The following is a 72089-nucleotide window of genomic DNA, read 5'->3' on the forward strand; positions in this document are numbered from 1 at the left end:
ACCTCAACATAAAACCAGATACACTAAATCTGTTCGAAGAAAAAGTGGGCATTTGGGACAGGAGACAACATCCTGAACAGAACACCAACAGCCCAGGCTTTGAGGCCAACAATTAATAAATGGGACCTCATGAAACTGAAGAGCTTCTGGTAAGGCAAAAGACACTGTCAATAGAACAAAACAACAGCCTACAGACTGGGAAAAGGTCTTCACCAACCCTACACCTGATGAAGGTCTAATATCCAAAATATATAAAGAGCTTAAGAAATTAAACACCACCAAACCAAATAACCCAATTAAGAAATGGAGTTCAGAGCTAAAAAAAAAAAAGCATTCTCAGCAGAGAAATATTGAATGGTTGAGAAATACTTAAATAAATGTCTATTGTCCTTAATCATCAGAAAAATGCAAGTCGAAATGACTCTGAGATTCCATCTTATACCCATCAGAATGGCTAAGATCAAAAACTCAAGTAACTCCTCCAAAGGATCTTTTATTGTACAGAATTGTTTTAGCTATTCTGGGTTTGTTGTTTTTCCATATGAAGTTGAGAATTGATCTTTCAATGTCTTTAAAAACTGTTTAGATATTTTGATAGGGATTGCATTGAATCTATAAATTGCTTTTGCTAAGATGGCCATTTTTACTATGTTTATTCTGCCAATCCATGAACAAGGGAGATCTTTACATCTTCTGATGTCATCTTCAATCTCTTTCCTCAGAGGTTTGAAGTTTTTTTCAAACAAGTCCTTCACTTGCTTGGTTAGAGTTACTTTTATATATTTTATATTGCTTGTGACTATCATGAAGGGTATAGTTTTTCTAATATCCTCCTCTGCATGACTGTCATTTGTATATAGGAAGGCTACTGATTTTTTAAGTTAATTTTGTATGCAGCCAATTTGCTGAAGGTATTTCTCAGCTGTAAGCATTCTCTGGTGGAATTTGGGGGGTCACTTATGTACACTACTATGTCATCCAGAAATAGGGATAATTTGACTTCCTCCTTTCCCATTTGGATCACCATGATCTCCTTTTGTTTTCTTATTGCTTTGGCTAAAAGTTCAAGAACTATATTGAAGAGATATGGAGAAAGTGGACAGCCTTGTCTGGTCTCTTAATTTAGAGGGATTTCTTTGAGTACCTTTCCATTTAACTTGATGTTGGCTATTGGTTTGCTGTATATAGCCTTTATTATGTTTAAGTATGTGTGTTGTATCACTGATGTCTGCAAAATTTTAAACATGAATGGGTGTGGATTTTCTCAAATACTTTTTTCACATCTATGGAGACGATAGAGATTTTTTCTTTATTTCAGTTTGTTTATATGGTGGATTACATTGATGTATTTCTGTATATTAAACAATCCCTGCATGCCTGGAATGAAGTCTACCTGGCCTTGGTGAATGAAATCTTTGTGGGGTTTGGTACCAATGTGGCCTCATAGGATGAATTTGATCTCAAACTATACTATAGAGCAACAGTAATTAAAACAGCACGGTACTGGCACAGCAATAAACTGGTTGATCAATGGAATCCACACACATAAGTCAACTTCGTTTTTGACAGAGAAGCCAAATCTATTCAATGGAAAAAGGATAGCATCTTCAACAAATGGTGCTGGTTTAACTGGATGTCTTCATGTAGAAAAATGCAATTAGACCCATATTTATCCATGCACAAAATCCAAGTCCAGATGGATTAAAGACCTCAACATAAAACCAGCACATTAAATCAGTTAGAACAAAATTGGGGAAGACCCTGGAATACCTTGGCACAGGAGACAACTTCCTGAACAGAATATCTACAGCCCAGGCCTTAGAGTCAACAATTAATAAATGGGACCTCATGAGGCTGAGAAGCTTCTGTAAGGCAGGAGACACTGTCAAGAGGACAGTGCAACAACCCTCAGCCTGCGAAAATATTTTCACCAACCCTACATCTGACAAAGGTCTAATATATAAAATATATAAAGAGCTCAAGAAATTAAATACCACCAAACCAAATAACCCAATGGAGAAATGGGGCTCAGATTAAACTGACAATTCTCAACAAAGGAATATGAAATGGCTGAGAAACACTTAAAGAAATGGTCAACATCCTTTAGTCATCGGAGAAATGAAAATCAAAATGACTCTGCGATTCCATCTTATACACATCAGAATGGCTAAAATCAAAACTTCGAGTGACACCGCATGCTGGCAAGGCTGTGGAGAAAGAGGAACACTCCTTCATTGCTGGTGGGAATACAAACTTGTACAATCACTTTGGAAATCTATCTGGGGCTATCTCAGAAAACTGGGAATAGGGCTTCCTCAAGACCCAGCTATTCCACTCCTTGGAATATACCCAGAAGATGCTCCACCACACAACAAGGATATATGCTCAACCATGTTCATAATGACCATATTCACAATAGCCAGAACATGGAAACAACCTAAGTGTCCCTCAGTTGAAGAATGGATAAAGAAATGTGATACATTTACACTATGGAATACCACTCAGCTATAAAAAGCAAGGAAATCCCAAAATTTCTGGACAAATTGAGGGAAATTGAAATGATTATATTGAGTGAGTCAACCCAGAAGCAGAAAGACTCACATGGTTTATATTCACTTATAATTGGACACTAGCCCAAGAGGCATGTCCCATGAAAGTATTCACTTACCAGGAGATTGGGATAGTTGTGAGGACATCCTATTAGGACTCTAGGTGAGAGAAGTATGGGAGAATGTGGAAATAGAAGGATCCAGGAGTCCTGAAACCTACAAGAATAAAATCATTACAGGCAGATCTGGGCCCAGGGGTTCTGCTCAAACTACTGCACCAACCAAGGACAATACTTGCAGCAAATATCAAACCCCTTCTCAGATCTAGTCAATGGAAAGAACAATCTCCACAGTTGAATGGAGAGTGGGGACTAACTCAGACATGAACTCTGGTGCCCCATATTTGACCATTTCTCTGTGGTGCAGAGGCCTGGCAGCACTCAAAGAAAGAATAAGCAAGCTACCAAGATGAGACCTGATAGCCTATGACCATATAGTGGGGAAGGAGATCCCCCTAGGTCACAGACACTAGGGCAAGGGAATAGGGTGAAAGCAGGAGGGAAGGAGGAAGGGAGGATACAAGGGATGGGACAACAATTGAGATGTAATATGAATAAATTAATTAAATAACATTTAAAAATTAATTAATTAATTTAAAAACCTCAAGTGACATTACATGCTTATGAGGATATGGAGAAAGGGGAACACTCCTTCATTCCTGGTGAGAGCGCATACTTGTACAACCGCTTTTGAAATCAATTTGGCACTTTCTGAGAAAATTGAGAATAGGGCTACCTCAAGACCTAGCCATTCTACTGCTTGGAATATATCTGATATAGGCTAAAAGTTCATACTTACAGTAGGCGTAGTTTAGTATATAATGATTTTTATATTAGTAAAATTCAACTGATCATAGTGTTCTGCAGCTTATAGAGAGAATTTTGTAAACTCTAATCAGTACCACATTTTTCTTCCCGTATTTAGAATCATGTTGTGTAAAACAACTCAGAATATTTTCCTCTTAGTTAATCAATAACAAAAATGTATTTTATTTTATTTTATTTATTTTTAATTTAATTTAATTTGTATTATCTTAGTTATCCTTTCATTCCTTTTCTTTTTATTCACTATTGTGAATTACTACTGGTACAAGTTTATTAAATATATTTAATAAACTAATTACATTAATAACCAAGATTGAAGTTTTTTCATTCAGAAAATATTTACGATTACATCTAGAACACAAACAAGGTATGTTAAGCTGGCGGAAAAACTTTACTCAACATTCTCCCTGTGGAGTTTTTTCAAACACATATATAATAAGAAATTGGGCCAAGAGGCACATACATAATAGCTGACGGTTAAGAACTGTGATGCTCAAAGCTACATCCAACTGTGAGCTTTAGAACATTGTCTAGTAATGGTGGTTGCTTCTCTGTCTTCATTTGTGGGTATTCTCTTTCATTGAAGTTGACACCTTATAGCTCAGCTTTGTCTGACTAGTTGATCTGATCTTTTACTGCCTCTGGACACCAAGAGCACATGCGTCATAAATGCAAAAGCTCTATATTAAGAGATCTACAAGTTTTCCCAGGAAAGCCATGGACTTTATTTCACTCATTACTGTAGATTTATTATTTCTATTTGCCTTCCGTCTCTGAGGATTACTCTTACTTTATTGCCAGCTGAGACATGAATTTTAAACTCTTCTTTAAAAATTATATTTAATATTTTTGAATATTTTAGCAGTGGGATGATTCTCTGTCACTATTTTGTCATTTTTCTGGAAATAATATGCTTTCATATTTGCTTCAGGGATTTGGAAAATCTTGGGGTATGATTCTATTTTCATTGTCTTAATTAACTTAACGATGACACTCTTTTGTCAGTCTGTGGGCGGCGATCACTAGTGCTCTCCCCAAATAGGCTTAGCTCTTTCACTTCTTACCAGATTAAGACTGTTCACTACCTATTTGAAGTTGGAGGTAGCCATGCAGTTGCATTTGGCTGTTGAGCTGTGAGTGAAAAATAAAATGTTGTTGAGTCTGTCTAGAAAATGTAAAAGACTAAGTTTTATTAAGCCTATGCTGTTTACACTGCTGCTCAGACAAAACCTAGGACAGGATTAATTACTTGTCAGTAAGGAACTGGCCAGAGGCAGCCATGTACCCCTTCTACCTCAAGGGATGCCCTGCACTGGCCATATATAAAGGGAATGTTTCCTTGTCTTGAGTAAGGGCGTTGGGGGATATGTTTGTCCTCATTGCACAGTCTCAGGCATGCTATTGAGAATACAATACCAAGTATTTCATTATGTCCTCTCCAGATATTTTTAATAAGATGTCATTCTTCTCTTTACTATACAATAATGAAAACAATTACTTAAGTAGCATAGGGGAATAGTAAACTTAAAAGTTTAAAACTGTGAGAAAAATTAATAAGAGTTTTAGGATTTTTTCCACTTTTCTGTTCATGCACTATGATATCATTAGTATGTTATTCTGTGTGTAAACTTGAAGAATGAAGTATGCACTTAAGCTAATATATTAAGCACTTCTCTGTGCTCTTAACATGTTTAATGATAAAATAAAATGCAATTACTTTAGATTGCTGAGGATTGATAGTGCTAATTTTGGCAATTATTTGAGATAGTTAATGAATTCTTCTTAAATCCCACCCACACTTCTAGGCACTCTATTGTCGGAGTGCTGAGAGACAACAGGAGTTGTAAAAGTTTCTATTCTTCTGAAACTTGTTTTCTAGTGAGGTAGAAAAGTCAAACAGTAGTGACTTATTCTGTGCACTATGAAGAAAACTAAAGTGAGTTTAAAAGATTTAAAAAAAAAATCTTGGCTCATTACATTTTTTAGAAGCCCATTCTAAAAATGGGCCAGGTTCATGTTTAGAAAGAAGATTGAATGAGATTCAGAGTAATGCTTTCTGGATCTCAGAAGATAAAATATTATGATTTTCAAAGCACCAATCAGTAAAGAGGTTGGAGAAGACAGTGAGAGTGAGCAGGCTGTGAGGGAGCAGGTAAGCCTTTATGAGAAACTATATATGCCACAGCAACGCATTCTCACTTTGTAAAGAAGTATAAAGATGTGAGGAATAAAAATTAGGTGATAAAGTATGTTTTGAGGGATTTCTTTTTCTTTGTATAATGTAGAGTGTACTGGATTTGGAGAAAGTTTTATGCTTTCTAAATTATGTACATATATGAAAGGAATTAAAATGGTTTCACTATATAATGGGAAAAAGAATGTGGCAACGGGACTCACCTTATTTCACAAGTAAAACCTCCAGCGACGAGGTTTTTGCATTTTGTTGCATCTGACAAAAGCATCCCATGGGAACTACCAAGCATCTCAAGCATCTTTTTCTCAGGGATCTATGTTAAAGACGAGGCACAAGGATGGAGCCCCAAATCATGCATGATTCCAGAGTAGCATTGCCTTCCGAGACACATGTAGTGATGAGCTCACAGAGACTGTAGGAATTGCATCCCAACAGAGAGAGGTGAGAGTGATGCAGGGTCTCAGCTCTAACCATGAAGATAACGGTAAATGATCAGTTTGGGGCATTGTTGTGTGACTGTACACATCAACCACACTCCACACCAGGCCCTAAGAAAAAGAGAAATTTACCAACACAAAAGGAGATCCATGTTTTGTTTCCATTATTTGTAGGCTTTTTGTTTTATTTGCTTTGTTTGGAACATTTAGTTGTGTTATAGAGGGTATTGTTATTTTATGATTTTCTTTTTTTACAGGTTTGGTTCAGGTTTTTCTCAGGGCAATAAAAAGAGAAAATGAAGTTCATCAGGTAGGAAAGTGCAGGATTTAGGGCGAGTTTGGGAGAGAAAAATCATCATCAATATATATAGTATATGAAAATAAAAATAAATTAGTGACAGAATGTAATATTCAAAAGAATTATACTTTAAGTAGGGAATCTATTAAAGACCTTTACTGGGTCTCAGAAATATTAATGTAGAACTTGAACTTTGGTTGTACTGTGCAGAGGTTCATGTGATTTGGTATATATGCTGAAAGCAGAATACTGATGGGATATCTCAGGTAAGAGAGAAAAAGTCAAATTTACCCCCGAGCTTTGATTTGAAGTTCATTTGTTCCAGGTAATGAATAATACCTCACTGCATATCTTATATATAATTTTATATTCTTTTGATACATCGCTTTTCCTGAGAATGCTTTCCCCAAATATAAATTACATATCAAAGAAGACATCGTGAGTCACTTGGTAGTCCATTAACGCATTGGTTCTGAGGAAACTATTTATTTATTTTTTTTTATTTTTTTCCTTTATTAATTTATTCTTGTTACATCTCAATGGTTATCCCATCCCTTGTATCCTCTCATTCTTCCCTCCCTCCTCTTTTCCCCTTATTCCTCTCCCCTATGACTGTTCCTGAGGGGGATTACCTCCCCCTGTATATGCTCATAGGGATTTGTAGCACTCAAGTTTCTTTTCATATTTCTTTGTTTTTATATCCTTTCACATTTCTAGATCAGTATAATTACATAAAATTAACTTATGCACTTTTTGCATACAATACTTGAAATACTTGAAAAACTTTCCTAAAATATATACAACCTATATTCCTTTAGTGTTTCACCAGTTTCTACATATGTAGCCAAAATTCACCTTTTGTTCCTAATTTTGATATCTTATCTTTTATTTTATAAGTCTTAAAGACCATCTCTTCATCATCATCCCTATTAATTCTTTTAAAAAGGATGATTTTTTAAAAAAAAGTATTCACTTTATATCTTGATTATAGTGGCTTCCTTTGACATTTGTGTTTTTAAACTACCTTCCTTAAATATTGTGCATTATATCTGAGTTGAATATTCTATTTCTTATATATCCATTTCCATGTGTATATAGATGTTAATGTCAATGAGTGTATACATGCATAGATAAATCTGAAATGTATGGCTGTACAGCAATTTAAATTACAGACAAATTAAAATCATTTCCAAATACAGAATTCAGTTTTTCACACCTTTTGGAACTATCTATAACTGTATGCCAGTTTCCTTACTGATTCATTAATTTAGTGCATATTTCTTATATTGTTTTAAAATATTGTGGTGGCTGATATGTCCTACAGTATAAGAAGTATATCACTTCATAGATACAACTTCTAGGTAAATCTTTCCTACTGCCCAAGCACCAAGCATTATGCAAACTCTTGTCACCTAAAATAGCCTAAACATAGAAGTCACTATTAAACAGACTGTTAACTGCTTCCTATAGCACATAGTTTATCAATGTGTGTGTGTGTGTGTGTGTGTGTGTGTGTACATGTATATGTTGAGATGAGTGTATATTTGCATATACTTGTATATAGAAGATCACTTTTAGGAATTAGTTCTTGCTGTTCTACATAATTCAATATGATATTGAAAGCAGAGATCATAGGGAACATCATGCTAACAGAGATGGAGAGGTTGAGAAGTAACTCAGTCAATAATGGACTTCTCTTGAACTCAGTACTTATGTAAAAAATGTGTGGTGATTCTAATATGAGGAAAGCAGAGTCAGGCAAATCCCTGAAACTTATTTTATAGTTGTCTTAGGCTACTTGTGAAGTTCCAAAACATAAAAGATCCCTGTGTCAAAGGTCAACATTGCCCAAGGAATGATATTTGTAATTTTCCTCCATTCTCTCCATACTCAAGTATACATGTGTACACACACACACACACACACACACACACACACACACACAGTGAGTGAGAGAGAGAGACAGACACACAGAGACAGAGAGAGACAGTGAGAGAGAAGGAGGGAGGGAGGGGAAAGAGAGAGGGGAAGTCAGGGACAGAGGGAGGGAGAAATACTCACAAGCAAAAATGAAATAGAAGTAAGACTATAATTAGTTGTTGATCAGTTTCTGTGCACATACAAGGCACATTATGTAATCATCACTCCCTAAAATAAAAACAAATAATTAGATCAGAAACTGTAAGAGATTTCAGCACAAACACTCTTCAGATACTGAAATATTTTATCTTTCCCTTTTCTGGTGGTATGTCTACCATCCAGGACTAATAACTAATAACTTGTTCAGAGTAGACAAGAAATTTACTTTCCTATGTGCTGAAATGGTTGCCTCAGTTTTGGCCTCATTCTACCTACTGGGTCATTCCAAAACAACACATAGCCTGTGTCATTTATGAATAGTAGGAATTTATTTTTCATAGTTATAGAGGCTGAATAGTTCAAGATCAAGGAACTATTATTACTGCATTTTTACATGGTAGAAAATGCAAGCTCCAGCTACTATATGCTTGTGAAGACTGACAGAGGTCTTAATTATGTTGACAATGAAGATTTCCCCATAGCTTAAGCAACCTATCACTGTCCCCTTTATTCAAACACATTCTGATACAATCAAATCCTATCTATTGTTATCAAGGAAGCTGGGCACTAGATCTCTTCAATAGGCTTTTCTATAATAGAAAATCCCCAAATTTAATTGTCTTCCTTTCCTACTTGAGAATTAATAAATACATGGAGTAATATCTCTACATTATTGTTGAGTGGGCACTATTCGATAATTTATAATACCAGATCAAATGGTGACACTTCAAATGGCATTGTGGGCCATCGTATATGTGAGCCATCATAGTAAGGAAAGGATATCCATCATAGATTATACACTGTGGTATTTGTCTTGGGAAAAGGCCCAGGAGTGGTGAGTATCTGCTTTGTAATCCTCTTTCTCTCACAGGAGTCTGCTATTTGGCTTGTCATTAACAGAAGACATGCATTACAAGATAACACCCTGCAGCTGTGTTGGAGTTCTCCTCTATGTGTCCACTTACTTCTTGGATTAAAACTTATCCTCTCTGCTTGCAGCAAGAAAGATGACTAATTATGTCTGCAAGATTATGGAAAGGATTTTGAGAACAAATAGTGTTTGAACTGCTCTTTTTCTCTTTATTAAATGAATGGCGATATTCAATTTATAGGAAAATTCATAAGCAAAACCTAGTTATTTTCCTAGTCAGAGCCAGCTTTTTAATTCTGGTCTTTAAATGTTGAGTTTGTAGGAATTTTCAAATAATGATTTGGATGATATATCAATGAGTTCTCAACAGACAGTGAGTATCATGTTGTTTAAATAAGGCCACACAATTGGATGTAGGGATGATAACCACCATCTGCAAACCATTGGGACAATTCATAAACTCTCTGCCAAACTTCTGATTATCTTCAGATTCAATAGAACCCACTCCATATACTTTTTTTGCTTGCAACAGGTGCATTTTAAATGGTTTTAGATATTCTTTAAGAAAGAAAAGCAAGCAAACTAGCCACTGGGCAAAAGGTCCTCATTTCTACCACAGAAAGAATTATTCCTGAAAAGGGGCAAGTTTGATGCAGGCAGAGTCTACAGCCGAACTCTGCAAAGACAGATAAGCACATCCTCAACAGTTCCTGCCTCACATATATGTCTGTCAGATATATTGGGCCAGAAGGCTGAGGAAGACGCTCCAATGTCATAGAGTCATGGGTGACTGTTCTGGTAAGAAATATAATAATAATAAATAAAAATAAAAAGTAAAAGAAAGCAAAGTCTTTAAATAATTCTGTGATAAGAATAACAGCAAACTTCAGAATTTTCTGGCTTTTCTGAAACATTGTCCATTTACACACTAAGGCCTAGCTTATACAGGATAATTAAAATGTTTGTCAAGTATGATAATCTCAGTTTTATTATATGCAGTGACCATGTTCTTTCTGCAAATATCATAAGCTTCACATTATACCTTGCCATTTCTCACAGCCATTTTCTCCCTGGGATTTCCAAATTCTAAGTATATTAAGTATAATAAACCACGAGATATCTGGTAATAGTCATCTCTCCCATTAAAACACAAAACGAGTCAGTGACAAAAATTTGAAAATTGATACTCTCTGTGTTCTAGTAAAATTTGTTTAAGAAATAAAGGTGTTTTGAGCACATTGAATCATTTAGTGACCTCTGTTTAAGACATTACTTTGCTTGAATCTTTGGATTTGTTTGGATTCAACTACATTTTGGGATTGGATTAGTGTGTGTGTGTGTGTGTGTGTGTGTGTGTGTGTGTGCATGCACACGCACACATATGTGTATAGAGTAAAGAACAACATATGCAAGAGAGGGTTCTCTCCTTTCACCATTGGTTTCCCCGAAATAGAACTCCAGCTGTTGGGCTTGATAGCATACAGAACCATTTTTTTAGCCACATTTTGCTCTTATATATTCTTCCATCCTTATCCACACTGTAACTAGAAAATATATTCCTCTTTCTTTTTTACATTGTATTAACATGGCTAAGTTTGCCACCCTAGTTATACAGCTAACTCTAATTCCTTTGGCCCACAAAGCTCAGTCAATTTTGCCAGAACTCAGAAAACTGAAGATATAGAGAGAGCTAGAAGAATCAAAAAGGTGATGGGAATTGATAACTGCTAGTGTTCCTAGCTCTTACAAGTATTTGCCATGTGTTGGCTACTGTTTAAATATATAAACACATTTAATCCTTAGAATGATAAGAATTGTTTTTCTCTCTAGTAGAAGAGATTGAAACAGATTATTAATTAAATAACTTTACCAAGATCAAACAGCTGCTGAATGGTGGTGCCAAAACACTAGCCAAGGTGGGTCAGTTCCAGAGTCAATATTCATAACTATCACAGTTGTTGTGAGAGCACTGTTAGACTGAGGAAATTCTCTCAGAGGAATGAAACATATTTAGGAATCAAATAATTTTATTGAGGCATAAAGAGAAAAAAGAATGTAATAAAAATTAATTTGATAAAAAGATTAAGTTTTGCAGATTGTTGAGTGCTCATTTGTAAATTATTTTGTAAAAAAAAATACTTGCACGAATTTCAAAGTTTATTTTTCACAGATAATTACTTGTGTCTTGGTACTGATTTCTTAACCAGTGTCACAATGTTAAAATTGTATATACCTCCAAACGTTATCAAAACCTGTGTGCATTTTAGTCTTCTAGGGATCGTATTGGTATGCGGATGATTATTCACTAAGTCTAGGACAAGACTCAAGTTGATTAATTTTCACAAGTTTCTAGGCAGGGATAGATGCCCAGATATATGACTTGTGCACACTTAATGCTGTGGTGTTAGCATTTTAATACTCTTAGTGATTTATGAACAGGACATTCTACATCTTTTGTCATGGGAGTCCACAGTTTATGTCTCCTTCTCAGTGAAAACTGTTGCTGGTGATCTAGAATTTCAATTTAAAAGGACCTGCTAAAGCAGTTTGCAAACTATGTGTTACTGGACTATATCTTCCTTCTTAAATAAGTAATGGCTTATTGGAAAACAACTACCCTCAGTAATTTCTTTTTTTTTTAGTGGTTAAAACATCTTTATTTCCACACCCCCAAGTTAAAACTTAGTATATCCTTCCATCAAAATGTGGGTCACAAACCACAGTGCCTGTGATGCTGTTGCCAAGGCAAGTCACAAATATTTTCATTTCATAGTGCAGCTGTTAGTCTAACTCTATGTTAAAGCAGCATTTATGGGCAGCACAATATCACCTCAGTCCTGTGGTAGCTATTGCACCTGCTGCTGCTAGCATGTATGTTTTAATAGCACATTAGCAAGGCACATACCCTATTGTAATTACAAAGCTAGTATATTTTATATTTTATATTTTGAGATAATACTGTAATTACTTCATCTCTCTCCTTCGCTTTTCTCCCTCCAACCCCATTTGTATATCCTCCTTCCTACTTTCAAGTTCATGGTCTTCTCTTTCTTTTTTTTTTTTGTCTCCTTTATTAATTTATTCTTGTTACACCTCAATGGTTATCCCATCCCTTGTATCCTCCCATTCTTCCCTCCCTCCCATTTTCCCCTTATTCCCCTCCCCTATGACTGTTCCTGAGGGGGATTACCTCCCCCTGTATATGTTCATAGGGTATCAAGTGTCTTTTTGGTAACCTGCTGTCCTTCCTCTGAGTGTGTTACTGGACTAGATCTTCCTTCTTAAATAAGTAATGGCTTATTGGAAAACAACTACCCTCAGTAATTTCCATAATATTTATTGGTTTTTCTTGTGCCTCAACCTGAGTTGAGCAGGAGTAATGATCATGATATAGTCTTCAAAGTCAAATGTTTTATTATATTATCTTTTTTTTGGTATAATATTTAAAAAAAAACCATTTCAAACAATCTTGTCTCTACTTCCTGAAGTAGATGTTACATGTCTATTGTCCAAGGACAAAAGACAGGGCCCCAACCTATTGCTCGGGATCCTGGAGGATTATACCGAAGATATAAAGCTATTTATAATTCACACTTTGTATACATGCTCTTGCCATATGACTATGAGGGTCTTTTCAGAGAATGTTTTATCTAAGTGAAGGCTATAGGTATATCAAACCTTTTCTTACAATGAAACTATCTTGCCACTCTAGTTCAGCCATTGTGGAATTGTGTTCTACACAGAATAAGGCTCTCAGAGCTTTTTCAGAATGTAACAGACACTACATAGGCATGTCCAAAGTACTTAGTGACTGTTCATCTTCATTTCATGTGTCACATACAATGTGAGGTTTTTCCCCCCCAAACTGTCCTGAAATAGTACTTTAAAAATTATTTCCCTTTGTTTTTTCTTGTTTCTGTTTTTCCAAGTTCCTGAAAACATCTGTTTTCCTAAGACGTTCTCATGCCAAAAATATCATCCAGTACTCAGTGTAAATTAATACACTATTATCTTTAACAAAGTTGATTATCTGGGATTCATGCTATTCTATATGTGTGCATTAAAGCATTGTTCAAATTGGATTTTTTTGTTTGTTTCATTTTCTACATAAAAGAAGGACTGTTTAGGAATGAGTAAATATTAGTAAGACATTATATTTCATTATACCACTTTAATAATCAAGGCGATAAATAAAACTCTCATATATAAAAGTCATCAGGTGTATACTAAGACACCGAGGAAATGAATTTAAGAAGATATTAAATAATGGAAAGCTGTCATATACACATAGATTAATAAAATTAATATTGGGAAAATGTCTATCCAATGAAAAGCAACTTAGAGATTCAATACAATCAAAACAAATGATCAAATGTAATTCTTACAGAAATTAAAAACAACTCTTACAATCCATAGAGAAACACAGAAGACCAAGAGCCAGCAAAACAATCCTTAATGATAAAACACTGATAGAGATATTACCAACTCTGATTTTGAGTCATATCACAAATAATTAGTTATAAGAACAGCATGATTCTAGCATAAAAACAGACATACTGATCAATAAATATTAGAGGAAAGAGATAAAAGCCCATGATCTTTCTGTCACCTGGTTTTTGGTAAATGGGTTAAAAAGGATACATTGAAAAACAGAGTACATTGTCAAGAAATTGTATCGGCCAAACTGAATAGATACATGTAGAAGAATAAAACTAGGTCATTATCTCCCAGCCTAGATAGAACTCAACTCAAATGGATCAAAGACTTTAACCTGATACCCTAAACTTATAGAGGAAAGGTAGAGAATACACTTTAAGAGGTAAGTGCAGAAAATGACATTCTAAAACAGACTCCAAAAGTATAAGAATAATGGCTGATATATGGGATCTTATGATATTGGAAAGCTTCAGCATAGCAAAGGATATCATTTCTTGAGTAAATAAGAAGCCCATGGAATTAAAAAAATGTTACCAGGTACATTTCTTATAAAAGGTCAGTGCCTAAAATATGCAAAGAATTAAAAAAAGCTCAACACAAAGAAACAAACAAACTAGAACCAAGTAAGATTTGTAACATACCACACCACAAAGTTCTCAAAAGAAATACAACTGGATTAGACATATTTTTAGATGTTCAATATACTACACATCACTGAAATGTAAAGTATTAGAGTCAGAATGCAAATATTAGAGTCAGAATTTCTAATATTTAAACAAAAAGGACCACTAATGATAACACTGATATTAGAAAAAGAAACACCTACTTAGAGTAGGTAAAAGTGAAAATTTGAACACCCATCATAGCTATCAGTCTGGAAGGTCTTCAAAAATCAATAAATAAGCATATCATAATATCAAGCTCTACTTTCCTGCACATACAAGTACTTTGTGTGTTACAACAGTGATATTTCCTCACCCATGTTTATGGCTGCTGAATTTACAATAGCAATGAAATGGATATAGCCTAGATGTTCATCAACTTACAAATGGATAAAGAAAAGATGATACATATTCACAAGGGGATATTATTCAACTATAAAGAGAAATAAAGTTACCAAATTCACATGTGACTGGGTAGAGCTGAAAATAATTCTTTTGTTCCCTCCCATAGATAGCTGCTGGCTTCCACTCTTTAGATATGTATGTTATGTTGGAGCACCTATAGAAGTCAGGAAAGCAATTAGGGTGAATGAAGAAATATTTAAAGGAAGGTGGGATAGAATGTGGGTGAAAGATAAAAGGATGATAAAAGGGCAAGGTTATAGGGGTGATAGATAAAAGGGCATGTTAAAAAGTAAGGTGGAAAGAGATAAAACTATTACTAAGCCCTTTTGAAAATGTATACGGAAAACTACTACTCTAGACGCTTTCTAAAATGAGCACATTCATAAAAATAGTTTAAAAGGAATTACCCTATTATGGAGGGATAATGCCTTTGCCAGATATAGGCTATCAAATAACAAGCCCAAGGCCAGAAATGAGGATTTAAAACATGTTATATAGGATAGAGCCAATATTAGGTTTGCAAACACTCATGTCTGGCTATGCCATAGGCCCTAGTACAGAACCTAGTGCTAATACTCTCCTAAGTGGACACAGTAATAAACTGACCTCTACACTCTTCTCTTTATACCCAAGGGTTAGTGCATTTCTGACACTTCATCAGAGAAGCTACTTTTTAAGAATATTTTGATTAAGACAGAAACTCACAACCGGTCGTTGTGAAGAGACTCTGAGGCTCAGGGAGCATCATGAATGAGGTAGCAGAAAGATTGTTAAATTCAGAAGGAGAACACATCCACTAAAATCAATGCTTTTCAAATATGATAAGGTCATTAATAGTGACTTGGACTACCTGCTCAAGATAAAGATAGACAAAAATCTCAGACTAGACCTGGAGAGACTCAGTGAGTGCTACGATTATTTGAGGAGCTGATTGCAATTAATGGTTGCTGGAGGATGGAGGGAGGACAGAGGATGGAGGGCCAATGTTTTTTTCAGAGATGTGCACTCTATATGAGCTTTTTAGTCTATCCTTAATGAGCAGAAGTGTTGTTGTTAAAAACAGTAAATTAAATAGACACTTAATGTCTTTCATTGCTGGTTGAAGTACAAATTGTATAACCACTTTGGAAATCAATTTGCATTTTCTCAGAAAACTGGGAGTAGATCAACCTCAAGACACAGCTATGCCACTGCTAGGCATATATGCAAAAGACACTTCACCCTACTATAAGGACACTTGCACTACTATTTTCATAGCAGCTTTATTCATCTTAGCTCTAATATGGCAACGACCTCGATGTCCCTCAATCAAAGAATAGATAAAGAAATTGTGGTACCTTTACACAATGGAAAACTAATCAGCCATTGAAAACAATGACATCATGAAATTTGCAGGTCAATGGATGGAACTAGGAAATATCATCTTTAGTAAGGTAACCCAGGTCTGGAAAGAAAAACATTGTATGTATTCATTTATAAGTGGGTAGATAATAGTCATAAGGTACAGGACAGTTATAATTCATAGACCCAAGGAAACTAAGTAACAAGGAGGGCCCAGGGCAGGGTGCTTGACTCTTACTGAGAAAGGAAAATAGATTAGACATCAGGGGTGGACGGAGGAGGAAGGGGTTGTTATATGAACAAAAGGTAGGAAATACCATGGTGGGCAGAGAAAGAGAGAGAGAGAGTACTGGGAGAGACACCTGGATTGGAGGAAGAAATCTGTAGAACAAGCTAGAACCCTAGGACAGTGAGAACACTAAGGAATCTAAGAGGGTGGCCCTAGCAAACACCCCTAGTTATGGGAGATATGGAGCCTGAAACACCCATCTCCTGGAACCAGTCTCCCTTTTACTGAGCAGAATGGGGGAACGAGTCGATGATGGAGGTGGGAGGAGGAGAGAGGGAGTAACTAGGTGGAGAGGAGTGAAGGAAGCTGTGATGAGTATATAAGGTAAATAAATGACTTAATTAATTAACAGTAGTAAAGGATCTTTGTTGAAGAACCATCAGTAAATGAGTTCTGAAGATGAGTCCACAAATTAAGGTGTTGAGTGTGTGTGTGTGTGCATGTGGGTGTGCGTGTGTCTTATGGGTATCCCTCAATCTGGCTTCTCTAGGGAATTTTTGACTCATAAAAGGTCATGTCAAGGCAGTTTAAGTCCAGTGTAATGGTTTAGCCATCAAAGAGTTGCCACTAAGCCTGAAAACCAATTTGATCCTTGGCACCTTCAGGGAGAATAGAAAGGACCAACTCTTGGAAGTTAAACCGTAATTTTTACATGTGTATATAATCAAGTGTATCATCCTATACCATGCAAATAACAAATAAATAGCAATTAAAAATAAAAGGTGGAGGAAATTAAGCTGCCAAAAAGAAATTTTTTATTTTCTTTAAAACTTCAAAATAAATCTTACACTTTTAAAATTATTCATAATTTGCTTTACAAAATAAGTACTTTAATTTATGAAAATCTAAACGAATTCACTGATTATTTTACAACTCTTATTATCTAACCAACAAAGAATTCATCTTCTGATTGTGCTAAAAACTACTACAAATGAAAAAGGAAAGTAAATTCAGTTAAAAAATGGACAAGAATATGGCATGCTACCAAAAGAAAATTGTAAAAACCAAGCCAGCCACAAGTTCTTTGATCTACAATGGTGATCTCTCTCCTAGATATGCTAGGGCAATGGTTGCAAAACCTGAGATTAATCAACCAGTACCTGATTTGACTTAAGGCCCACTCACAAGGTGTAATCCATATTTGACACTGCTTAAATTAAGTGAATACATAGCCCAGGGAAGAAGGTAAATCCAAATACTACTGATCTAAAAAAAAAAAAAAAAAAAAAAAAAAACAGAGCTGAAAAGGGTATAAAACAACTCCTAAATACATTCCGCTCTGCTTGTGGATTAGTGCCTTGTTCAACCATTTGTTCCCATGTGCTGCAGGAGAAGCCCTATCCTGAAGCAAATGGGAACAGCTGCAGAGACCCACAGCAAGCCGTTACACAGGTAGTGAGAGATACTGGGACACTTAGCATTACATGGGAGAGCTTTATCAAATCATTCCCTTCAGATGTCAGGAAAACCTGATAAGAGGAGGCAGGGAGAGTGTAGGAGTCAGAGAGGATGAAGAATACCAAGAAAATAATGTTTCCTCCCTCTGAGGAAACATGAGCAAAGCTTATATGAACTCAGAGACTGAGTCATCAGGTACACGACCCTGCACCAGGTCTTCTGTGTATATATTATGGCTTCCATTTTAGTGTTGTCATCGGGGTTCTTAAGTATTCCACAAATGGATCTCTGATTCTTGTGTATTAACTTAGATTTGTTTTCTTTTGTTGGTTTGTCTTGTCAAACTTCAATTAATATATTATAGTATAGTATAGTATTATATTATTTCATGTCATATTTTGTTATGTTTTCTTGCTATTTCTTGGAAGCCTGTTATTTCTAATTAGAGACAAAATGGGAGTGTATCTGGATGTTAGAGGTGGTATGGAGAAATTGAAAGAAGTAAAGATAGGGAAAGCTATAATTAGGCTATCTAAAGTGAGAAAAGAATCATTTTCTTTTTATTTTTCTTTTTTTGTTCTTGTTTCTCGAGACAGGCTTTCTCTGTGTAACAGCTCTGCCTATCCTGGAACTTTCTCTGTAGTCCAGACTGGCCTCGAGCTCACAGAGATCCATCTGTTTCTGCCTCCCAAGTGCTGGGATTAAAGGCATGCACCAACACTGCCCGACAAAGAATCTATCTTCAACAAAAGGAAAAAAGAAATGGGTATGAAACTCTAAGAGTCCTTTCACAGGTAAAAAAATCCAAGTAGACAATAATCATAACATCGTATCAGCATTATTCATGAAAATTGCAAAGTCCAGGTAAGGCCTCTATCACAGTGGAAATTTACCTTCCTGTGTGTTAGCAATGTTTTGAAGGGAAGGAGTCTCAAAGCTACTATTCATGCTAGGAAATTCAAAACTGAGAATGGCCATTCTACAGACTAGTTAGCAATAAAGCATAGTGGAATGCCTGCCAAAGCACACACAAAAATCACCATAGCAGCTTTACCTATAATTACCCAGAGTCAAAAAAAAAAAAAAACATATGTTCCCTTTGGTGATTATTACTGTTTTCATTTTGTAATATATCATTTAACGCCACATTTGTGTTTTATTCACTTTGCTGAGTGTTATCTCTTTTTACATAGTGGTGGAAGGTTACAATGATAAGATATAATCTACATAGTGAAAATTACTTTCCCTATTAGTTCATTTCAGATTAGTGCAAAATTTTGATAATAGTAATCTTGTCACAGTTCAGTAGACATAATTTTCCCACTGTGGGAATACTTAAATGTCTAAACCTAATTTGATTGAGCTAATAAGGCTACGAATAGCTTGCAACCAAATTCTGATATAAGATAATTAAATTGTAGATTCCATAGAAATGATGTATTCAGGCAATTAAGTTATACTTTAAATCATTTCAACATTTAGTTGAGTTATCACTTAAGTTAAAGTTTATTGTGTACACGTTAAATTGTTAATAGATAAAGTCAACTTTGTTTCTCTCAGAAAAAAGTAAATACTTTCTTTGATATGATCTTGAATAAATCTGAATAACTATGTTTAAGTATATTCAATAATCCATATGTAATTGAAGAAAACATTAGTAGGAATCCTGCCTAATATTTTCTTCTAAGTTCAAATGGAAAAAGAGAAAAGAGTAATTATGGAAAGACTAGGAATACTGCCTAATATTTTCTTCTAAGTTCAAATGGAAAAAGAGAAAAGAGTAATTATGGAAAGACTATACTTAATTTTAAGTATTTTAAAATTTATACCAAACAGTAGTTTCCAATATTTATATCAGCAACCAGAGAACATCCTACTTCATTTTTTCTCCAAGGCAAAAAATTTAATCCATACTTATCAATTATTTTAAACTCTTAATAGTCTAAAGGAATAAGGTAATCGATAAGAACAATAGGAGACTAGAGTCAATTCATGTAAGGAAGGCTGCTGAAAGGACAATAAATAGCAACTACATCAGTAGCAATTATGAAAGTCGCAATCCAAAACCCAACAACATATATAATGAGGGAAAGAGAGAATTAGCAGTTCCAAGGAGCACGTTTGACAAAGTAATTATTGTATTAGAGTCAAAACTAAAAGTGTTAATGTAAAACAAAAAAATACTAAAAATTTTGTTCCAACAATGCTACTATTTACAAATTTTTAAATAGATAAATTTAGCAAAATGCCAGATCAAAGAAAACTGGATATCTATGATTTTTAAGTAATGAAGTTATATTTTCTGTAGGGTAGTCAGATACTAACAGATCCCATGTACATGGAAAGTAAACATTTTCTGTAAGAAACTCCATGGGAAATAATATCTGGAGAGAAGAAAGATCTAGAAAAAATGGAGTCTAACAGGTCAGTTTGGGGGATTTTTTTTTTATCAAAACAGATATACAATAGAATATAACTCACCCTATAATTTGCAGGAAAGGAAATTCTGGTCTTTTGCCTGATCATCTTGTGTGGGTATAATTTTTGTAAGCCTTTATTTTCCCTGAGTGAAAAACAAGCACAGGCCAGGTAGAATTTTACCACCTACCTCAGCCTACAAATGAGAAATTACAAAGAGTGCAGTCATGTAAGGTTATTTTACTTTTGCACATTGACAATTTATAAATGCAGGCACTGTTGTTTGACCACCAGGGATAAATTAGCTCACACTGAATATTAGAAATACCAGTTGGATCCAATAACTTCAATCAAATAAATCCAAAGGTAAGCACACACAGAAATTAGAGAGAGGAATCAACTCTGGATACCTGTGTAATGCATATAAGGGACTTTTCTTACTGCATGGGTGCTATCTCTTCTCCAGCAGTAAAACTCCATTACCTACATACAAATGAGCTTAGAAACTAGTTTAATGAGACTCGTGAAAGCTAAACTGAGAAGAGTCACTTGATACTAAGTACTGGGGGAAGAAAGCCATGATACTTGAACAAGATGTCCACAGTAATTTTCATTCATTCATCAGAGAGGTAGCTTCCCCCCAGAAGATCAAAACTAAGGCACTCTGTGTAGTTCAGAGTGTGTTGTCATGCATGGGACACAACAAGTTCTTTCCATGGCTGACATTTTAAAACAGCTCTTACTCTACTCCTTTCCATTCAGCCCCAAAGTCTTCAGTTATAGTGCAAACCTCCATAGACAAAATGACCATCACAGTAATCTGCAGGTACTGGGCCTGTTAGAATCTAGGTTTCTTTTGAGAATAGCCAAGGAAAGAAATAAATAGTCTATTCCACTATTTTTATTATTTCTAGGAGACAGTTATTCAGTTTCATTATATAGCAATATCAATAGTGGCTGTGATAATAATAATATATGATAAAACAGTTTTGCAAACACTGGTTTGACATACTAGACCATAAGCCCAAACTACTTGAATTTAGGAACAGAACTCAACATATTATTGTGAACATTAATTTGACAAATATACAACCCAATCCAACTCTATATCAACAACATACCACTTTTTGGGGACATTGAATTAAAAGAATCTTAATCTCTCAAATATTAAATTAAGAGAAGTAAAAGCACAGGAGATATATATATTTTCTTTATTCCATTTTTTGCCTGTCTTTCAACTTACAGAGCACTACCTAATATATATATATGTGTGTGTGTGTGTGTGTGTGTGTGTGTGTGTGTGTGTGTGTATTAGTTCATCTATCCTTTATATAATTTTCCTAGAGATGTCTTACTACTCATCCTTGAAAAGCTGGTCTAAGTCACCAGAAGAGAAAACTGTTGTTCTTTCATCAGTGGTGATTGATCATAATGAACAAATGATTGAAGTCTGAGGCTTAGGTAGAGGAGACTTCAGTATGATCGATCACATTGCATTCATCTGGAACAGCACATTTCCACAAGAGGGCTGAAAATTCTCTATCTTTCAGGGAGCCATCAAAGTCACAGGGATTGATGTCATAACCACAGGGCCCAAAACCTACTCATCTTGGAGTTTTTTTAATCAAAATACAATTTAGAGTTCACCTTAAGTGGCTGTAGGACATAGTGTCTTGAAATGTACATCTGAGTCAATTACAATCTCATTGTTCCAACATGTTCTATAGAAATTAACTTCAAAGGAGAAATTACTTATGTTAGTTCATAGTTTGTTATTTTTCCTTTTCTTAAAATAGGTTTTTTTCACATAATAGAATTTACAGTTACCCCTTCCTCTACACATCCGAGTTCCTCCTACCTCTTCTCTATCAGGATCCAATCCACTTATATCTCTCTTTAGAAAAAAAGGTTTCTAAGGGATATAATAAAATATGATAAAAATATAATAAGATGAAACAAAAAATAACACATCGGAATTTGGCAAGACAACAAACAAAAAGAAAACAGTCAAGAGGTTGGGACAAAAATCAGGCCAAAATTGACTCTTTCACACTCTCAGATATCTGTTAAATACACTAAATTGGAAGCCATAGTATAAATGCAGAAGACATGGTTCAGACCTCTGCAGAATCTGGGCGTGTGCCTCGGTCTCTGCACATTCATATATTGATTTAGAGGGCTGTGTGTGTGTGTGTGTGTGTGTGTGTGTGTGTGTGTGTGTGTGTTTTATCTATGTTATCTGCCCCTTACATCTTTTCTGCCTCCTGCAGAATTCCATCAACTTGTAGGAAGGAATTGGGTAAAAACATCCCATTTAGGGCTAAGCTTTTCAAGGTATCACTCTTGGCTTAATGTTTGGCTATGAGACTCAGCGTTTGTTTCCACCTGGTGAAGGAGAAAGCTTCTGTGATGATGCTTGGGTGAGGCACTGATATATGAGTATAGCATATCATATGTTAACAGAAGTCATCTTATTGCTAAGTTTTATTTTATTTAGATTCTTTTTTTTCTTTTTTGTTATTAATTTATTCTTGTTACATCTCAATGGTTATCCCATCCCTTGTATCCTCCCCTTCTTCCCTCCCTCCCATTTTCCCCTTATTCCCCTCCCCTATGACTGTTCCTGAGGGGGATTACCTCCCCCTGTATAGAACAGTAGTATTTGGGTTTTACCAAAGGGTGTTGGGCAATACAGGCTCTGGTTGTCTGTCACTCAAACTGTGTCCAACACGGATTCTGAGTTGTGGAGTAAGCCATAAGTGAAATCAGATATTGGTTGGTTACTGTGACAAGCTTTGTAACACCATTGTTCTAGCACATCTTGGAGGCAGGACACCATAAGGGGTCAAAAGAATTGTGGCTTTAGTAGCTTGCAGGGTAACTTCCTGTAACAAAAATGCTTGAATGTAGAGGTGAAGGCTCTATTAGGCAGTTGCTTAACACTTCCATATTTGATCCGTTGTGAGGATGTTTTCTCCAGCACTGAAGCTTTGCCTACAGTTTGTGGAAAGCAACCTATAGTCTTGGCATCTTCACAACAGCCAGGGATCTTTTGGCATTCCTGTGGGACCCCTTTTTCCAACAACTCAGTTAGAAGTAACCCAATCCTGGTATTAGACACTTCAATTTGTGACAAGAGATGACTAGTTGGGAAAACTGTCTCTCCTATTATTTGGTTATTTCACTTAGATTATATATATATATATATATATATATATATATATATATATATATATATATATATATATATACCCTTCTTCCGGGGCTTCTTAATTTTAGTTCACTCTATCTCTCTCAGTATTTTCCTTGCTGTCCACACTATGTTCCCCCTCCTAACTTGATGATTTTCCTTCTCCAGCCTCATAATCCATCCATCCATAAATATAAATTCAATTACATTTCTTAATGAGATTTACCTGTACTCCCGAGTCCTTTATTCTAAACCTAATTTCTGTTCTACATACTGTAGCTTGGTTATAAATGATATAATAGCTAATATTCACATATAAGCTGATACAGACCATTTTTGTCTTTCTGGGTCTAGGTTTCTTTACCTGGGATGATTTTTTAGTTGCATCTACTCATCTGTGAGTTTCTTAATTTGGTTTGTAATGGATGATTAATACACATATTGTTTATCCATTCTTCTGTTGAGGAACATATGGGTTGTTTCCAGTGTCTGGCCAGGATGAATAGAGCATAAATAAACATCATTAATCAAATGTCTCTGAGGTAGGTCAAGGGTTTTTTTAGGTTTATGTCCATGAGTGATATAGTTGAATCTTGGGATAGATCAATTCCCAAGAAGAACTAGCAAACTGATTTCCATAATAGTCATACAAGTTTGGACTGCCATCAGCAATGGATAAGTGTTTTCCTTACTATACATCCTCACCAGCATGAGCGTTATTTGTCTTATTGATCTTAGCCATCCTGGAAGGCATAAGATGAAATCTCACAGCTTTTTGTCATCTGAATATAGGGGGGCTGCTGATTTTTGTGAGTTCATTTTGTACCTGCTTCCTTTGCTGAAAGTGTTTGTCAGCTATAGAATTTCTGAGTGTAATTTCTAGGGATGGATACACACACACACACACACACACACACACACACACACACACACACACACACAATCTGCAAATAAAGATAGTTTGATCCTCTTGGTGGATTATTTCCATTAATGAGTAGGTAGTGTCCTTTGATATGTCTTTTATTTAGTTTTGGTTGGTAGGATATTTTGTCAGATATTAAGATGCTTCCATCAGCTTACTTCTTCATTCCCTTTGTTGGTAATATCTGTTTTCATCCTTCTACTATGAGGTGATATCGATCCTTGATAGTAAAGTGTTTTTGTTGGATGCAGGAAAATTGCAGCCACTGTCTTCCAATCCGTTATGTTAGTCTGTATCTATTTATTGGGAATTTAAGAAATTGATGTTGACAGATATTCGCAGAAAAGGAGAAAGCAAACTATTTCACCTGGATCTGCTTAGGCTCCTGGGAATGGAGGCAGACAGTAAGGACAGAACACAGCAGAAGGTCTTCTACAGAGCTGGAGATGAGCTTGAGGTTTTAGCTTGGCAGAATAAAGGGAGTGGTGAAAGGGAGCGTACAGCGGGCGTTTCACTGCAGAGAAGAGGATGAGACTCAGGGATTGTATCTGGAAGAGCAGAGCGAGAGGTGAAGATCTGCAATAAGCCTACCTGTAGGCTTGCTCAGAGTCGCCTGTGGGTTCCCAGGAGTGCCTGCTGGAGTTGAGGGCTGGAATAAAACAATCAGTGGGAGGAAATATGTTAGGAGGGGGAGATTTGTGCTATCCACCGCAGAGAGTGGCAAGGGCAAAGGGATGCTGCACCAGGTGTTTTGCCGCAGTCATGGAAGTAAGACTGGGGGATTGGATTCAGAGGAGTAGTGGGAAAGGTGAAGGACACAGTCTGACGGCCTGCTTCCCTGTCTGGACTTGGCTCACAGTTTTGAGTGTTTCAGTTCACAGTCTCAGTTGCATTGATTTTATTTTTTTTTTATTTTTTTTTTGTAACAATTAGATAGTATTTATTTTTGGAAAATATGATGATTTGAGGACAAATAACAGCACTCAGTTCACCAGAACAATGAATACCCCAAAGCTCCAGAGACTCATCTCTGAACAATTACATCACTTTTCTTTGCGAAAACACTTGTGACAGTTTTGTTACATATGTTGTGATGACGAGATTATTCTGCACTATTCATGAGTTCCATTGCAATGCTGATGGCTATTAAATATGAAATGTATAGGTGCATAAGAAAAGTTGAGGATTTTGGTTTTGAAGATTTGGGAAATTATTTGAGTAAAGTAATGGATGAGAGTCTGAAAAGAAGAGACAGAAACCACAATGCCTTCAAGAATCTCCAAAGGGATATGGTTTCTACCTGGGGCTCAGTCTCAGCTGTAACTTGGTCCTGTCTAGAATCAACTATGAGGCAGAACTCTCAGGCATGCTTATGGAGGCAGAGTCTTGATTTGCCCAAATGAAGTGAAAAGGTCTTCACACTATGTACAGCACCATTGAACAAAACGGGGCCTTGGATTGAATAAATATGGATAAATCAAATGAGTACAAGAATGTGACCAGGCACCTCCAGTAGGCTGTAGGAATGCAGAACTTCTTGATGGGGGCAAACTGTTCACAACACAGTGACTCAGAAAGAAAGATCAATAGACATGAGTTACATTGTATGGGCACACCACCGTACCTTTAAACATCATACTTCATCCTCATCTTTTTTTTATCTCCCCCCCCCCACTGATCTAAAACTTCCCACTAGATTGCCAGATTCTACTGTTTCTCCAGCAAATCATTATCTATGAGAAGGGAAAAAATAACAGATAATCATATTGATTGTAGGAAAACAACAAAACATTGAAATTGTATTTTTCCAATTCATCACTTGGTTTCCACAAAACTTATTTGGACTCAGCCCTGTGGAGGACTATTGCACCCTGATTCCAGGGAGCTTTTTATAGCCAGGTGAAGACTATGTCAAGCATACAAAGAGAAGAAATAAAGTTGCATGCATTCCTAAGGTTCTACAACTTCAGTACCACTGTACATATGGTTTTCCCCTCCAAACACACTTCTACATAACAGTTTCTGAAATGGTACAACTTCTTCTCATTTTCCTTTGTAACAGCTCTTGTGTCATACTAAGCTTACATTAAAGAAATGTATGTGCCTTTCTTCTGATTTATCTATCTTAATAGGCATCATAGCATGAATAAGCATCAGCCATGAACCTAGCAATGAGTAGGCAGAGAAATCATTTTTATTTCATAGCAATAAGAAATGGAACTTCATCCACTGTGTCATTTCCCAAGGTCCTTCCCTGACTCCCTAATCCTTTGCCATTAAAAATAAACTCATAATCTCACACATATATTTGTTCAGATCAGGTTTATAACCACACTACTTACAACAATGCCCAAAGAAGTTCCTCAATAAACAATTGGTTGGAAAAACATTCCTTTTAACTCCCTGTGGTGCTTATGTCTTCTTATGGTAATTCAAGAATTATTTACACATTTGTCTTCCAATAACTATGTGTTATCTAAAATTGCAAGCATGGTACCCCATTTAATTCACATTAACATTCTATTTAATCTAACTTATAGATATGTGTAAAGACTCTACTAGGAAAATGCATGTTTTGCATTCAATTCCAATGTTATATAGAGAACAGTTTGGTTGCCCAGTGCAGGATGGTCAACCTGGGAACCATATATATGAATTTACGTATATATAGATACATCACCAACAAAAATAGAATCAGCATATATATATATACATATATGTATATATGTGTGTATATGTATAAATATATATGCACATGTATAAACCATATACACATAAATCATAATCACCAACATAATGTTTATATATATATGTATAAATATATATATGTGTGTATATGTGTGTATATACACACACATATATGGCAATCAAAAACACAATGCATGGGTTTTTACTGGAAATAGGATAAGGATATTCATTCTCAAAGCTTGCCTCACAATGCTGCAACCAGGTATTTGCCTCTCTATGCATCTATATGTGTGTGTGTGTGTGTGTGTGTGTGTGTGTGTGTGTGCATGTGTATATTTGTTTGGCTGTATATCTATGTATGTGTTTGCATATAAATAAGAGAAAGAGAGTAACAATTTGGGAGCGGGTAGAACATAGGAGCAGTACTGAAAGAGGCTGTAGAGCACAAAGAAAGCCAGAAAATGATATAATTCCATTTTAATTAAAACATTTTAAAAATGAGAGAAGATAAACGCATACCATAGAAACAAATCATCTCTGCAATACTAGATAGAAAAAAATACTTTGTTCATGAAAAATTTAGTAATAAATTTGGTATGATTGAAAGAAATGTGTTGGTTAAATGTCATAGACAGCAGAGTATATTTATAATCATCTTGAAAATTTATAATTTTAAACATTAGCTAAAATATAAAAGATAATTTCAGATTGCATAGAAAATATGTAAAATTGATTTTTGATCATTAAAATGTAAAGAAACTCATACTTTTTTGTATGTTTTGTTATTTCCTAAGAAGTTATAAAATTTATTATTCTGTGATTTTTTCAGTAATATTAATTTATTTAAAATATCTTTATAACCTTCTTGAGATTGTTTAATAAAAGTTTGTCTATTGGAGAATAAACTTTTACAATGCATTGTAACGTATATATGATTTACACAACGTACTACCACTATGCTATATAGGAGAAACTCTTACATATTTTATACTTACATTTATCTTGTAATAAAGCAGCATGACCAACAGGAGCTCCAGAAGTAAGTTCAATTGGGCTTATGGTCACAAATTTATGAGACTGTCGTGGTAGGCATGCATGCAGATAATTAACAGGCTTAGTGGCAGAAGCAGGAAGCTGTAGCATTACACCTGCAATCACAAAAAGAATGCAGGGGTTTTACTGGAAATAAGGTGAGGCTATACATCCTCAAAGCTCGCCGCACAATAGTGCAACAATGTTGGTCCTCACTGTAACCACCCCCCCCAAGTGAGCTGAGTCTCCAGTGCTCAAGTACCTGAGCCTATAGGCAATGTTTTCATTCAATGCACCACCTATATCTTGTCTATAGAAGACAAAACTTGCCAAATATTCCTTGGAATTTTTTAAGTGAGAGAGTCCATTCTCACTAGTCTGCATACATCTAGGCAAAAGCTAGTATACCATTTCTTTGTTTTAAATTCTATTCTCAGAAAAATATGATTAATAAAATGCACAAGTGAGATATGTATATATCGTGTTTTTAATTTTAAAAGTAGAAGTTTTATGAGGAATCTGTCAAATATTAACAAATAATATTTAATACATAATGTTTATATATGTATATATAATGTGAACAATTATTTGAAAATTAAATCTTTCTTTTTTTTTGTAAAACAACACAAGTGAACAGACTTTACCATAGCACCTATTACAACATTTCATCTTTACACATTGTGACATATCTCTGAGGCTAGAACACATATTTTTATTGTCACTTAAAGATATGTTCAAGAATGTTCATTCATAGAAGCATTATTCATCATATTAAAATCCTAAGTAGGATTCAGATAACCAGTGTTTGCGAAGGTGGATAGAGAAACACAATGAAATTTAAAAAATATATATAATAAATAAACTAGAACACACACATGGCTGAATAATAAAATTATTTATTAAGTGGATGAAAAATAAGGTCACTTAAACTGCAAAATAAATGATCACATTTATGTGCAGCTCAAGTTTGGGGAAGAGATGCAGTAGTAGTCAAGTATGGATATTGGGTATCATGACAGAGGGTAGCAACTGACAAGCTCACAGCCATTGGCACTGCTGGCCAGACTCTGTACTCTGTCACTCAAACTACATGCATCATGTTCAAAAGTTCCAACATACTGTCCATTTGACCATCCTTTCCTCAAGCCTCCTCTTTCCTGAAGAGGAAATGAAGAAAGAGTGGGTCTGTGGAAGACTGGACTGGATGGAAAGGAAACTTTTTATGATGTATTATATTATAGTTTAAAAACAGAAAAAAAACTTTTAGTAAAGTAGGAATAAAAAATATTTATACATTTACGTTCATAACCATTTAATTGGAATGTCTTTTAAAATGACATATTTTGTTACTTACAAAAAAGTAAATATATTTCATAGACGACCTTGGTTCTAACTTAAATATTTTACACAACCTAACTATGGTATGAATTAATCTTCACCATCAGTGTGGTCTGGGGATTGGGCATAATTTCAGCAATGGTCAGCACGGTAAGTGAAATTTAAATAGGATTTTAAATTAGTTTATATGTGTTGCCACAGCCAATGTATATAAAGAGAGTGCTTAGGATAGAGATAAATTTAGGTGTTTTGAGAAACAGATTGTGAATCCAGATGAGGCTAGCTAGATATTTATTCACAGTTCCACAACATGAAAATCGTGTATTTTTTTAAGCTTTCAAGAAATAAACTTTGTTTTATTTATCTGTTTCCACTTTCCTCAGCTAGGTATTATCAATAAAATATAAAATTTAAATTAAATTAATTAAAGTTTTAATGAACATTCACTTATGACATGACTAGAAATGTTTCACCTAGGAAAAAAAGACCATAAAATTGTGTCTGTTGTAAATAAGAAATATCTTGTTTTTAAAATGTGACAGCAAACTATAAACCGGAATCCCAACTAGCTTGCCTGGTGGGATGTGCCATATGGAAGTAATGAGTCACTCAAGCTGTCAACAAACATTTGCGGAACGTCTACTTTGAGCCAACTTCCACTCTAGCACTGAGAATGTACAGTAAAGTATGCTTGCTACTTACCTTCATGAGGCCTGCTGTAAAACTATGCTCATCCTGTCAAAGGTGTTAGTTAAAACGTAGAAACATTAAACTGTCTAAGACAAATTCTGAACATTTAATTTTACCCTTTATACACGCAGGAGGACATCTCTTGCAATTGTGGGCCTAAAATCAAAGACTTTTTATTAAATATTCCTTATTGCAGTAGTGCCTTTAGTAGAATCTCATTAGCCAATCAATAAAGATTGTTCAGTGGGTAAGTGTATTCTCTTCAAACATATGGATCTCATTTTCATCCAACCATCAACTTAAAAGTCGATGTGACACTGTTCATTCATAACAGCAGCCTTTGGATAAAAAGAATGGAAAAATGTAGATCTCACTCTCTTACTGGCTAGCCAGTCCAGCCATAATAGTGAGCTACAGGTTCAACAACAGTACTTCTCAAACAAAGTAAAATGGAGAGAGGTGTTTGGTTTCAACTCTGGTACTGCAATATAAGTAATAAATAAATAAGCATCATTGAAGTTTCTCAAAATTGCTATTATGTGAAAATCTGGGTTGAATGTAATTTAAGTTGATAATGATGAGATATGATAGATATTGATTTTCTTTTTTTCTCCTTTATTAATTTATTCTTCTTACATCTCAATGGTTATCCCATCCCTTGTATCCTCCCATTCTTCCCTCCCTCCCATTTTCCCCTTATTCCCCTCCCTTATGACTGTTCCTGAGGGGGATTACCTCCCCCTGTATATGCTCATAGGGTATCAAGTCTCTTCTTGGTAACCTGCTGTCCTTCCTCTGAGTGCCACCAGGTCTCCCGCTCCAGGGGACATGGTCAAAGGTGAGGCACCAGAGTATGTGAGAAAGTAATATCCCACTCTCCACTCTACTGTGGAGAGTGTTCTGTCCATTGTCTAGATCTGGGTAGGGGTTTAAGGTTTACCACCTGTATTGTCCTTGGCTGGTGCCTTAGTTTGAGCGGGACCCCTGTGTCCAAATCTGCCTATCATAATGTTCTACTTGTAGGCTTCTAGGACCCTCTGGATCCTTCTACTTTGCCATTTTCCCATGATTCTCTCATCTATAGTACCACTAGAATGCCCTCCCCTCTGTCTCAGTTTCCTGGTAAGTGAAGGCTTTCGTGGGACATGCCCCTTGGGCTAATATGGGGCATGGAACTAAACAGAGAATTCTCAACAGAGGAATATCAAATGGCTGAGAAACACTTAAAGAAATGCTCAACCTCCTTAATCATCAGGGAAATGCAAATCAAAACAACTCGGAGATTCCATCTTACACCCATCAGAATGGCTAAGATCAAAAATTCAAGCAACACCACATGATATTGATTTTCATTCAGAATTTTAGATGCACCAAGGTAGGAAAGATGTTTTTTCAAGGCTGCCAAATACAAATAGCCAAAGCACTATGAATGTAGGAGTTATATAATTCGTGATTGTTTTGTGGCTATTCTTGATGAAAATAATTTGTTGTTAAAGGAGAGGTGATAGATACTTTGTAGTTAGTGACATTAGATTAAAATAATCAACTGAAAATAAGATTATAGGGATTTGGATTTAAATCTACACATCAGCACTTCAGTAAAAGCTTTCTTTCTTTTTTAATGTTTCAACATCTAACTCTATAAAATAATAGAGTATTATAAAATGATATAGCACTATGGTATAAGGAGCTGCATTTTACAATTTGGAAAGTGAAGGTACGAAGACTTTACAATTTTTTAAAAAAACATAACACATTGCAGTAAAGGTTCTTATTATCTGACAGCACTCTAAGTTCTGTGCTAACCCACAAGCAGTCCAAAGAAATCTACAAGAATAATATTAGATTTATCTTCTCTTATAATTCCAATTCTAATTTGTCATATCTGCTGAATACGACTGCCATATGCATTTCTTCATGACCAACACTCACAATCTTTGAGTTTCAACAAGAACCCAAGTATTTCTCAGTTGGTGTCACTGAAATATATTCTCTCTAAGATTAATGTATAAGTGAAGTACTCTGATATTTTTTGTATGGAAAAAACTTTTCACCCTAGCAACTCACAATTAATTGTTATTATAAACTTTTTGTTGCTTTGATATTGTTAACATACTTATCCTTTAATAACTTCAAATATAAACATGAATTAGTGTAGAAAGAATATCTTGTATATTGTATGCATGCACCACCTGTAAATAAAAATCCCATGGTCTTTAGGTAAGGGTAGAATAGAAGGTGGGACATCTGGGAAAGAGCCAAGTGAATGAGATTTATCTGGGAAAATATGAAGATAGACTCATGGTACCTGAGCAGGGGTAACCAGCAACATGGAAGAATGGGTTATTTTAAATTATCGGCTAGTCAAAGAAGAGCCTACTTATATGGCAAAGGTATTAAGTCTCATGGATCATTATTCCAGGAGCTTGGGGCCAGGAGGAAAAACATGCACCCTACAGCATAGCAGTCAAACATCATTGTAACATATATGTAATTATGCCTCAACTTTTTACCCCTGATGATTATGCTGATGTTGTGCATTCTCAGTAATTATAAGTTAGATCAACCATCATTAAAATCAATTGTATACTTTTGAAACCACTCAGTAGCACCTCCACAACATTTTCTATATTCATATAAGCCTTCCTTGTAAATTCCTGTAGGATTATATCTACACTTTCCGTCTAAAAACTCCCATAAAAGATTTTTTACTTTGAGGATGAAGATTAAACTTCCCATTAGGAAACTTTTATCTGTTTGTACCCACATGTTCAGTTTATCTGAGGCCAAATTGAGAAGCAAGTATCCCACAAGCCTTAGTTACTGACTACTCCACCCCTATTGCTGGATCTAGAAGAAGTTGCTTTCCATTGCATGTTTTTCCATAATTTTTGTAAAATATTTCCATCAAACCTACTAAAAACTGATCTCATCTTTATACTCATTGCTTTACATACTATATTTTAATAAAATTCAAGACAGAAATTTTATTTTATTTGCTGTATCACTCATTCATAATATAACATATTTTGTGTCATCAGTACTCTGTGTGAAAAAAATGCAAAGTAAGACACTGTAAAGAAAAATGAACAATTATCAGACAAAACTTGAGCAAATGATGGGACAAATGAAAAACTCAAATATATCTAAGATGGTACAAAGTAAAACTGATGTTGTAGCCCAGCCATGGATTCCACAGTCATAAAAATGTGTTAATAAAACAACATTTTTTTCTATATTTAAGCTGACAGTAAGAAATTATACTACAATACATTCTCAAAAGTTACATCTTAATAATTATATGAGTCTTATTCAATATTTATATCATACTCATCCTTGCTAAAGTAATGAAAATATGACCTGTAAAAATATTAGTGGCTATTTTTGTTTAATGAACATGCATAAAAGTAAGTTAAAATATATCAAAATTAGGACTAATGTTTTATCCTAGCCCAGGTTTAATCTATCCCAACGGAAAATTATAATACCATAATTGTTCTTAGAAAATGTGACACACCTTAGTTAAGCACCAAAAAAAAAAATGTTTCAATTTTGTTATGCAAATTGATATGTAAAGCTTCTATCAAAGATAAATCGTGACAGATAGGCCCACCCTAGTGAAGAATACAGGAAGATGAGCCCAAAATTGGTGAAATGAAAGAACAATTTCAAAGGAGCTAGAAGGAAGACCTTGTGGAATGGGGTCTAGACATGGAACTGGAAGTGCTGATGAAAATCAAAGTGCTTAAGCCTTCTGTGTGTCTTGTTTCACATAGAAGCTTAGCTCCTACCTTTCCAGAAGATGAACAAAGGAGATACTATATCCTTCAGTGTTTTCACTACCACAGGTGCAGACAAAACCTCCAGGTCTGAGAAGATGTACACATGCATGGTGAAGAGAAACAATTTGCAACTAAGAGTTCAAATTATGAAGTAGGAAGTCTAAAACATGAACTTCCCTAACAGAGTATGTACTGTTCCTGAAAAGTTCCATGGGATGGAGAATATAAGCTTGGTAGCCCTTTAGAATTTACCTCCTGATGACCCGTATGAGGAACAAATGCTAATAAAAAGTACAATTACACAACTTCCATTACTTTAGCAAAAGACCAACCTTTTAAACAAGTCCTAAAATGGCCTGATTTATTAATAATGCAGGTGTTTCTGAGAAACTTTTTTTATTTCACATATAGAAGCTTGTCTAACCCATGGGCCATTGGCAGCACTCAACCAAATATAGATATAGATATGAACGAACACAAGAATATCATATATGTACCTAAAACATTATAAAATTTTTTGTGATTGTTTGTTCAGCCACAATATGAAAATTTTAGAAATGTTGTTTAGAATCACCAATATTTACTCAATATTTTATTAATTCCTGAGAATAAATCGTTCAGTTAAAAAGTCTTGAATCCTTTATAATGGGCACTTTTTGAGTATAAGCAATGGGAATATTTGCTTATTTGTTTGTTTAGGGCTTCGTATTATTTATATTGTGTTTCCACATTGCTAGTCTGAACCACTAATGCTCAAAAGCCACAAAGGCATATAGTGATGTGCTGACACTGAATTCATTCTTTGATACTAATATATATGAAGGTAACACATTCAGATGTTTTCATGTCCCACTTGGTCTTATCTCCCTTCTACCCCATCTATTCCCAGGACTCCCCACAAGTCCCATAGGTTTGGGGAAATAATCATTCTAAGATAGAGAACAACTTACTCTTAACATTTAAACTAGTTTGATAATAATGGAGAATGGCAAAGTAGAAGGATCCAGAGGGTCTTAGAAACCTACAAGTAGAACATTATGATAGGCAGATTTGGGCACAGGGGTCCCATTCAAACTAAGGCACCAGCCAAGGACAATACAGGTGGTAAAACTTAAACCCCTACCCAGATCTAGCCAATGGACAGAACAGTCTCCACAGTAGAGTGGAGAGTGGGATATTACTTTCTTACATACTCTGGTGCCTCACCTTAGACCATGTCCCCTGGAGGGGGAGACCTGGTGGCACTCAGAGGAAGGACAGCAGGTTACCAAGAAGAGACTTGATACCCTATGAACATGTACAGGGGGAGGTAATCCCCCTCAGGAACAGTCATAGGGGAGGGGAATAAGGGGAAAATGGGAGGGAGGGAAGAATGGGAGGATACAAGGGATGGGATAACCATTGAGATGTAACAAGAATAAATTAATAAAGGAAAAAAATTAAAAAAAATATTTTCTTTTTGTAAGATCTTAGTGTTTGGATTGAAGAGGCTAACAGCTAAAGGACTAATTATCAATTGTTGACACTACTGAGGAAAAGGTGGGTTCCACTGGAAGGGATATGAGTTACTGGGTAGTATGTCTTTGAAGGCAATATAGAGGGTCTGGATCCTTTCTCTATAACTCACTGCTAGATATATAAATTGATCTAAACAGTTTCCTCTACCTAGTACTCTCATGGTGATGGTCTGTATCACCACATGTCTAAAACAAACAAGCTAATGGACTAACCATGGACAAACACGATTGGGACCATAATGCAAAATTATTTTTTTGCCATTTTAATTTTATTCTCTCGAACATTTTCTTATAGCAGCAGAAATTTGAGTATTGTAGACACACACACACACAAACACACACACACACACAAACACACACACACACATACCATACAAATACCCTCCAACTAACATCACTCAAAAATATACTCTCAGCAAAACATAGAAGGTAAAATACTTTGAATAAATTTTATAAAAAGTGATCAAACTTTTTCAAAAATATTTAAAATGTTCTTGAAAGACAGAAAAAGGGGATTGCATGTTAATTTTGCACATGTTTATTGTGCAGATGCAGCTCTTACTAGAGCCTCTGCTATGCTCAACACTGCTATGAGCATGTGTTGGCACATCAATGCCAAGGTCTAAATTCAAGGAATCATATGTAAAAAATGGGTCACTATTCATCCACAGTTGTAAGTAAAGCTTTCAATCCAGTTATTTACTTATCCAGTGTTTTACTTATCTGAAGTCTTGCTGTTCAGGACCAAAAACCTTCCATAAAAACTTCAGTTTCTCCTCTTGAGTAGATGTTGGAATTAATGTCTTTTACCCTTTTACCCTTACCTCCCCTGGAGGGGGAGACCTGGTGGCACTCAGATGAAGGACAGCAGGTTACCAAGAAGAGGCTTGATACCCTATGAACATATACAGGGGGAGGTCATCCCCCTCAGGAACAGTCATAGGGGAGGGGAATAAGGGGAAAATGGGAGGGAGGGAGGAATGGGAGGATACAAGGGATGGGATAACCATTGAGATGTAACAAGAATAAATTAATAAAGTAAAAAAAAACCATTTTTTAAAATTTAGTAATAAAGAATATCCATTTTTCCAATGGAAAAAAAACAAAATCATATAGAAACTCCAGGAACATATAATAATTCCAACCTCTGTTTTTTCTGACCCTATCTCAAGACAACACATCATAGCAGGGAGCACAGAGAAAAGACACATTATTCATCTTATGATGGTACGAAAAAATTCATGAGGAAAAGGAACTGAAAACTCCATACCTGCAATGGCAGTCTTGCCATGGACTAAAACTATGTTCTCACAATTCTTCCTGTAAGGTTAGACAGTCTACAATAATGTTCCCATGGGTCAAAAGAGCTTACCATATGCATATATTTACAAGGAGGCATTGCACATCTATTGCATATCACATGAACAAGCCTAAGCTTGGTTTAACTTTCTCCCACCAAGTGAGGGAGCAACACATAGTTAAGCAATAGCTTTGCTGTTATTCCCACTTAAGAGTTTCTACCAAACCTGGGATGCAGTGGCCAACCCAATCCATGATGTCCTCACTGTCTTTGTGTGCTACTTGTGATTTCAAAAGTGTGGCAGACACTAGAGCATCACGCTTGTTTTCTGAGGATCTTGTGCTTTAACCTTTCTAGCTGTTGGATGAGGAAGCATTTAGACCCTTGATGAAGAGCATTAGCAAAGGTGACTTCCCAGGGGAAGAATTCAAACCAAAAAATTTCTTTTATTAAAGTATGGAGAACATAGTGGCATTTTATTTGTTTTTGTTTTTGTTGTAGTTGTTATTGTATTATTATTATTATTATTATTATTATTATTATTATTATTATTATTATTATTATTATTATTTAGTGAGGGGAGGCACAACATCAAGAGGCAAACATGGAATCAGAGGTATAGAGCAGAGGTCACATTTTTAATTAAAAATATGAAACACAGAGACTAAACGAGAAGGGACAAATGCTTGTAATCTTTCAAAGCCTGTTCTAGTTTTATCACCTTTCCACTAACGCCATACCTTCTAAGCCTCCCCACACATTACCACCAACTGAAAAGCTCGGTTCAAATACATAAGCCTTTGGGGGCACATTTCTTATTCAAATCGCCATATACCTCTTCTGAAAACTTCATGAAGAGATTACTATTTTCCTGATTATTTATTGTCTTTCTTTCTGAAAGTTAGTGCAGAGCCAGTCTATGGCAGCTTAGAGTTCTCTTCGTTATATACTTTAAGGCGATATATCACCTTCCTCTTAGGACTCATTCCTTGTATAAGCTGTGTTTGACACATACTGACTTGCTATGAGGTAAATAAGCACTGGGAAGAAGCAGTGAGTCAACTCTTTGTTTGTTTGTTTGTTTGTTTGTTTGTTTTTGTTTTTCAAGACAGGGTTTCTATGTGTAGCCTTGGCTACCTAGGTTCACTTTGTAGACCAGGCTGGCCTTGCACTCGCAGCAATTCACCTGCCTTTGTCTCCCAAGTGCTGGGGTTAAAGGAGTGTGCCACTATGCCCGGCTTCAGTGAGTCAACTCTTAACATGTTCATTAACTCTTGTTTAATTTAGCAAAATCTATTTTGAAATTGACTACTGCCAGGGTTATGTAGCAGGTTACAAACAGTGAACTTAAAAGACAATTATGTTACATTTGCTTATTAGGAGCTATCTAAAAGTAGATTAAAAATACAAAAGTTTCTTGGATGTTCATAGCATGACAAACACTTCTTACATGTTCTAGTGTAAGACAATTTTAAGTTTCTCTACTTTAGAAAAGCCGTGGAAGCCATGAGCACAGATCTGTGCTATTGCTGTTCTCCTTTTCTTTAGCTAGGATCAGAGATTGCAGTAAAGAAGGACAAGGGAGTCTTTGCTTTCCCTTCTTAATGGATGAGGAAACAATCAGGCACGGCCTTCCATTATCGAGAGTTCCTTCTCCTTCCTCCAACAGACAAATGGGCATTTCTATAGCACACAGAAGAACCATCTTGCTTGAATAATAACAATAGTAAGGTTCTATTAAGCTATAATATGGCAATATTTTGTCTAGGAATCTTATAAATATCTAATTTTACCTAAAATCTGCAGTGTCCCCAAGGAAGGTATGCCTAGAGTAAAAAGAAAACAATTTCCCTTCTGACTATGCCATAAACTATGGAAGAAATTTGCAAGAACAACAAAAAAAATCAAGTTATAGTGTACAAGTTTACTTATATATTATATGTATTGATATTTTTATGACCAATAGTCAGAAAACTTTCTGACTAAAGCCCCCAGGAAGCAAATCTTACTCATTCCTAAAGTTCAATCCTGTGACTAACAACTTGTAATTTCGTGAGTTTTCTGTATACAAAAGTACATAGATTCTTAGATTGTTATACAGGTTTTTATTTATGAGAAAGAATTTGAAAAATCTCTTAATATGATCTGAATTTATAGTAAATAAAATCATTAAGAATATATTTAAACTATGGGTAGTTATGTTTCTTGCAAAAAATAAACAACAACAACAAAAATCCAGAGAAACTGCTTTAGGATTGTGTGTACTAGGAATGTCAGAAACTGCATCTCTGAAGTCTCTTCTATATGACTTCCTAAACATGAACTGAGCAGAGGCATGTAAGCATGGTCTGGAGAAAGCCAGGAAGGTGTCATCTCTACCCAAAATTCTACAGGCAACTAACAAAGACTAAAGAAATAGTCTTCCCCAGGGAAGAGCACAATCTGTTATCCATTACCAGATGATCAGCCCTGAAAGCATACAAAGAAGTAATATTATAAAATTTGAGAAATGTGTGCTTATTTATTTAGGAAAAGTATATATACATATATACACATTTATTTTATGTATATTTATATATATACTTATATATTTATTTAGGAAAAGTATATATATATGTGTGTGTGTGTGTGTGTGTGTGTGTGTGTGCGCGTGCGTGCACCTGAATGTGTGTGTGTGTGTGTGTGTGTGTGTGTGTGTGTGTGTGTGTGTGTGCATTTGTGAAAGAGCTAAGAGCTAGGAAGGGTTTGGAGAAAGGGGCAATGGTGCAATTATTTTCTCAGCACTACAACGAAATATTTTTAATAACAAATGATAGTTTGAAGGCATATTAAATGGCATGGGAAGATGGGAAAATTCGCACTTCCTCCATCATGATTGTCCCTTTGACTCTTCTTATATATGTGATTGCTCTATAAGGGAACTCTCAGTAATCAGTCATGGTTCCCAGTCCTGCACACTAAGCGTGAGATTGTCTCCTGTGTTAAATAGAACTTTACACAAATGAAGACCAGAGGGCCACCTGAACTCAGACTCAGTCATTAAGACAAGTAATCTAGAGGAGGAGGACAAGGCTAGAGATAATAAGTATGGATCCAAGAAAGCCATGTCTGTCTTCTTGACTCTCTCTATCGGAGCCAGGAGGGAGAGTCTCCGGCCTGATTCACAGTTGGCTCAGATGCTTTAAAAGGAATAAAGGAGAATATGCAAGCGCTCAGCTCAGCATTCATCTTGGACCACTGGCTCATATAGCCACCTAGACACTCAGAGCACTGTGATATTAGGGTCCTCCATGCCCAGAACTTACTCTGAAATGTAATTAGTAGTTATCTCCTATAGTGTAAACTTCTTTCATTCTATAATTCTACCAAATTTTGCATTTCTTTGATATTGGATAGAGAAAGGTTATCAAGATAAATTTAAGACAAGTTTCTCTCATCTACAGTCCCAATAGGATGTCCTCCCCTCTGTCCCAGTTTCCTGGTAAGTGAAGGCTTTTGTGGGACATGCCCCTTGGGCTAGTATGCAGATATAAGTGAGTATATACCATTTGAGTCTTTCTGCTTCTTGGTTAACTCACTCATTATGATCATTTCTAGCTCAATCCATTTGTCCACAAATTTCAGGAATTCCTTGTTTTTAATAGCTGAGTAGTATTCCATAGTGTATATGTACCACAGTTTCTTTATCCATTCTTCTACTGATGGACACTTAGGCTGTCTCCATGTTCTGGCTATTATGAGAGAGAATAGCATGGGAGAATAGCAAAGTAGAAGGATCCAGAGAGTCCTAGAAGCCAACAAGTAGAACATCACGATAGGCAGATTTGGGCCCAGGGGTCCTGCTCAAACTAAGGCACCAGCCAAGGACAATACAGGTGGTAAACTTTAAACCCCTACCCAGATATAGTCAATGGACAGAACATTCTCCACAGTTGAGTGGAGAGTGGGGTATGACTTTCACATGAACTCTGGTGCCTCATATTTGACCATGTCCCCTTGAGTGGGAGACCTGGTGGCACTCAGAGGAAGGACAGCAGGTTACCAAGAAGAGACTTGATACCCTATAAGCATATACAGGGGGAGGAAATCCCTCTCAGGAACAGTCATAGGGGAGGGGAATAAGGGGAAAATGGGAGGGCAGTAAGAATGGGAGGATACAAGGGATGTGATAGCCATTGAGATGTAACAAGAATAAATTAATAAAAAAAATTTAAAAAGACAAGTTTCACTATTATAATTAATAGAGAGGTATTCTATTTTTGCGCTTATTGAGAGAACATTTCATGTTAGATTTCTGACAATCTAATCAATTTCTGTCATTAAATAAAATACATATATATATATATACATATATATGAGTTAAACATCGAATTCTTTTTATTTTTACAATATAAAACATTTTAAAATATCAATATATTTCTTATATTTTCTTAGGATTTTTCATTTAAAATAGACTCTTTCTCATACAATATTAACAAATTATAGTTCTTCTCCCTACACCCCTCCCCGTTTCTCCAATAGACAGCCTAAAGACCTAGGGTAATAATCAAACATTACTGTTCTTAAAATAAAGGCATCAATAAAATGTCTCCTGATAGGCCAGGTGTGATGGAGCATGTCTGTAATCCTAGCACTCAGAGAAGCAGAGGTAGACAAATCTCTGTGAGTTGAAAGCCAGCCTGGTCTACAAAGTGAGTCCAGGACACCCAAGCCTATGCAAAGACCCTCTCTTGAAAAAAGCAAAACAAAACAAATACTCATAGATTAATGCCTTATCCAAGTCATCATAAGAGATGCTATCTCAGGAAGCAGACAGCAGCAGCTATAGAGAGCCACAGCCACACATTACATGAAAAATATTAAAGACTTTCCGTTTTCCTGATTAGTAAACAATAGGTTAACATTATGAAGTTGTCTCCATATTTAATGGTAGATAAGGAGTTTTAGAAGACACTAACTTTAGTATCTGTAAATTATCAGGAAAATCAGGTGTTAGAAAAAAAATTAAAAATCACCTTTGTGAAGTTGAGATTTTGATTGAATAGAAGTACTTTATTTTCACAGTAGCCAAACAAATAAATAGACACAAAGTGCTTTTATAACCGCAAGGCAAAGTAATTCCATCTAGTTTCTAGGTCATCTGTTGTTTTCTGGCTCAGTTTTTTTTTCCAAACAAATACTTCTTTTCAACTCATCCCTGGCCATGAAAGCCTAGTACGGTTCTCCGAATGCCATTTCTTAAATTGGTTTCCATCAGTGAAATCTTGAAAAACCTTACAATGGAGACTTTAGAGTGGGCTTCAGCTGAATTAAGAGAGTTCTGAAAGCAAGTATAGAGCCTGCACAGAGGAGGGTGGGGTGGAGTCCTGCACTGCCATTCTGTCCTGAGGCGCAGGTGCAACAGGCAGCCACCTGTGTGGGGTCTCTTCAGAGGAAGTCGGGGTGGAGTCCTGCCGCCAGGCACATATGCAACAGGGAGCCACTATTCAGTCTGCTTGCAGAGATTCTAAGCTCTGCCAACATTTTCCTCATTAATCTGATTTTCTTTCTTCTCCACTTTCTAGCTTGATTTTTAAAATTGATTTATTTTAGAATTTTTGCGATTAAAAGCATAACAACCTCTTTATGTAAATGGTCGGTATGGCATCTGCAATCAATCACCTTTCTGAACCTTGGCTCAACTATTGAAAGTTGTCTATATGGAACACAAAAAGAAAGGGAGGCAAGTGGAGAAGAAGAAATGACAGATAGGGAACAGATTGCTCTACTTATTTCTAGCTCTGTGCTGCTCAGAGCACTGATACCTATTGCAAAATGGGAAGATGTTTTGCAAAACTGACAACTCTACACAGAAATTAGGAAACTTTTTGCACTGCTTTATTTACTAAGAGTGCACAGTCCTCCATCTGTACCTCCCTATGCATCTAGTTGCACAGTTTAATGCATTACCACCATATAAAAGATAGAGGAATCCAAGGAAAAAAAAAGTGCCATGAAAAGACTAGAAAAATTTTATGATTTCAACCATAAGGTCACAAATTACAACTCATCCTATTGGTGGGAAATAGAAATTACTACTTATTTTATCTGTGATATAGACTTTTGGGTTGGAATGCATACTTAAGTACTTGTGAGACATTGCCTACACATGCTCCTCGTCTGAAACCACTGCTTCCTTGTCCTCTGTCCTCTCCTGCCATGACTTTTATCTCCTCCTCCACTAGTTGGTCTCTTTGGGGACAATGCCTTCACTAGATAAATCATTTGAAAGTCAGTACTCAACTCTATACATGCATCTTAATTACACCAACTGCAAACAAACAAAACACCTACCCAACACATTATTCTTAATTTTTACTGATTCAACAAATCTTGTTACAAGATTTCTTTATTTTCACTGTGTTTGTCTCCAGTATATGTGAGCTGCATGCCTGCAGATCCCCACGAAGGCCAAAAGAGGGAGTCAGATACCCTGGAACTGAAGCAAGAAACCAGTGAGTTGCCTTATTTGAGTGCTAAACTAAATCTACATTCTCTGCAAGAGCTACCTACAATGGCCACTCTACAGTCCCCAAATCTATAGGGTGTATAGACAGAATGCCTCTGCCTTTCTTTCTCAGAAGTAATGAAGACTATGGAACCCTCATTTTCTCTGCAAAACATATTGTGTTATAAACACTGAAAAAAATAAGCTAATAGCTCGGTAATAAAATTTCCAACGAGCTATAAAAGTGTCCCAATATATTATGAACTGAATTATTTAGAGAAAAAAAGAGTGTGTGATATCTTGTACAGAGAGGTCTATGAAATCATCTATCTTTGAGGAGTCACCAGAAAATATGAACAAAAACTACTGTCCAGAAATATGTTTTGCTGTCACATTTCAAAACCAAGACATGTGATAGGTTTTTTTTTCAATTTGTTGCTTAATATGACGATTGTGATCAAACTATAGGAACATACAACTAAAACATGCTTTTTTTTTTTTTTTTTTTTTTTGGTTTTTCGAGACAGGGTCTCTCTGTGTAGCCTTGGTTGTCCTGGACTCACTTTGTAGACCAGGCTGGCCTCCAACTCACAGCGATCCGCCTGCCTCTGCCTCCCGAGTGCTGGGATTAAAGGCATGCGCCACCACGCCCGGCCTTAAACATGCATATCTTGATCTAACATATTCCACGGTAATATATGTATAAGTTAATTTTTGCAAAGCTGTGAATTTTTGTTTTTATTTTGAATCAATTCTCCATTCTAACAATACAATTTTTCTTTCTGAAGCATTTGACTCGACGATTTCAAGTATGATATAAAATAGCTACTCTTTGACATATCCTAGCCTCCTATATATTTCAGTCCTTGGAGAAAAATCAAACTTGAAATGCAATCTATGATTCATTCCACAAAACTCAAGTTTCCCATAATCTTAATAAAATATCCTGAAGCTTAGCATCCAAAAATGGCTGTTCAATAAGCTAGTAGTGCTGGCTTTGTTTCCTGGGAGGAAAGGCTAAATGGAATATTTTAAACAAAATTGGGGATGCAAATCTGATGCATTGCCTCAGAGCTTCTGTCTGATTCCAGGAACATTGGTTCACTGGGCTGCACCAGGATCCAGCCTAAGATGAATGAACCATGCAGTCTCAGAGTTGATCTGTGTGGCAGCAGTTCAACACAAGTTACTCCTCTCCTGTGTGATGAAAATCCCTCCTCTTCCCCCATTATTGTAAGGAAAAAAAATGAATAAGTCAAGCATTGCAATTTCTTTTTATATTGATCAGACTTTTGCCATTAAAAACGTCTGCTCTTTATCCCTTGCTTTTCAGAAATCATCCAGTGTCTCAGATGTACGAGACACAAATATGTTCCCCAGAAGACACCAAAAGCAATACTTTTTTTATTACTGCCAATGTAAAAAATGGACATGCTTTAAGCTTTCTACAATTACTTTTTAAAGACACAGATATGATTGATGACCAGGCAGAGCAATAAAAATGAAAGCCAAAAGATAAAGATAGAACACAAATATTTAATCATAAATGAGAAAACTATGAAAATATGAGGCTTACTATGTTCTACTTGCAGATAATAACCTTTCATCTGAGAAAGTGTCATTTATAGAGTCTACCTTAGGAATATAAATCCAGTTGCATTACATATACAAATTTTAGGCTGACACACTTCAGATAACTGATATTGTCTCTCTATTTTAATTTGGAAAGGGCTAATAAATTCAGATTTTTACAGAATATTCTTTAAAGTTTCTCATATCTCTTACCAAGAAAAATTGCCATTACTTTCTTTAAGAGTTCAGCTACAATAAAGTGTTTATTTAAATGCAGTTAGTGAATTATATCATACTACAGTCTCATTGAATTGAAACATTTTGAATATTTTACACATTCATATAACATGTTATAAAAATTATGATCAAAAGTCAATTTTTGAAGCACTCCCAGGAACTGAATTCAACAAGGTCTACTTCTCCTGGTCCCATTCGTCTCTTTTCTCTCCCATCTAGGGTAGGTGGGCTGGAAGGGAGGTGTAAGCATTAAAGAACCCCAAATAAAGTAGGTTTGGAAAAGATGAAGCCTACACACTAAAATTCAGAGTCCCGAAAGAGACCATGACGAAGCAATCCACTTAAATGCAAATAAGACATCTTATGTCAATCAGCTGCTTGCACTAAATCCCCTTGCACAACCTTCAGTTCTCAGAAGCTAATCTCTGCCCACTCCAGGCCCCATCCATTTCCCTATCCCTGCAGGTTTAAAGGCCTAGATTCTCTCAAATTTATGACTGGCATCTGTCTGAATGCCCTGGAATAGGTCAGAACATCACTATGAGAGAAGGTGACTTATAAACTATTTTAATATGTTGTTTGAGTTTCTAGAATGGTTTGACTTACAATTTGTTCTTATTTCCACCACCTAAATTTATGAATTTACTTTACTCTCCAAGATTCCTTGGTAGTGAAGGAGCTGGGAGAATAGTACAGAGGCTTATATGATACCCACTGTAGAAGTAACATGGGTTTATTCATAAGGATTCACAGGGAAGGCATCAATGGGTTGACCCTTAAAAATAGTCATCTTCTTCCATAAGCTTATGATCAGTGAGGCCTGAGCAGGGCAATGCATTAATGAAAGATCAAGGGGCAGAAGGTCAACCAATTCCCTATTTTCAACACTTTAAAAAGTTGAAACATGCTACACAAAACAATCCTCTTTTAATTCATGTGTGGTAGCAAATAAAAATATTTTAAAGTTTTTTTGTCTGTGAACACACTTGGAGTCTTTATTCATTTAATGTTCAATTGTTCAGTGCCATGTTACTCACATCCACAAGTGTAGCAGCTCTAAAGACGTTAATATACACCTTGAAAACACCATAGTAATTTTATATACCTTTCTCTTATCAAAAGATAAAAAGGCAAATTCATATGCATTTTTAGTATAAAGATGCAGGGCTTTCCCATTGTTTATATAGTTTCTCTGTCATCTGCTAACTAATGACTTAATATTAGTCTGACAGGATCCCAATGTTTTTGGAGCATCCAGTTTGTAGCTATGTGTTAGGATTCAGGCTGTTCAACAGGTCTGTTGTGAAGAATGCAGTTCCTTCAGCTATGCTTAGCGGATGACAGAGGAATACTTCACAATCTCCACCTAGAGTACCTGCCAGGCACTCACTCTGGGGTAATATCAATATGAGTGCCTAACAGCAGACCATTCACTCTATTAAAGACCAGGTTCTTAGATTCCTGAATGGTCATGTGACTATTACCTTTCTAAGGAAACTAGTAAAGAAAAGTGAAAGTTGTGTCTCACCAGCCACCTGCCACCAACAGACATGATGATGATTCAGCAGGAGTCCAATATCTGACCTGTCCCCTTGCTTTTTTCCTGAAGTCATCATAGAGCTCTGAAAGCCTGAGATAGATTGTAATGACTTTAATGGGAGAAGAAACAACTTAATTAGGGGAAATGTCCTATAAATAAACCATTTACTAGTAACAGACCCTGAATTACTTTACTTACTTATTTGTCTGATTTTTCTGGGTGGTTGTTGAGCTGTTGAAAATGCTAAAGTGAAGAGGCGTGGGGGCTGGGAATGAACTTTCATGAGGAATCCAGTTACAGAATGTTTTTAGCTATTGCAGATAAAATCATGAATATTAAATGAAACACATGTCAAATGTCAAATGCAATGAGGCTGATATGAAAATAGTCAAGAAATGTTCATTTACATTATTGTTATCAGTACATAAAATTGTCCATAATACCATTAAGGGTGAAGTCAATGAACTATACTCAAATTGCAAAGATAGCTTTTGGGGGTCATAGAAAACAAATATTGAAGATAATTTATAAATCCTTGCCAATCCTAGATGACAACATAGTACAGATGTTACCTTTGGCTGCCTTTTCCTTGTGACGTCAGCAAACGAAGCAGAATCTTGTACCTGGAGTCTATACCCTGGTCAGAGCCCTCTGGGAAAATTACCTAGGAAAACAAAACAAGAAACAACAAACAAACAAACAAGCCTAAATTTGGGAAGATGTATATAGAATGACAGATGGTTGGTGACTCAGAGATGCAGTCATGAGCATCTGGGAATAAGAGTCCATATGATGCTGAGAGTACACTAGCATCCCAGGAACAGCTGCTGTCTACGACTCACAACACTGAAAGCAAACTCCAACAATAGAATCTCCAGTCACCTAGAGACCATTTTGAAACAAGCCAGGGGCCTCTCACTCTTTATTTCTTTCACAAGTGCTTATTTCACTTTCAAACCAAGCTGAGGTGAAGGTATAAAAGTTGCATATTTATGACATAGAAGACTCTGTAACAAAAATAAATTTTAACTTCTTAAAAAAATACTGGTGATTTGTAATGAAGATGAGGTCATTGAAATCATTGATTTTTTTTATGGATATTCTATCAACTGTTTGACATAAAAGTCAAATTTTATTTTGGTAGAAGAAAGCTTTCAGATACCTAACACCAAAAAGTGTGTTTAAGTATTGGGAAAGCATGAAATATTTCATCTGAGTTCCCAATGAATAACACTTTCTGTTAAACATACGTGCTGTGGCTTACAAAGAAATAAGGAAAAGGCTATATTTACATGTTCTGGTAACCTAACATGCAGTATTTCTCTTATTTTTTCTTTTCTTAGATAGAAGGTTCTTGCTATGTTTCTTGGGCCTATCAGAAATCTGAGGTTCATGACTGGCAACATGGCTTACCCAATGGCTGACAGTCTTGAGGACCAGAATTGCTTTCCCAGAAGCCACAAGGTAGAAGGAGTGCACCAAAACTCACAACTTGGGGCTGGAGAGTTGGCTTGGTGGTTAAGAGCACCATCTGCTCTTCCAAAGGTCCCAGGTCTAATTCCCAGCACCCACATACATCACAACTGTCTGTAACTCCAAGATCTGACACTCTCACACCAATGCACATAAATTTAAAAATTAAATAAAAATATTTTTTTTAAAAACCTCACAACTTGTCCTTTGACCTCTACAGACTGACTGTGGCAGCCTTCCACAAAGTACATTACAATAAATAATTAAATAAATAAATAGATGATAGATAGATAGAGAGATGACAGATAGATTAATAAAATGTGTATAGAATAGTTTTAAGTCCAAAGATAACCCAGTTTTAAACTGATTTTCTTCCTCAGACTCCACATGCTCAGGAGTACAGGTATAAGAGACTTGATACCCTATGAACATATACAGGGGGAGGTAATCCCCCTCAGGAACAGTGATAGGGGAGGGGAATAAGGGAAAAATGGGAGGGAGGGAAGACTGGGAGGATACAAGGGATGGGATAACCATTGAGATGTAACAAGAATAAATTAATAAAGTAAAAAAAAAAGAAAAAAATAAAGATCGCTTTTAGCTAAAACAATCCTATACAATAAAAGATCTTCTGGAGATTCTCCATACCCCATTTCAAGCTGTACTACAGAGAAACAGTAATTAAAATAGCATGGTACTGGCACAGCAATAGGCAAATTGATCAATGGAATCAAGTTGAAGGCCCAGAAATGAATCCACACATATATGTCCACTTGATTTTTGGCAAAGAAGCCAAATCTATTCAATGGAAAAATGATGGTATCTTCAATAAATGGTGCTGGTCTAACTAGATGTCTACATGTAGAAAAATGCAATTGGACCCATATTTGTCACCAGGCACAAAATTCAAGTCCAAGTGGATTAAAGACCTCAACATAAAACTGGAGACAGTAAATCGGTTAGAAGAAAAAGTGGAGTAGAGCCTGGAACACATTGGCACAGGAGACAACTTCCTGAACAGAACACCAACAGCCCAAGCCTTAAGGTCAACAATTAATAAATGGGACCTCATGAGGCTGAGAAGCTTCTGTAAGGCAGGAGACACCGTCAACAAAACAAAACAACAACCTACAGATTGGGAAAAGATCTTCATCAATCCTACATCTGACAAAGGTCTAATATTCAAAATATATAAAGAACTCAAGAAATTAAACACCACCAAACCAAACAACCCAATTGAGAAATGGGGCTCAGAACTAAACAGAGAATTCTCAACGGAGGAATATCAAATGGCTGAGAAACACTTAAAGAAAAGCTAAATGTCTTAGTCATCAGAGAAATGCAAGCCAAAATGACTCTGAGATTCCAACTTACACCCATCAGAATGGCTAAGATCAAAAATTCAAGTGACACCACATACAGGCAAGGATGTGGAGAAAGAGGAACACTCCTTCATTGCTGGTGGGAATGCAAACTTGTACAACTACTTTGGGAAACTATCTGGCACTTTCTCAGAAAACTGGGAATAAGGCTTCCTCAAGACCAGGCTATTCCACTCCTTTGAATATATACAGAAAATGTTCCACCACACAACAAGGACATATGCTCAACCATGTTCATAGAAGCCTTATTCCTAATAGCCAGAACATGGAAGCAGCCTAAGTGTTCATCAGTAGAAAAATGGATAAAGAAACTGTGGTACATTTACACTATCGAAATCTACTGAGCTATTAAAAAACATGGAAATAGTGAAAATTGTGGACAAATGGATTGAACTAGAAGTGATCATAATGAGTGAGTTAACCCAGAAGCAGAAAGACTCATATGGTATATACTCCCTTTAATTGGGCACTAGGCCAAAAGGCATGTCCCATGAAAATCTTCACTTACCAGGAGATTGGGATAGATGTGATGACATCCTACTGGGACTCTAGGTAAGAGAAATATAGGAGATGGGGAAATAGAAGGATCCAAAGGGTCCTAGACACCTACAAAAAGAACATCATGATGGGTGGATCGGGGCCAAGGGGGGTCTGCTCAAACTATTGAACTAACCAATGGCAATACAAGTGGTAAACATCGAACCCCTACTGTGATCTATCCAATGGACAGGACATTCTCCACAGTTACATGGAGAGCAGGGACTGACTCTCACATGAACTCTGGTGCCCCATATTTGACCACCTCCCCTTGGTGGGGAGGCCTGGTGGCACTCAAAGAAAGAATAAGCAGGCTATCAAGATGAGACTTGATAACCTATGACCATATAGTGGGGGAGGAGGTCCCTCTTGGTCCTAGACCTATGGGAGCGGAATAGGGTGAAAGCGGGAGGGAGGGAGGAATGGGAGGATACAAGTGATGGGATAACAATTGAGTTATAATCTGATTAAATTAATAAAATTTAAAAATATATAAAACATTTTTAAAAAGAATGCTTTTATTGAACAATATCAGTTCTTTGGCCCTGCAGTGTAACTGAGCAGGATAAAACATTCCCTGCCTTCAGTTTCCATATGTTGCCTTTACCCTGGATTACTAGTTTACCAAGGCACAAAACTTGCTATTCACTAGAGGACCACCTGAAAAAGCTAGCCATAGACCTTCATAGCTAGGGGCACAAAGATTACAGTAAGTAAGGGAATTTAAAACCTCACATTGCTTCCTAAATACGCAAACACCTTAGCTTCAGATCATCCAGCATATGAGATCACACAAAGCAGGAGGAAAGCAACCACATTCTGTCTTTAAGCAACAAATCTTTCTTCTTTGGACTGCCTTAAAGAACTTCAACTCAGACAATACTTAACCTGATTACAGGTTCAGGAGGATTGATTAATGATACATAAATTATGGTTCTGCCTCATTTTTTTTCTTGTATGTCAAATTAACTCTTAACAACAGCCCAAAGATGAGTTTCTTGTCACTGGACCCCTTTATGTCTTTTTTTCCAATGTACTTATCAAATCCATCTCTTTTTTCTGCATTAGCTATTCCTTTAATTGGCCTATGTACAATTGGCTGTGAAGACTACTGAATCAGAGCTGTTTCCTAAAACTCACATTTATATAATTTGCTTTTTGTTTTGCTTTTTGTTTTTCAAGACAGTGTTTCTCTATGTAATCTTTTTACTGTCCTAGACTCACCTTGTAGACCAAATTGCCAGCAAACTCACAGTGATCTTCTTACCTCTGCCTCTAGAGTCTGGGATTACAGGTGCATACCACCATGCTCAGATTATATATAAATTTATAAGATGGTTGATTTCTTAAATAAATTATCAAATGATGTCAATTTCCTAAAGACTGTTCAATTTACATCAATATTTTCATTTCTTTTATTTTGTTCAGGTAATGAAGCTTTGATAGAATTTAATTTTATTTGAAAAATAAATTAGTTAAAAATGTGGAAATTCTCTTTTCTGTCTCATAAATAAAAGATAGATCTGTCAACCTTATACGTGACAAGATAAAAATTTGAGACTAGAGCAATTCTGAATTGTCATGGAATATGCGTGAGGAACCCTGTGTTCAATTACCATCTTCTTAGAGATAATAATAATAATAATAATAATAATAATAATAATAATAATAATAATAATAATAAGATATATTTTTGTGTTTGAAGAAAGCTTCTGTGTTCTATTGTCCAGTGGATCATCTACCATAACCATACTTTTGGTTTTGCACAATGAAGCTTGTTAAATATTCCAAGCAGAATCAAAACAATAAGTAGAAAATAGCAGATAGATAGCCAAATGCCATCAAATCATCCAGGAGAAATCTACTGAGTGGACCTGTTGAGGCAGCAAGCTGAAATCCTAATGGAGTGGGTCCCGGCTACAGCAGTGTCTGTACAACGACGAGAAAAACAAACAAAACATGAGCAACATTATCATCAAATCAGTCACTTTGCCAAACCCAGCAAGAACCAACTAGAGAATTGAGACAGTCAACTAGAGGTTCCCATTGTGGGGTCTCCTCCATCCCCTCCATGCATGAGCTTCTGGATTCTTTCTACCACTACAGATATTTTTAAACTATGAAATAGACATGAGTGACCTGGGAAGGTCAGAGTGGGGTAGAGGGGTACCAACTTCCCAGTGTTCAAGGATGCAATGATTTTTTTAATTATAATCTGTTCACATTACATCCCCATTGTTATCCTCTTGCTCTGATACTCCAGTTCCCACTCTTCCTCTCTCTTCCACACCATTCCTCTCCCCGAGACCTCCAATGCGTGGGCTTCTCTCCCAACATTGGATACAATGTTTTTAACATCCTTAGACATTTTTTTTTATTTATTCTTTTCCTATAATAGAGCCACAGGGTCAACCAGACACAGGACAAGGGGTTTTAGAAAATACCTGGAATAAGCATTTTTGGATCTTACAAGGGAGGTCATTCCATTCAAACAGTACATGACAATACACCAATACAATCCATATTGTAATACTCTAAAGTGTTAATTTAATGTTGCTTCCATACCCTTGTTAATATGAAACTTCATGTAGATGACTGTATCTTTTGGAGAAATATCCCAGAAATAGAATCACTACATCAAAAAGCATATAGATTTATGATAAGATTTTACCTATCATTTGTAAGGCTTGGATCTCTTCACTTATATAACACTGTGAAATAGCAAATTCAAGTTTTTGATAAATAAAAGATTTACCAAAACCAACTAAGGTTGTATGCTTATGATAATAAATGTAGTCAGTATTTCATTAATGGTTAAAGATTATTATATTTTTTCCACGTAAACAGTCTGTTGCTTCATTTGATTTTCTGTTGCTGCATAGGTCCTTTGTCTATTTTTAGGCCGTCTTTGTTAAGAAAGGATATAGTCTTTTGACTCTCCAATAATTACTGGGTAGTTTTGTAGATTACTACAGTCTTAGAATTTTTTAAACATAATTTTTGTTGCTATTTAGAAGCTTTTATCTTTATGGTATTAAATTACCAATTCCTATTTTTAAAATGGGAAACTGGAGAAATTGCTCAAACATGATGATCTGCATTCGGACCCCCAGCACCTAGAGAGAAAGCTGGGCTTTCGGGTCTATATTTTCACCCAGGGGCTGGAAGGCAGATGCAGTAGGACTCTGGCTCTTACTGACCTGGTAGTCTAGCCAGTAGCCTGAGTTGCAGTTTCAGTGAAGTTCTTCATTAAAAAATAAAGTAGAAGGAGAAAAAGGAAGAATGTGGACACTACTCCTGGCTCCAGACATGTGCCTGGGGGCAGACATGAATACACACACACACACACGCACACACGCACGCACGCACGCACGCACACACGAGATATCCACCAATATTTGAAATATTTTAAAGTTTTCTTCAGTATAATGTGACAAAATGGATCTCCAATTTCCTCCAGAATATATATTCTTCTTCACATTTAAATATGGAGGTTGATTGGAACCAATCCTAATTTGTAATATGAGGTATTAATTCCATTTCACATCTTCACCAGACAATTGAGGACATCCTCACATTATTTGTTTCCTAGCCATGGATAAAAATCATTCTCTTTCTTTGTTCTCTTTTCTTTCTCCGTTATATTACTCTTCATGTGTCATAGAGTTGTAATTTTCAATAGCCTTTACATCATTAAGGTCTAGATTTATTTTAGAAATTTCTTTCTATTTTTACTCATATTTCCCTTTACAATGTTAGGTTAATGCTACTTATAAAATGCTCCATTCTTCTGTCAAAATAGATATGTTTGCACTAAGGTCCTGTTTAGGATTCATTTATCTGACAACCTCCCTAACTCCTCATTGCTTTTCCTTTGGAAATCTGCTCATATTTCCTCTAGCTGTCAATCAGTGATATCAAGCACTTGTAATTAAGTCCACCTACAATTTTATGTGTGGCATTACCATAATTGAGCACAATTTGACTTTAGAATGGTAATTTTTTTATTACTCTATTAATTATTTTGAGACAGAGACCAATGTGCATACACCATACTGGCCTACACTCGTAAATAGCTGTAGATAACCATATACATCATCATCCAGCCTCTGCCTCTTGAAGGTGGAGATATGACAGGCAATCATTATCAAACTGGGCTTAAAGTGGAGTGGGCACTGAACACAGGACTGTGCATACCAACTTAATCACATCCCTTGCTTAAAATGTTCCTGAACACTGTTGTTATCCTCACTTTCTTCCACAGTAGCAATGCAACTGATACACACGTCCATCATCTTTTCCTAAACTTCTCAGTGTTCATCATTTCCCCTGAGTGTGACTGTGCAGTAATTCAATATAATTATCTCAGACTACGATATGGTAAATTGTAAATTAAACATTTGACTGTTTTCTATTAAGAAGACAGCTTTTTTTTTCTTGCAGCCTCAAGGAAACACACCCATACCCCTGCTTTTTGGTCCTCTCTTCAGATTTTAATCACTGACAGAAGTTTCCCCCTCCACCTCTGCTGCCAAAATTTATAGGTTCCTGGGAATGAACCTGCAGTATGAAATGAATTTGTCCGGACAAGGCAGCTCACTCTGTGATCTTTGGTGCTGCTGGCTAGCAGACATTGCAGATGGCAAGAAATGTGTCATGCGTTTGTTCTCTAAGGTAGGCGTGTATGCCCACTGTCAGGTGTTGCTGAGGATAAAAATATCTTTTAAAGAGGCACTGAAAATCTAAATTGAGTACATCTGGCACCCCTCCTTTATTTACTCTTTGTTAAGCATCATAAAGTATCCTTTCAAGACGGAGGAGAAATGATTTACATTTGCAAAGCTCTTACTGATTTATTCCAAACCAATTTTGCTCACCCAGATGATTTGTGTTCCACCTTCCAAGATCTTTTTAACTAGTTTTCCAGGTGCAGAGGTGAGGGTTGCCAGGGTATAATTTTTGGATTACTCTTAACTCCCTTTTGCAGCATGTTCAACATGTTGGCTGTGCTCCAATCTCCAGCTCTAGTCTCTGCCTGAAAGGATAAATTACAAATTTTTGTAATTATGTAGATATAAAAACACATTTTGCCAGTGAAGATGCCATATTTACCAGCTATACTAAAGCATCTTTATTTTCTATCACTCAAATCTAAAAATAAGCTCTGTTTTAAATTATATCCATTTTTCAGGGTATTACCCGCTTACACTAGGTCATAAAAACAAGTGTCCTAAAGTTAAATTTTATAGAGTTTGATAGTTGCATCGGTGATAACTCAAGGATGGATGGCTAGTAACTGTTTTATACAACTGACAGATAGTAATTGGTTTTAACATACATGTATGTTTTACATACATACCTAACATAACCCCACAGGAGACCAGCATTTTGTTGAGAAATTCTGTCAACTTTAATCTTCAGCTTACCACGACTCTTAAAAAAGCATTACATCTAGGATTCTCTGCTTCCCCAGCTGTAAACTACATGTCACTTAAAACACTTTGCCAGTGTTTACAATAGTAATACACTGCAAACATTAAACATGCTGATTTAGTGTCTAACATGTGAATTAATCCAATACAAAGCAAACATCACAAAGATAGGGTGAAGTTTCCAGGATAATGACCTTCCTGCATTCAAGGTTCTACGAGGCAGAGTGGCTGCACAGAAGTCCATGACTGGAGAGATGGGGAATCCTGAAGATCTGGAGGCCTCTCATCTTGACACTCTTCAGGTCCTTTAAGAGCACCATGGCCTCTGTAGCTGACCGATTATTTGTTCTTGTTTATAGAAACCCTTTGGAATGTGTAAACATAGCAATAGCATCTACCAACCCAGAAGCCAAGAAAGTCAACTGACAGCATCTGAAATTTAAATAAGAGATGACCCTGTTAGGCTATAACTATACCTAGTGTTTCCTCCAGTGTGTTAAAAATGACTTGATGTGTGTGGTTCTTTTGTTGTTGTTGTTCTGTAACTGTAAAATTTTCATAAAGCTGTTTCCATATCAGAGTATGCCGTTTAAGGCAGCCTGCATCTGTATGACTATATCATCCTTACTCATATTTGGCTCAACCACAAGTTGTGTTTTATTGAGCCCTGACATGAAAACTGTGTTCTACATCAATACTCTATTACATGAGAAGTTGCAGCCTTTGGAAATGACGTCTACAAATTTCAGATGTACAGTTTCTCTGCAAAAGTCCCTTGGCTAGCACATGTTCGATAATGCAACATCAATACCTTATTATAAGTGATCAATAAAATAACAGCACAATCTCAGAATGTCTTAGTAAATTATGAGCTACATGGTCAAAATGCATCTCCACGGACTACTGTGCACCAAGATTTGAATATTTGCTTAACTTTATTCATGAAAACACTGTCATTGTTTATCCAATCTTAGTACTAAGCAGACATAACTCTGTTTCAATGATAAGATCATACAAAGCTAATATGAAAATAACCACATGTTATCTTTCCTCCTCTCTTTAGAGAGCAACATGTAAGAAAATTATTACTAAAAATTAGATTAAACCAACTGACATATTTAAATCATATAAGTTCTAATAAATGCAAATATATCTAAGAAACAATAGGGTAAACACATTATTATAAGAGAGGAAGGTTAATGTTAAGCTTCATTAACTTTCAGTGAACAATGCATAAATAAATGCAGAAACCTAATGCGTTTGAGAAGTGCATTAACCTCTCTCAGACTAATATCCCAAATCCATGACCTTGCATCTTAAGTGGGTTATTACAATTGACATGAGAAGGATAATTTCAATTGAATATAACTGCCTACATGTACTTAGATGAACCCTAGCATGACTATCTATACCCTCTAACTTTTATATTGCAGGAATTCATTTTGAGTTTTGTGAAATTAACCCTTTTTATATCACCAAATAATTTGAAAACATGCAACATTAACTTTAACATTGTCTCATTTTCCATCATTCCTAGTTCTCCCACCCATAAAATGAATTGTTTTTAATTTTTTGCATTAATTTTATCAGATGACTACCCACAAGATTAAAAGAAAAGAGTAAAACAAGATATTTTGAGACAGGGTTCCTCTGTGTAGCCTTGGCTATTATGAACTCACCTTTCAGACCAACTTGGCCTTGAACTCACAGAGGTCCACCTGCCTCTGCCTCCCAGCGTGCTGATATTGCAAGCATATGCCTTCACTCCTAGCCTGAGTAAAACAAATTTTAACTTATGACATAATATTTATACATGTCCTATTATTATTTCACTTAAAAGTAGGAACATTTTAACTCACTGTCCTAATATTCAAATTCCTTCCTGATTGACTGTCCCATAGTTCTCAGTTTTTCTCTCTTTTATTTCTAAGTTCAAACTCAAGTAAGTATTTATATCCTGGTAACCTTAATCACTACACTGCTATCGCTTTCTTTTATCTCACCTCTGCTTTCTTTCATTACTAAAGCCAAGTTATTATTTTCACAGATTATCTATAAATTCATTACAGAGTATAGTATAAATATATATCACAGTTTTGTATATGCGTTTGTTTAATATTTGCTGGATTATATGAGAATATATGTAACATATTGGGGTTGGAGAGATGGCTCAGCCGACTGATCACCCAGATCACCAAGCTTTTATTCCCAGCACCCACAGCCAACTATCTATGTCGTCGGTTCAAAGGAATCCAACACCCTCTTATGGCCTCCCCAGACACTGCATGCATGTATTCATAGTTAGATTTAATTTTTTGTGTCATAAAAACTTTGGTGAGTTCACCTCTGTTCACTTCATTCTTATTGCCAAGAAATCGTGTTAGTCAAAAGTTATGTATCCTGTCTTTTCTAGATATGAAACAAAGAAATCTTTGGTCTTTTTCTACTGTATATACCTTCTTTTCACTATCTTTGTAGTAAACGAATAATTGTTTCAAATTGTCCTCTATTCATCTTATTAATTATATTACTAAGTCATGAATAAATTTCCATGATATTATTTTTCTTATTCTTTACATTAGTTTTGATTTGGCATTCTTTTCATCTCTCTTATGCTATTTAGAATACTATGCCAGTTCAGTCACATAAACATTCCTACATTCTACAACTTAAAATGGACAGTTATTTTACAACTTTGTAAAACTTGGAACAACATTTTCAGAGGTGCAGTGTTATACATGAGGGGTTTGTAAAAAGATATATAAGCTAAGAATATAAGGAATTTATTATTCCTTATAAATGTCTCAATTACTGTCTTATTCTTGAACCCATTTACTTTTCATGTCCTCCAAAAACTGCCGTTTCTTAGTCTGTTACCCTGTTGGAGATTTGGCTTGAGAAGTACAGTTTTGAGCAGTTAAACTCCATTTTTTACATCTTCTATATTTTTCTCTTTATGGCTTGTGATTATTGCTCGACAATTCATCTACTTTGACTTCATAGAAGTTCATTGAAATCTACCTGCACTGATGAAATCCTATAGTTTTCATGGTTGTAACTCTCTATATTTTTCTTGCCCATGCATGTTGAGACTTTCATACATAAGAAACACCTAACTATTTTTTTCTCTTCTCATATCTTTAGTTAGCCATTGTGAACTATAACCTCAAAAACGTTAAAATTTCCAGAAACTAACCATTTGCATGGTTTCTATCTTACAATGCTCTGGGTGGCATCTCGGACACGTACCCACATTGCTGTATCACACCTGGTACCCACACTGGATTCACATTGGCCATTCCTTCCCTAGAAGTTTATTCATCTGTTAGATGGATTGAAATGTTATTTGTGAATGGTGATGATGATCATTTTTATGTGTACAAAACAGGCAAAAGATTATTTTTCTGTTTATGAAGTTGTGAAAAAGAAAACCAGAACCTCACTATGTTCTTGTATTTCAAACAGTGAGAGTTATTACCATGCATTGGCATAAGTGCTTATTTGTATGGAAAGGCAGGAAATTTGTGGATAGAACACAGAGAATATGTTCTAATTGACAGGAATCTGCTTTACTGGGGAAGACTGAGGGACTCAGTCCTTGAAACAATTGACACCAAGTCTCTTATCATCACAACAAGAAAAAGCTAAGTAAAATGAGAAACTTTTAGAGAAAAAGCATCATTAATATATTTTAATATACCATCTTTCTGTTTGGTCATTTTATTATTATTTACTGTTATTATTTGAATATGCCTAAATTAGAGATTAAATTCTATAATAGCTATGCCTGTTTATATGCAAACATATTTAAAGTTTGTGGTATCTAGTCTCTGGTATTTGGTGATATAAAAAGGGTTAATTTCACAAAATAAAAATGAATATCCTCTACACATATAAACATTATATGTGAAAAGATGCTACCATCTCTTTCTGATTAATACTTCTCCATTATCAATGGTAAAAATCCCAACAGTTAGTGGTCATTTTTTTTTCTTCTACTTACCCTAAGGCAAGTAAGTCCACACTCCTCAGCTGGATGAACTGTGGTGTCCCGAGTTATGCATCCCTCAGCAACCTTGGTCTCTGGATGGCAAATGGTGAAACATACAATGAGGTCTGTGCCACAAGATTTTCGCTCCATCAGTGGGTGTGAGGAAAGAGGATTTTCTCTGCCGCAAGTATTATAGCTCTCAGATAAGCATTCAGGAGACAAAGAACCTCTATACAATAGCATAGTGTCACAGCACCAGGCCAAGCAGCAGTAGGGAGCCCCTGGCTCTGAGGCCAAGTCAGAAGGCTATGAAGGCCCGGCCTTTCTCTGGCGAATAGAATGGCTGCTTCTGGAACAGCCGACAATTTGCTTCTACAGATAGGCACTGTGGCACACAGAGTAGCACAAAGGATGACAGTGGCGATCCATGGTGACTTGCTAATGACCAACAGTTGTGACAGCTGGTTCTGTATGACATCCTGTCAGACCATCAAATCTAGGGGTCCAGAGATGAATTCTTCAGAGGAAATGTAGGTCTTTACCTTCAACATTGTAGCTCAGGATAAACAGCCAATCCCAGACTATCTTCAGTGAAATTGATGGTGCAAACACAAAGGCATGCATGTGTGTTTACGTGCATGTGTGTGTGTGTGTGTGTGTGTGTGTGTGTTCTCTATTTCATGGGAGACAGGGACTTATAAAATTTGGGCAGTGGGGAGGGGTTTTATGATGAACACATTTCATTGGCTGGGAGTTAGGATGCTGGGAATGCTCTATTTACTTGGAGAAAGAAAATCATGTGACTGACCACCTGTAACACCTTGGGATGATGCCACCTGCTCCTGAGGCAGGTACAGCAACAGGGAGAGAGCTTTGTCCCACCCCTTTCATTCTTCCGGTGAGATTTTTAAATCTCAAGTTTGAAATTTCTGGGGTTTGAGCATGTTCCACCTTACCAGTTCCTGTCTTATCCCTCTGGAGGCATGGTCCATGAGCCCCACAGAAAATGGTCCTGAAAAACTGGAAATCTACCTACCGAAGAATAAAATTAGATTCTGTCTTTCATTTTATAAATAAATTAATTTAAAATGTATCAATACTTAATGTTTAATAAGTTAAAATTTCTGGAAGAAAACACAGGAGATCTACTTCAATATATCACGGTAGGCAAGATCTTTGTGAGAAGAACACCAGTGGCACAGGAATTACCCCCATGTATCAACAGATAATAAATGTAAAAATTGATCTACAGAATAGGAAACAATCAGGAGAGCAATCTACTAAACAGAAGAAAATCTTTGTCACGTACATTTCGGACAATGGGCTAAAATCTAAAACTTCATAGATAATTGCAAAATATAAATACCAAGGAAATTAATCTGCTTGTCCACAAATCAGCATATAACTGAAAGTGCCCCAGTCAGAATGGCTATTATCAGTAAATATGAACACATATGTTAAAGAAGATACTGGGATAAAGAAGTTCTTCATCACTGTTTTGGGAATAGAAATTCATATGCCCTCTGTGGAAATCAGTTTGGGTATTTCTCAAGACACTAAACACAGACTACTATAGGACTCTATTTCACCATCGCCCACATCTCCAGACAACTCAATATCCTACCATAGAAATATGTGACCCCTTGTAATAACTTGGTAATGAATGTGTGTGTGTCTCTGTCTGTATGTGTGTGTATGTGTGTGTGTGTGTGTGTGTGTGTGTGTGTATGTGTGTGTGTGTGTGTGTGTGTGTGTGTAATACTATTAAGCTCTACAGGACAAAAAAATCACAATATTTTCTGGAAAATAGGTGATTTATAATGTACTATATTTTACAATATTGCAGAATCTCAGAAAGAAGAGTACCACATATTCTCTCTTATTCTGCAATGGAACCCATAATATATGATTATATAGAAAGAAACGCACAAACAGGCGCAGAATAACACGCAGGAAGGAGAACAAGAGAGGCTTAGTGGTGAGGAGAAAAGAGAGAAAGCAAAATATGAACAGGAACTATGAAAAGGAATAGAAAATTTGTTGTCTTTCCAGATTGTCATTAATTTTTTTTTATTTTTGTGGTGCATACATGTATTAAAAAGTATTGAATATTGAAACTGTAAAACCTAATGCTAATGCCCACATACTGTGCTCTTGTTGGCTACTTAAACTATATAGATGTTTATTGACTTGTATAGTTTTTCTATATTTTTATTTCATTATGTAATATTTAAATTTGTTATCATTTGATAAATAATAAAGTTTAAAATTTAGAAAGAACACAAAGTTATAAATTATATCCTATCAAAAATGTATTATTTAGAATTCATTAAATTTTTACCATATAATTCAGCTAGAGAGCAAAATTTCTCAAGAATATCTGCTAAAATTCCAAATCCTCTATACAATAAGGAGCAAATTAAGGATGCTATAATGAGGAAATTGCTCAGTTTAATTTCCTTATTAAGGAAAATAGTATATCCACAGACCTGTAAAATTAGCATTCCTTCCCATAAAGGAAATATATTTACAACACAAAGCTCATACAAAGGAAACAGCTAATTTACATAAATATCACAAGTACAGCATTGACAAATAAATTTGTATTTAATGATGTATACTCTTCAAATATTCATATCTGTGCAACTTATAAACAGTTATATACAATTATACTTGTCACCCATTCAGCCTACGAATGGCTCAGTAGCTTTTTCTGCATCACTAATTCAAAGATATCTAAATGTTACCCACATCACCATAGCTCTTCAAGCGTTTTCAATGAATAAAACTATTACTTTTACTAGAGTGTTTATGGAGAACATACAATTTAGTTTAACATCATTGTGAAATGCAGTATTTTACATAACAAATTAAACTGGAAATGGTGTGATCTCTTTTTAAAAACGCAGTGACCATTTCTTCCAAATGCCATTTCATGTCTTATTTACACAAAAGAGAAGAGATCAATTCCTCTTTAAAAGTCAACTGACACCCCAATACTTCTATATAATCACTACTATGTTACACTAGTTTTCTAGAAGAAATACAATTCTTTGGGCAATTAAATAGCACTGACTATCACAAAATTATTTTCAATGCTAGAAATCAGGTCAGTGCAGTTTTACTTGGATGGGCTCTTCTTTATATTGCACAGTTAGTAACAGGACACAGACTCTTAATGGAAAAACAAATGATGAACTAGGAAATAGTTAAAAAGACTTTTGGCATAGTTTGAACTATGCTTTGAAACAGTGGGGATTATGGTTCCCACGAACCTCAGCAGCAGCAGCAGCACTCTTTACAAACAGCATTGACAGTGAAAGCCAAGGAAGGAAGCAATTCAAAGGAACCTGTATGTGGAGGAGGAAATTAGGAACATTCTTTTGCGTTTCACTCACTATTACAGAAACGACTAAATGTATCATTGCCAGTCAGGACTGTTGTCATTTTCCCAAAGATTTGTCAATGCAGTTTTCCACACAGCACTCTTACTGGGCCATCTGAGACGGCTTGCAGCTCCCTGGGTCAGAAGATGAAAGAGTGGAAGCAGAAAGAGTGTTGTCATCGATTCATCTTCTTGAGAGTTCTGGCTGGAGAAATACTTAGATGTGAACGATGGAGTAACAGATGGCTTCAATCAATGGTATCTTTGTTGCTGGATAACAGGATTACATGACAAAATTATGAGCTCATAGCTGGGGGTGGATTTCACTTCGTGGCTATAGGGAAAATTTATGCTTACCAGGGCCTGTAGGACCTGTACAAGATAGCTTTCAGCTAAATATAGACAGGAAAGGGAGGGAGAAAACTGTAATAAATGTCAGGCAGTGAAAAGCAAAGGAAGTAAAGAAAAGCAGAAAGAAGGTTAAGGTGATGTCACACCTCATCACAAAGTGTGTGATTCTGAGGTTACCTGGTGCCCTTGGCCACTTGCCCAAAACTCGCCTTCGTAACTGTGCATTCATTTTAGGTAGGGTTAAAAAAAGATCTGACACAGTCATCTGAGAACTGTAACAGGATTAATAAATGATTGACAGCCAGAGGTTTCAATATGGAGTACTGATAAGAAGACTGTTCTTTTAACAGGTTGGCTACTCAGAGTGTGTAAAGCATTTTTTGAGGCTTGCTGTGAGGAGGAACGTGCTGTACTAAAGATACAACACACAATTTTCCTAAGTATTTGCCTTTGTGGATACAAAATAGGCAGATTCTGTGCATAAAGGAGGTGTGAGGACTCGCCGGGTGTGGTTCACTTCAAAAGAGTCTCTTTTGCAGATACTTATGGACACTGTAGAATCTAGGATATTGCCATCAGTCTTGTTGCACATAGAATCTACCGTTTGCATAACTATGATGTCTAATAATCATTTTGAGCCTTACCCTCTGGTCTTCTTACTAGGAGTTGGTTTAATTGTAATGTTTTGATATTCATATATATTAGTATTACTGTCTACTTTCTGAGCTTTGAAACATTTTGTGCTTGGTATTAAACTGAAAAAAAAAACATATCTCAATTGAAGAGAAACACCTGCAGGTATACACTCAAATGAACTCTCTTTGTTTCATACTCACACACACACACACACACACACACACACACACACACACAACCCATACACAAACACCCTGTGGCACTCACGTGCACATACACATCTATGTAAATAGAATTTAATGTTAAGGACACTGGAAGCAGTGGGAGAAGCAAGGATGGCTTACGTGAAAGAATCTCATTCCTGAGATTCACAACTGTTGAATGAATGATAAAATGATCCTTCTCTTTTTTTGGAAAAAAATAAAGGGTATATATTCATGTTTTTATACCCTGTGTGCATGAAATGTGGAAGTAAAAATAAATTGATAAGGGCATAATGGATACAAAACGATATTATAATGATATCATTTTAACAGGAGAAAGACTGGATGGAGTTGTGTTGTCATGCTAAGTTTGATAATGATTTCTACTTTGAAGAAGTTGGTGAGGACAGACTTTTACAACATATATGTGTGTTAATTTTCTATGTTCATTGGCTAAACCATTGTTTCCAATATTTTCTTAAAGAATACTGTTTGTGTGTTTATTTGTGTGTGTGTGTGTGTGTGTGTGTGTGTGTGTGTGCATGTGTGACTGCAGGATATTGCTAGTATGTGCCAGCTAGTCTCTATGTGTTCTCCCACTTATGTAGTAGAACTCTTCACCACTGATCTCTTCCTCTAGCCACTGAAGGTATTTGAAAACAAGACCATCAGTCGAATTAAGAGATTTTGAGCATGTTGTCTTTGTCTAACCAGTTTAGACAGTTAGAACATAAAGAAGATAGAAATAGGGTATCAAGTCTCTTCTTGGAAGGACAGCAGGTTACCAAGAAGAGACTTGATACCCTATGAGCATATACAGGGGGAGGTAATCCCCCTCAGGAACAGTCATAAGGGAGGGGAATAAGGGGAAAATGGGAGGGAGGGAAGAATGGGAGGATACAAGGGATGGGATAACCATTGAGATGTAACAAGAATAAATTAATAAAGGAGAAAAAAAAAGAAGATAGAAATAGTCTTTTAAGAAAGTAACAATTCTGCTCCCAGATCAATTCTAGGCTGACATGCCAATCCTACTCCTGTCTCTAGTGGACCAGCCTTCCATTTGTTTCTGCTCTTCAGTTTCTATTTCTCACTTTGTCTCTCTCTTTGTCTATGTTGCACAATTGTTTTTGTTTCTTTGTTGACCCTTTGACTCAGGCACCTTTGCAAATTGTATTCCAAGGTTGTCATATACTTACTGTATGAATTATACAATTGTGAAAATGAGCCAATTCTGCAGATTTAGACAATATATTTTCAGGTTTCTGGTGGGAGGAAAAGGGGAGAAAATTGATCCATATGTTTCCGGTTCCCTCTTATCACTAATATCTATTTCTGAAATGGTTAAGAAATTCAAATACATTCTAATGCAAAAGTTATAAAATAAAACATCTTCCTTTTCTATATCAGACCAATTCTGATTGTCAATGACAACTTTAGATTCTAAAGTTTAAATGTCTTTACCAAAAAAAAAAAAAAGTCATCAATATTGCCTTCGATCTACAGAATATATTATCTAGCCTGAATTAGGCCAATAGGGAAGGTTTACTTTTTAAAAGATATAAATTAAAAATGCATTAGTGAAAAGCATCTCTTGCCAATACATTGGTGGTATAGCCAAGTCTGACCCCTGCCCACACTCCTTAATAGAATCATATTTTTAGAAGAAAATTTCTTACTGCTAGCAGCTACATTAAGAGGACACTTAACACAATCTACAGAGCAATAATTAAAAAGCAATTCTTGTGATATTAATAGACTAATAATTCATATGACCCTGAGTTGATCAACTAACAATTAACTTGTATAACTCTTATACTAAGCACCCTGCAATAGTATTAGAAGTAAACCATGAATTATAATTGAGTTATATGGGTACAATACCACATATTAGAGTAGAAATATATATATAATGTGTGTGAAAAACAATCTTAAATTTGAATTTTATATCAGTGGATCTAAAAATAAACTTGTTTTGCATCTATATACAAAATTCTATACCAGTGAATAAAAATAACCTTGCGAGTAACAATTAAAGCATTAAGTTGAGGAGTAGATTCACTAATTTACTTTTTCTCCTATCATCCCTATATATTTCTATATTCACCCTCCTTTCTTTTCAACTCTTGTCTCCAAACTCTTACAAGACAGGGAAAGCAAGTCCTCAATAGTTTCTGCCTCACAAATATGTCTTTTAAATATATTGGGCCAGAAGGCTGAAGATGATGCTCCAATGTTATAGAGAATTTTGGGTGACAGTTCAACCAGCAAACTGTTCCTGTCATCTTCTCATTTGCAAAGCTACTAACCTGCATTCCCTGTCTACTCAGGTAATTAATATTATTCCTTCTCAAGTCTCTGATGCAGTTGAACACCAGCTAGTTTAGTTTTACAATTAAGCTTAGTTGTTTAGGGGTTAAGATGTTTTGAGGTCTAGATCGATGTTTTAAGTTGTAATGATGAGATATGATAGATAATGCCTTATATTCAGAACTTTACATGTACCAAGATAGGAAATGTTTTCTTCAAGGCTGTCAGATACAAATAGCCAAAACACTATGAATGTAACATTTATTTAATTCCTGATTGTTTCGTGGTTCTTCTTGCTGTAGGTAGTTTATTGTATGTATGTTTAATAATATAAATGTAAATGTAAAATACTCAACAAAAAAGTGATCTGGGAAAAAATTTTAAAAATAGATATTAAAAAAAAAACAGTCTTTAAACAAACACACTGTAGAATGTATCAGACAGCCACAATTAGTGAAAGAGAGTAATTTTCCAAGGAAGTCTGTTTTGGCAATTTAGTCTCATTCTTTTTGTAAGATATTTCAGTGGAATTCACTTTGAAGCAGTAACAAGGAGGCATCATATGACTTAGTTGCAATTTAATCTCTTCTTCTTCTTCTCCTCCTCTTCCTCCTCATCCTCTTCTTCTTCTTCTTCTTCTTCTTCTTCTTCTTTCTTTCTCTCTCTCTCTCTCTCTCTCTCTCTCTCTCTCTCTCTCTCTCTCTCTCTGTCTAGTAAAAATATATGGAAAAAGCAACACTGGCCCCTTCCCAAAGTGTCTGGATGTTTGATTTCCTAACTTTGTGTTTCTTCATAACAACACACAAAGTATCACATACAGCATATGAAGCAGAGAATAAGAGCTGTTCCAAACGCTTGAGAAATACATGCTTTATCTAGCTGGTCTGACCTTTTATGTGGAGTCAGTGTCTACACAGGAGCTTGATAGATGTGTGTTGGCCTCTTCAGACCCATACATTTAAAAAGTCCACTCTTACCATGTTATTAATGCAGTTAACATTTCAATTCTCCTTACTGCAAGCACCGAGGGTGCCATAAATAATGAAGGACCAAGGATGGCTGCTTCAATTCCAACCTATTACAATTACTTTTTGATCATAAGGATTGTCAAAATTTATATGTTATTGCTAGTGACATCTCAGGAATATTTTTAAAGGGAAAGAACAGTATGTATAAAGTGTCAGTGTCATCGTGAAATACCAAAATGCTTTTTCATAGGGAGAGTAATTAAAGGCAAGGTGCCAGAAATTTTGGCTCCAGATAACTATAACTTTAAATACTGAATGCATACTAATGGATGATGTATTTCAAACAGAATTCTAAATCCAGATTACTTTTGGATGGTAAGTAATAATATTTTTTTCAGATCAATGTTGGATGGGCATTAGAATGCTTAGAAAAGAAAATGATAGCTGTACATTTATATTTAAAATAGACCTTTAAAGAAAACATAGATAATAATGAATTTTCTAAAGCACAATTTTAGGCAGTTTAGTAGAGTGGCATCAGAGGACAGCTGTGAACAGTGTAAGATCCAGAGAGAAGTTAGATAGGAAGAGAGATGTGTGTTTCATTCTCCTTCCCCTAGTGGGGGAAACAGGGCCACACCTGCCTAGGGGCGATGATCTTTTCTTTCTCAGGCCTAAGATTTGTGACAGAAGCAGGAGAGTCCGGAGCTAGAAGCCCGTCAGTGTCACAGGGAGTTCCCACAGCCTGAACAGCACAGTGAGACTTTATTTGAATGGAAAATGTTACAAAGACTAGGCCTGTAGTTCACTTATAAGATTGTTGATTAGAGTGAAAAAAAAATTCAATTCCAAGTATGAGAAGGAGAAGGGAAACAAATGACTGAAAGAAAAGAAAGCCAGTTTCCAGTTAACCAAGACAAAAGTCTGTGAGTTGAGTGATCTCTAAAATAACAAGTCCTCAGAAAAGCAAGAATTTGATGAGACTATTGTCACAGGGGTTCAGTTATATATTTGGGAAAACGGACTCATTTTAGTATTCACATCACAATAGAAATTGCTGGTACAGATGTCCTTGTGACATGAGCTTTGCAGCCGAGTCATTCATTGGGGGTGATTATCAATGATAAGCCTAAGAGTACGGAATAAAAAGTAATTATAAAATCAAAAGAGGTGTCTACCCCTTCCATCACCAAGAAGGATAGTGAGACTGACATTACTTAACTATATTATAATGCATCCAGCTGAGCAACCAAGTCTAAGCAGATGAAGAAAAGCTTAATTTTGGAGCACACATGGTACCATAAATCAAGATAACTGTTTATGGCCAGAGAAGCCAAGAATCTTAGAGGACAACCTATGATTTTCGCTACCCTAAATCAGAATAATTTCTGGGTATATGCTAAATACTTATTCTCATACTCATAAATAAATGCAGTTCTCACCCCTCATCGAAGACATATCTTTTTGCAGCAAGCCAACATTATTATAGAAATGCACAATTGGTCAACATGCAAAGAGCAACTGACCATTGGTTTGCCCATCCTGAAATGAAACATCAACAACATATATACACTTAAAGATCTGGGCACATCCTAGAAAAAAGAAGAGGCAAATACACTGCAGGAACCAGAGGATCAAGCACGTATTCTAATATACTTTTATTTGTTCACTTTACATACTGATTGTAGTCACCTTACTCATACCCTCTTCCTCCTTCCCCTAGTCCCCAAAAAGCAGAGCCTTCCTCCCTTAATATCTGACCTCAGCCTATCAAGTATCATCTGGACTGCCTGCATCCCCTTCCTCTGTGGCTTGGAAAGGCTGCCCCACCAGGGGGAAGTGATCATCCTACGGGGGCCAGAGTCCATTTATGAAGTAGCCACTAATCCCCATATTATGGGACCCGCAAAGAAACTGTGCTACCTGTCGATACATCTGAGCACAGAGTCTATGTCCTAACCCTGCATGGTTCTTGTTTGGTACACCAGTCTTTGCAGCAACCACCTCCTCTGTCAGGATTTATTGACTCCATTGGTCCCCTTGTGGAGCTCTTGACTCCTCCAGGTCTTTCTATTCCCCAACACAGGAGTTCTATTAATAAAAAAAAATTTAAATTAAGACTTATAGAGTCCATCCCAGCTAACGAGAACACAAGTTGGTTTATTCGAGGATTTTTTAAAAGTGTTTTTATACAAGAAACAAGGGATGCAGGGAAAAAAAAGTGCAACCAAATGATAGGGTTGTCTTAGCAGAAATCCTAGCCCAGTCCTGTGCCTCAGCTATGGGACAAGTGACAAAGGAGAGGACTTGATGGATACATGTCTGAAAAAGCTTTTAACTTTTATTTGCATCATGGCCTTGTCTGCTGGAAAATTTCCAGGCACTTGTCCATGACACAAAATCCCCCCAAGCACCGCCTCTTAAAGGTTCCATCACGTCTGAATGTAGCTGCTCTGTGGACTAAGATTTTACCCCATGATCCTTTAGGAGATATAGCAGAAAGTTCATGCATAGAGCATAAAATAAAATACAGAAGTATTAGATTATAGTAATACGATTTCTAAATTTCCAACACTTAAAATGTTGAAGTACAATATTAATTTTTCTAGTACCTTTACAACATTTCTGTAATGCCCTCCCAGCATTTGAGGGTTATCGCTCCCTGGCCGGTCTTCACTGATATTCTGGAGAAACCCTTTGAACTGGTCCACAGTCTCTCAGACTTTCCGAGGGTTAACACTGTGTGTGTGCCTTGTTCCCTTCTGTTTCTCTTTGGCCTCTGGCTTGTGATAGGGTGAACAGTTTTGTTCAGAATGTTTCACGTTAATTGTGGTTGGTCACAGCAGTCAGCAAGGACTGGAGCCGTAAACCATGACAAGAATTATCCAAAGTAAAAAAAAAAAATTATCCAAAGTATAATCCAAACCGTTTATGTCATGGCGATAGGCAGATGAGTGACAGAGTGTCCTTTCACATTTATTTCATGTTTTCCTTAAAGCTTCTTGTTGCAAAATAAGGTGTAAGAAAACTGAAAAATCACATTAGTACTATATCTGCCTAGAAAATATCATTTTTCAGCTAATTAGTAGAACACCTAAACCTTGAGGTCAATGAATCATTTACCCAAAAACATTTTTCTTAATTTTTACATTAGAAATGTAAATATTTCCATGTTAACCAACATGTATTCAGTTATTTCCAATTTATTGTCATGCATTTTTTTGCTGTTAAAAGATAAAATTAAAACAACTTAAGAGAGAATTGATGTATTTTACCTCATAATTTCTGTGTCTTCAGTCCATCAGAGTGGTGACAATATGGCGGAGTAAGAAACCATCATTATGATGGCCAGGGAGCCTAAAGAAAGAGAATGGGGACAACCTATTTTATTTCTTACGGCCTCTCCTGGCAGGTATTTTATATTGGTGTCATCCTTAAGTATATGAGATCTCTACTATATCTTTAGCTTTACCGTTATTATATGACATGTCATAATTATAGAGGGTGTCCACATGGATCCTGATCTATGTGACATATTGTTCGCTTTCACCAACCCTTCTTTTGACATATAGGTAGCAAGATCTGTTACTTTCTACCTTTTTCATTTTGTATGTGTGAAAAGCCATTATATAGAAATAATATAGAACCCACCTGCTAACTTAACCAAGAGGCAGCCCTCTTGCTCTATAGGTGCAACAGTGTGGATGACTGAACACATGACCCAGGCAATTAAGCTTGAAAGTCTTTTCTCAATTCAAATTGTGTCAAATGACTTTACTCCTTTAAATCCTTGAGGATGTGATGGAATAGGAATAGATAGCCACATTATCTAGAGCTGTTGCCTATTGTTTTAGCTAAAAGTATTAGCTTTACTTTGGTGTTTCATGTCTTCAGTGGTCACAGGTTTGTGTGTTATGGAATGATTACATTATATTTAATATTGAATTATTATTTTAGTGAAATCAGCAATTTCTCTTTAACCAGCTTGATACCTAAATAACCACACAGAGAGACCAGGATCCATTTAATTATCCTATATCCAATGCTTCATAATGATTGCTCCATCCTAAACCTCCATGTTAGCATAGTTTCTTGCCATTCAGATTTCCCAAATTATACTTGCTTTTAAATAATCTCATATGCCCTATTCATTTCTCTTGATGTTTTCCAGTCTTCCCCTCCTGGATCCATCCTCTCCTTCCTCCTCTTACTGGATCAACATGCCCCACCCTATTATCTGTTACTGCTCAGCACTGGCTAGTTTGTTCTTGTTGACAACACAGAGAACAAATGGTGACATGTTTACACAAACTTGAAACTGAAGATACTTAGGAATAAACATCACAATGCAATATTGTATTGATCCACAGAGTGGGGTGGAATGAACAGGGGTAACTGTGCATAGTCCACAATAAAACGTCATGCCAACAGTGTGTGTATCTTTTCTTATAACAGTCATGTAGAAGCCTGAATGCAAGGCTGCCCTAAATTATCCTCCTTAAGATTAATAATTCCATTACACTTCAATTCAAGCACACATAAAGTCATCTGTATGGTAAAAGGGGAGACAGGTTGTAGAGTAATGGGTATTTTCCTAACCCAGTTCCCAGCAGAGTTACACTCTGCAATCCCATGAGCTTGATCTTCATTGTTCATATTCCTGTTACGTTCTGTTCTTCTGATTATTCACAGAAATGCCTAGGCAAATCCTACTACAGCATTCTAATGTTTTGTAACCCACTTCTCCAAATGTTTCAAAATTCCTTCTTTAAACCAGTTCCAGAAGTTTAAGGACCATATGGTCATGTTTGGTTAAAGAAATTACCTTCACAGCAATATTGCAATATGTTTTGTTGTTATTTTT

The sequence above is a fragment of the Acomys minous genome (genome assembly GCF_964271855.1).
Source record: "Acomys minous genome assembly, chromosome: 4".
In the NCBI taxonomy this organism is placed as follows: domain Eukaryota; kingdom Metazoa; phylum Chordata; class Mammalia; order Rodentia; family Muridae; genus Acomys; species Acomys minous.